Here is a 51,782-nt window from a genome sequence, read left to right as displayed (position 1 = left end):
TCGGTGGCACAGAGGGAGCGCTGCCCACCCGGGGGGCTGGACAGGGCTGAAATTGCTGCAGATGGTGGATCAATGCATTTTTATATCATTTTAATCACAGATTATTGTACTTCTGTTGGATAGGCTAACAGCGACTACTTCCACTTGGCCACAGTCGGGATTAGTTCTCGTTTAACTTAGCGTCTCTGGGCCCCTTAGGAAAGCGTAAACTCGGCTTTAAGCAGTCTCAGACCTTGCTCTCGGGTTACACAGTGTTTGCACACCGGGGGCAGAGCAGGGACCGGACCGGCTGGGGACACTGAGGGGTCAGTGTTCCCTTGGGATCTGCCAGCTGGGAACAGCTGACACCTGATGGGGAGAGCTGGGAAGTGCCAGGATTTCCCAGGCACTTTCTTGATTTCCTTGTTTTTCAGCACAAGAAGCATTTACAGTCAGTCAGGATTACTAATTATTCCAGTTTATTTTAATTTTTTATGTGAATTTCAATACAGAAATACAGTGTTAATGGCAAACCTCTGCTTCAGACTCGGTCCAAACTGGACAGTTTTTGGATTGGCCGGTTTTGCCCTGTATTTTCAGGCGTGCTCAGTGTCTCTGTGGAAAACAAATAAAATAAAACCAGCCCAGTATAGGTATTTTAAATTTCTCTTTCCTCTGGGAAAAACAACCAAACCCAACCCAGTGTAAATATTTCCACAGGTTCTTCAGTTTGGTATTTCATTCTGTGGTACAAGAGGGGCAGTGCCGATCGAGCAGAAGGTGAAAAGTCAGATGCCAAATTCCCAGGATTTTAGTTTCGATGAGCATCTGCCTCCCGTTCACGGAGGATCTGATTCACGCTGTTCTGTTGGGAGGAGCGAGCAGCAGCTCCGGGGCGTTGTTCAAGGGAGAAATTCGAGTTCGGGAAGAGCAGGGGGAGACCCTGGCCCGCCCCAGGAAGGTGCAGCGCTGCCGGCAGGATCCCCGGTTCCTCCCCTGTCGGGATGAGCATCTCTGGTCGGGAGCGCCTCCCGGCCGCCAGGGATCACTCTTGTCCCTTCTCCGCTTCCTCACTGCCAAAATTCCGCCCTCCCTCTGCCGCTTCTCCGCTCCCGGCTGATTGCAGCGCAGGAACCGGCCAGAGCAGACGCAGAAATGCTCCTTGGCACGCGTGTGGCACAGTCAGGAGCGGGACTTGGGGAAATGAATTTGCCTTCATTTTTCAAATATTTTTTAATTCCTCAACAAAGGAGTCCAAAATATTCCATACGTGTTTAGGTGTGAGAAATCTTTGTACCGTGTCACACAAGGTTCAAAACCAGCTTATGGCTTCCAGGCTATCAGCTCTTTGTGTCCTGTGGGTGTCTCTGCACAGCTGTGGATGTCCAACCACCCCTTGGCTGTCTGAAGGGCAGAGGAGCTGAGGACATCTGCTGCCCTGCTGGCAGGGGCACTGTCCGGGCAGGGCCTCCTCCCTGGGCAGTGTTGGACACAGAGGAGGTGGGGCTGCTCTGCCGAGGGGCAGCTCCTGCTCGGACATGCTCACACTGCACGAGTCTGGGGACAGGCAGGGCCAGGAGACACCTGCTGAGATGTGTGTGACAGACACTGTGCTCCCCAGCAGCAGCACATCTCCCTGCTGAACACCTGACACATCTGGAGAGCAGCTGGAGATGTGCACCAGAGATGGCTGCTCAGGTGGTACCTGTGTGTGGATTCACACCTGCCTGAGCCTTGGAAATTTCTGCCACTGTTCTTTCTCTGACTCCTCCTGTGCCACCCAGGAATGGGCAACATCTGCCTCAAGCTGTGACAACAGGAAGGAGCTGGACAGATCAGCAAGGCCACTCTCTCCTGCTGGCAAAGCAGCTTTGTTCCCAGTGCAGGATGATCCTGACCAGTTTAGGTGCCCCTTGCTCATGGATCAGCAGCTGGTGTTCAAAAGGAACTCAGTTTCAGACACAGGTTCTTGATTGCATTAGGCAGAAGCAAAGTTTTATTAGAAACATTTTTCACCAGCAGGTACATAAGTGACCTGACTAACTCAGGTAACTTCTAGAGGTTACAGCATTGCAGAACAGAAGAGCAGAACAGAGGAGGTGGCTCCTGACACCCCCTTTAGCTACGGGGCCAAGCATCACTGAGTTACTTCTACTTTCTCTGCACAGAGGGTGCAGTGAACAGGGACTGTTCTCTGGTTGTCTCTGGGTTTCCCTGTCACCTTCCAGTCCGTTTCTCCTTAATCACAAATTCTCCTGCAGGTCACTGGAGAGAAAACACAGAAGTGTTATTGGATTGGAACACAAGTAAAATCCTTCACATAACAGATACCAGATCCTGGTGGTGCCCTTGTTTCTGGAATGTACTGCTAAGCTGCTGCAGCTGGCAGCATCCCAGGAAGCTCCAGAAATTCCCTAAATAATTTGCTTTAATGGGAATTTTCACTTGTAAAATTATAGGTTTACTCTTCTTTTCACTCTTTCCAGACTCTTTTGCTAAGCTTTGGCTGTTGTCTTCTTCACTTCTTCCAAATTTTCCCATCATGCTTTATCTCCCTGGCCTTCTCCTCTGCATTCTACTGCTCCTTTTTGTCTCCTCTTTGCTTCCTCTATCCCATGTTCAGTCCAAGCTCTCTAAACCCATTTCTCAGTGACACCACCACTGTATCAGATCCCCCCTGTAGCACAGTGACTCTGAGAGGATGCCAATGACACATCCTAGGGATGTGCTGTCTCCTGGCCTCAGTGCATGAGGAAATGAACAAAGCCAGTTTTCCTTTTGGGAAAATGCAGCCCTTACCTTGTATGTCTCCAGTCTTGCAGGGTGGGACCTGGGCCTGGCAGTGGGCAGCTGAAGTTGTTGTGTAGGTGTGGCTCGTCCTAATGACCCCTCCACCAGTTCCCATTCCTCCTCCGTGACTAGTGGGATAAATTTGGTGAGAGAAATAGGGAATTTTAGAACTTTACATGTCACTGCTGACTGACTTCCTAACGCAAAGGCTCAAACTATGGCCTTTATAGGCCTTACAGTATTTTACATTACATTTTCTTTCACTTTCAGAGTTGCTTTACATTTGTGCTCCCCCTTGGCATGGACAGTTCTCACCAATTTCACTATAAAAAAGGGATGGTCACCAATGCTGACATAATGCCAGGAGTGACAGTGCTGTCACCAGCAGTTAACAGATTTGGAGTTCTACTTTGCAGATCCCAAGGACTGACATTTAGTTCTGATTGGAATGTTCATCACAAGGAAGGTATTAATGAGGCAACTGTTTAATCTCAGAGAAAGCCTGGACTGAAGATCAGGCTGTATTCCCAAACTGTAATGCAGATCCCTGACATTTTCATTTATTCTCTAGTGGATCTGGAGAGGCACTTACATGAGGTCCTGCTGTCCTCCTTCCAACAAGCACCGGTAGGTCTGGATCTCCTGCTCCAGGCGGCACTTGACGTCCAGTAAGGTCTTGTACTCTTGGTTCTGGCACTCTATTTCTGCTCTTATTTCAGCCAACTGCTGCTCCACACACGTGATCTGGTTCTGTAGCTCACTGAGGAGAGAGTTGTACTGGCACTCCGTTTCAGCCAGAGATGATTCCAAGTTATTTCTCTGATAAGATAAGCAAAAAAACAACAATCATTTTAGTGTAACCCTCCAGTCAAAAAAATGAATAAGCCATTCTCCACCATTGTGCTGGCTGGTGGGTCTGGCTGCTCATGCTGAGAAACCCAGCAGTGACCAGTTGGAGCTGTGAGGCAGCTCATCACCCACCTGGCTGAGCTGAGCTTGGAGATCGATTTCCAGGGTTTGCAATTGGCGTCTCAGTTCAGTCACTTGGTTGTTGCACGTCTCCACCTCCTGACCACTCGTAATAACCTCCCGATTCACCTCCTCAATCTGAAATCACCAAACCAGGATAAAGAGCTTCAGGCATGTCTGAGTAAGCTGGATTTGCTTTTACAGGAACAGAACACAGTGAGTGTTCAGCAAAAGGACACAGGAAGCAGGGCAGGTTCTCTGTGCACAGGGTGTTCCCTACAGCTCCACTGCTGGTTCTTTTTACAAATCCCATTCACCTCGTGGCTATTAAATCTCTTTAATCCAAATGTGGAATATCTCTGCTCCAACAACACACCACAAGGCCTTGTGGCAAATGCTGCTGTTCCAGATGGGACATAACAAACTGGTCAGACAGGCCTGTGGCTCCTGTGGAGCACAGGGTATAATGAGTGCTGCTCTCGGGCTTCACTGGGAAGGAAGAACTGCTTATTGTCTCCATGTCTGGTCTCTGAAAGGCTCCTGGGCCTGGAGCTGTGTGTGTCAGTCTGGTTTGCAGCACAAGTTTGGTTTGTAGCTTACCTTGCACTCATACCAATCCTCGACTTCCTTGCGGTTGCGCGCTATCAGTGTTTCATACTGGCATCTCAAATCTTCCAAGATTTGCCTGAGATCTGGTCCCGGGCAGGCATTGACCTCCACACTCACATCTCCAGTTGATTGTTTCCTCAGGCAACTCATCTCCTGGAAATAAATCCCAGATCAGATCATACTGGTTTTTGGAAGGCAGCACAGAAGAGCAAAGCTCAGTGGCCAAGAACTGCCCTCCCTGTGAGACCTTCCTCCCTGCTGTGGCTGTGAAAGGCACTGGAGGATGGTGCAAGTGTTTTCCCAAGGAATCTGTTGGCTAATGTGTTTCTTCATCAACTGGAATAAGCAGCTCTGTGGTGCTCCCAGTCTGAGCACAGCCCCAGGAGCAGCACTGCCCCTGCCAGAGCTCCCTTCCCTTCTGAAGCAGAGTTCTCTGAGCCCCAGAAAGTTCGGTGGGAAGGCTGTGGCCTGAAAGTGGATAATTTAAATTTAAAAAAAAAGCTTTCTGCCAGGGCCGTGATGCAGGGCTGGGCAGGACCTACCTCCTCATGGTTCTTCTTCAGGCAGCAGAGCTCCTCCCGCAGCGACTCCAGCTGTGCCTCCAGGTCAGACCTGCACAGCGTCAGCTGGTCCAGCACCTGGCGCAGCCCGTTGATGTCGGCCTCCACGCTCTGGCGCAGCGCCAGCTCCGTCTCGTACCTGGGTTGTGACATAAAGCACAGATTCAGGATGGGGATATCCACGTGGCTTCTGTTTGTGCCAGGATCTCCTTCCCCAGCTCCATGCTTTGACCTGCATTTTGCTGGATTTCTGCATGCCTTGGATTTCTGCACCACTTCATGTCTGTTACATGAAAGCTTTTCTTCCTCATGGTTTTTTTTTTCCCTGCTCCTGCTCACTGTATATTTGGTGTCACTTACTCAGCTGCATTTCTGCTTTGTTGATCCCATCTGTGCTGGTCTGGGGTGAAAATGAGCCACTCCCTGAGCTGCCTGTCCCCAGCCTCACCACAAACGCCGCCGTTGCTAAATATTTTACCCAAGAACACTAATTAAGGGAGGGCTGGTGACCAGGAGCAAAATGCCTTTCATCATCCTGCCCTACCGAAGTGGCGTGGGGAGACGTGTCTGGAGCCTCTGTAATTAGTGCTGTGAGCCTCCCAGGGAGGTGGAAAGGAGCAGGGGGGAGGCAGCAGGTTCATAGAGGGGCACTCACTTCACACGGAAGTCATCAGCAGCCATCCTGCTGTTATCAATGTCCAGGATGATCTTGTTGTTATCAATGGTTGCGCAGACAATCTGGAAAACAGCAAACCATGAGAGATGTCTCCTCTCTCCTGTTTTACTCTATAGGTTTTTCTGCCTTGCAATTAGGTAGGAACTCTTCACATTTCCCTTTTTCTGTTACCTTCTTACATAAGTAACCTTGTCCCTTAAGCAGAGAAGTTGAAGGAGGTGGCTTTGCCTCCTTTACTCACAGAAGAAAGGAGATCAACCACATAGAGCTGGGAATTAAAGAGTTGTGGGATAGGACTTCCCAGTTTCAAGATCTGAAGGCAAGTTCCAAATATTCTTCACAAAATAAACCTAAAGAACCTTCCTTAAGAGTGTAAATCTCAACTGACATTCAAGCTGGCATGTTCTAGGCTTCAGACTTAAGGACCTTCAGGGAACATGGAGGGAAGATGTCTTTAAGCCTTAGGATCAGCCATAATTCTCATTGTGGACTTATTAATAATGTCAGGCTGTTTGTGTCACTGTGACAATCAGTTTCAATTCTCAGCTTTTCTCACCTACAGATTTATAACATTTCATTTGATAAATCATCCAAAGTGTATGTTTTTGATTGTCCCATAGTTTGCTCTGCTCTTCCTGTGGGGCAGACACCACTACATTTCCTCAGAGTACATTGGTAATATTACATTTACAATTATATAGTCACATACAATGTACCAAAGCATCCTTTTCCTCTTTCAGAGCATTTTCCCACCCATACCACCTTGCAGCACCCACACTCAGCAATGCCATGGGGGAATTTGCCAAAATTTCTGTTTGCAAAGACATTCATAAGCACCAGAGTTCCCTCCAACAACTGCAGTAAGTTCTAAACACAAACTCAGGGATAAGCTTTCAAAAGGGGAGGAACAACCTGAGGAGGGATTACCTGGTTCTGAAGATCTTCAATCTCTTTGTAGTAGCAGCTGTAGTCGCGGGGCTCGCAGGAGAGGCCCTGTGTTGCATACCACTCTCTGATCCTGCACTCCAGCTCAGCATTCTCCTTCTCCAAGCACTTCACCTTGTCCAGGTAGGAAGCCAGGCGGTCATTGAGGTTTTGCATGGTGACTTTCTCATCGCAGGATGAAAGCAAGCAGTCGCCACCAAGACCCCCAACAACCACACCACCTCCGAGGCCAAAGCCGAGGCCATTGCCATAGCAGTTGCCACCTCCATAGCTCCCACCAGCCAAGCTCCCAACACTCAGTCCCCCTCCATAATTCACTCCACCGCAGTAGCTCCTTCCAGAAAAACCTCTGCCACTGCCTATGCCAAAGGAAGAAATCCGTGCTCCACCACCACCACCACCAATGATGCAGCTGCCACCGCTGCTCCTGCCTTTGCTAGACACAGTAATGGTCTCCTTAATGTTGCAACTCATGGCGACAGCGGTGGGAAATGCAAGCAGAAGCCCAAAGCAAGATGCACAGCTTGATACGAAATCAGACTGCGAGCTGGCCCTGGCCGCCCATCCCTATTTATACCTTCCACAGTGGGTGTCACCTCTGCTTCTTCTTCCCATAAGGCTGGCTACTCCAGCCATTGGTGCCAAGAATAATTTCTCAAAGGGAAGTTTCCTTTCAAGAAGCCTGGTAGACAAGGAAGATACTTTACATGTCTCTTGCTAATTTCAAAAATACATTAGCAATAATGTTTTATGAATCATCAGCTTTTTGTTTATGATGCAAACTTACAGCGTTAAGCCAGGAAAAACACTGTCCTAAATTACATACCAGGAAGAAATCATTAAAGGTTATTGCATCAAAGAGGTCTTTATCTCTCATTAATTTATTTTCATTTTATTTTGAGTTGAATAAGCAGTTTTCATGCAAGGTGCTGAGGTTGGAATATGTAAGATGAAAAAGAAAGAAGAAATACTAAGTTTGCTTTTCGAGTGATGTATGAAGAATGATGTAAGAACTATGGAAAGATCAGAGACACAGAGATTAACCTTTAAATCTCTCCACTGCCAAGATGACAAATCTGTAACACTCTGCTGTGAGACAAGTGAGACCAAGGAGGGATCTCGTAATGGGCACGGATGAAAGGTTCTTCATACATGATTGTGGCTCTCCAGTAATCCACAAAGGATTTGTTTCATTATGTAGAGTGTGTAAAGGAAGGTAAAAGTGCTTTAACTATTTCCTGCTGTTCAGTGAAAGATAATTTCTGCACTTCTCCTCATTATGGATTGTAATTGTTGCTGGGAAAGGGTGGGTTTGAAACACTGGATGGGAGTGGAAACATCCTGTGGCCAATTTCTCTGTCAATACATGCTGCATTTTAATCAGAGCTTTGGGATTGCTGTCCTGGGACATATAAAGACAGAATTGCTGATAGAGCTGCAGAGCAGTCACTGCCCTGTGCAGTTCTACCTGGGCTGGAGAAGCTGGATTTGGTACAAACTAGAGGCTCTCTATCAGTAATATTTCCAAATCTTAATTAAGCAAAGAAAATAAAAAGTAAGAATCCTTTCACACTCTTGTAATCAAAATTCAGGCTAAGCCTCTTTTCATGAGATGTTTTGCTGAAGTTCCAGAGCACTGGTCTTCTCCCTAGGGAGCCCCTTTCCAGTGGCCATGGAGCAAGGGACAGGCATTCCATGGCTTTCTGAACCCAACTCTTCCTTGTAAGAAATTCTCCAAATCTCCTTCACCAGGGAAAAGTGAGTTCAAACTCTTGCTGAAATCCTTATTCAGTGTCAGGATTGTAGATTGGAATAGCTATTGTTATGGCAGGTAAATGATCTCTTTACTTAAGGACTGACTTTCCCCAGTATTCATGGATTTACCCATCACTTTATTGCTCTTATTCTTATTTTTGTTAAAAAGATGTCTCTTCTTTTCTTTGCCTCCTTGGATGTTCCTTATGCATGCCATGAAAGGCAGAAGCATTCCAGTGATCTCTCCAGCAGGCTGGAGACAGGTGTGGAGAGGCTTCCCAAAGTGATTTACTCCAAGCTGGCCGAGCTGCAGCTGGACCCAGCACAGTGCCTGCATGTCAGCCTGCCCTGCCTGTTTGGGCCTCCTTCTGGCCCAAAACACACAGAAATAAAGCTCAGAATAGGTAAAAGCTCAAATAAAGTTATTGTGTATAGGAAAGAATCACCAGATTTCATTCCTAGGACTGGAGAAGATAATTGGGAGTCAGGGTGTGGTGGCAGGAGCAAACCGAAACTGCTGAAAGCTGCGTCGCTGGAAGCTTCGCCTGCTCTGCGGATGATTCCTCAGGAATTTCCCAACAGCTGCGTGCAGCCAGCATCTCCTGAGTGAGCACACATTCCTTCCCCAGCCCCGCAGTTATCACCTGGACACATCAGTGTAGCTCAGGCAGAAACACGGGATGACTTGTGCTCCGTGGGAGTGGAGGGTGTCTGCAGGCTGGGGACGCTCCTGCTCCTCCGAGACACTCGGTCCCCTCTGCCCCTCACAGCTCTGCGTGCCTGCAGCAACCCCCTGTGCCCAGAGCTTCTCCTGCACACACTTCCCTCTGTCTTGTTATTTTTCCTGTTTGTCTCCAGGAAATGAGGGCACTAGATAAACCAAGACAAAACTAAGTAATTGTTCCGAGACCTTAAAAAATTAAATTAAGCTTTCCCTCGTGTTTTCATTCAGTTATTTGAACTCATGAGCTTCCTGGGTCTGTCTCATCAGCACAAAGAAATAGGAAAATCTTATGGAAATGTAGCTTCCAACGTTTGCAGCTCCATAATTTGCAGCTCTTTAATAAATGAAGTGTTTCCAGGGTGTTTTCTGCTGGGGAACTGTTAATCACAACCTGCCTCTCCTGAGCTGCCTTCCAGACTCACCCCAACTTGTAGGTCCACAAACAACATCAGAGCGTCCCAGGAACTGAGGCTGTACCCCCCAGGGGCTTTCCAGAGGCACATTCATAATTTCTGGATCATTAGAGTCTCTTTCTGGCCGTGTCATTAGTTCTCTTTCACCTCTCAGGAATTCAGGACAGCTCCTTTATGAAAGTGCATGCTTTGGACCTGCTGGATGTGGTGGGAAGGGTGGGAAGGTCTTTGATATGAGCCCAGGGAATCTGGAGGAGCAGCTAGATGTCAGTAGCAGTTCGCAAGAGGAGGAACCAGCCCACAGCTGGTGGGAATCAGCTGGGGCTGCCAGGAGAGACTGGGAAGCTTTTACATACCACAGGTAGCCAGGAGTTTCCAGAAGACTGGAAACTGGGAGAGTCTCAATGCAGTGTCTTTATTTGTAGAAACGAGAGTGTGAGGACTCAGACTGGGAAGGATTGAGGCCAAAAAGCAGCAGTGGGTTATGTCACTGTCTTTCTTTGCACTGAACAAGGCAGGAGGGGACAATGGGAATGGAAAGGGAAAGATTTGCTTTTCAACTTCTCAGCCAGATCTCTGAGAACAACTGGGATATCCACTGGAGTCCAACACAAGGAAATTTGCCATTATAGGCACAATTTGTATCTCTTTTGATCTCTTGTGAAGCACTGGCCATACATGTCTACTGAAAGAATTCTGCATCAAGTCTGGGACTTCATGCAGGGCTGGAACTGAACTTTAAATAATGCTTAATTTATTTTGGTTTAAAAACTTCTACCTTTGGCCACTCCTCTGAGTCATTGCAGGTGTTCCAGCGCTGCATTATCTTGTCTTGCCCATGGATACTATCAGTGTCTGGTAGATGAAATAAAGAAATATCACTGAAACATCTCTCTGTGGCCTCTCACAACAGGAGAAGGGCACCTTTCACCTGCTCCCTGAGACATTAGTGGTTGAACTTCTTCAGGCACTTGCTCCCATGTTAAGTCTATTTCTGTTTCATCAGAGAAATTGGTGTCTTTATAAAAGAACTGGCAGTAGAAAAGTGTGCCACACTATACTGTATGTCCAGTCCTGAAGTGGTTTTGTCTTTGTACCTGTTCTCCTCCTGTCCTGAGTCTGGCTGTTCCATAACTCCAGCCTTTGATGGAAAAGGAATAACCAGGAGTTTTGCTTTACTGGGTCATCTCACAGGTGAATGTGACTCTGTAACAGCCACACCACTACCAAAACCACCACTGCTTGGCTTTCTGGACCAACAATTTAATCCTCAAAACACCCTTGTAACACTTTGAACTGCCAGTTCTCCAAACCCAGAGTGACTCTGCCAGCTCACTGTGGCCCACAGCTGCTCTGGCAGGTCAGGGCCAGGACAAAACCAGCTCAGCACCAGCTGTTGGTCAAGGCCAGGGAGGGACTGACCTGCCTGGTCTGTGACAGTTGGGTGGCTCTGGGTGTCCAAAGGCCCTACCTGGCTTTTTTCTCAATTCTGTTCTCTGATAAGCTGCACTTTTTCAGTTCCCACCCTGCCCTCTGCAGCTTCCCAGACAAGGTGTGTTTAACACAGAGATGATCTTTCAAAAACTCTTGATGTTCAGGTTGAAACTCTTGGCAATCAGAGAATGACCAGTAAATGACTCAGTCACTGTGTGAAAAGAGAGGAGATAAACCTTTTGCCTGCAGTCTTTTCCCAGTGTGAAGATTCCCATAGAATGAAAGGGATAGGTTTGAACATAAGCCATGTCAGCAGAAATTGAATCAGTTGTGGAGACCAAGATTTCATCCTCAACAGTCCCCAGGCTGGGAGATGGAGCATGAGAGTGCTCAGCCCAGATCTGTCAGCACTAGACTGGGACCAAGGCAAACTGTCTCTAGATGTTCCATGACTGACTTTCAAAATTCTTCTAAAACTGTGTTTCAGCCCAATGCTGTGTGGGAAGGACACAGGCCTCTGCCTGACATGCCTGCCCATGGGGGTCAGGGCAGATGTCACACAGGAATGGGCAACATCTGCCTCAAGCTGTGACAACAGGGAGGACAAGCTGGACAAGACCTGCCAGGTCAGCAAGGCCACTCTCTCCTGCTGGCAAAGCAGCTTTGTTCCCAGTGTAGGATGATCCTGACCAGTTTAGGTGCCCCTTGCTCATGGATCAGCAGCTGGTGTTCAAAAGGAACTCAGTTTCAGACACAGGTTCTTGATTGCATTAGGCAGAAGCAAAGTTTTATTAGAGACATTTTTCAGCAGCAGGTACATAAGTGATCATAGCCCTGGCTGACTACAGCAATAGTCTTGGTGCTGGGCCACACACAGCAATACAGACTGAAAAGCAAATAGCAAAATAAAGCAGAATGTGGCTCAATGCTCTGCTCATCCCTCTGACACATTGCTTAGCATGGCTGAGCAACAGACAGCATGCTCCGTGCTCTCTGCAGACACATGCACTAAATATTCTCTCTCTTCATCTGTAGCTCTGCTTCAGGCTTCTCTTGTTGGATATTCTTGTTTCTCTGCTTAATCACAAATCCTTCGGCAAGGCACTGGAGAGATCAAAGGAAACATTACTGTGTTTATAGCAAAAATAGATTCTTTCCCACACTGTCATTCTCTACACGTGATCGTTTCACAAGCCAATTCAATTAGAATTTCAGATAAATACTGCCCCTTCCTGGGAAGATCTGATGGCTCCTGCCAGCCTGGCAGATGGATCTGTCACTGGCTGCAGCAGAAGCTGCATCAAAATGCCAAAAAGTGGAAGCTGCAGACACTGCTCCAGCAGTGATCTGGATGAGGGAATGGCACTGGGGTCAGTGCTAGAGCAATGCCCCTGCTCACGTCATTCTCCTGGCCCATCTGTCACTATATTTCCTTCTTTCCTTTTCAGTTTGGCTGGAAGTTTTGCTTTGAATGAGGGCTGGTAGTTATCTGCCAGTATTCCCATGATTCCTGCCCTTTTTTCTGCCCTGATTTGAGTACCTTTCTTTCTCCTCCTCCTTCCTTTATCCCACATTTCACATCAGTCCTTTCTCCACATTCTCCATGGCTTGCCTGCCTGCTGGCTCTGTCCCTCTCCCTTCTATCCTTCTTCCCTCTGGCAATTCTCATGCATCCCAGCAGAGTCCCAGCTCCCAAAAGCTCTCCACTCAGCCACTCCTCTGTGGCTCCTGTCCCGTATTCCCCAGGGGCCCCACAATAAAACTTTCAAGTAGCACCTGTAAGCTACATGGGAAAGATCTTTCTTCCAGCCCATCAGGGTTGCATAGAGCAGAGAAGACTGGAAATGTTTAGAGTGGAACAGTTCTTACCTTGGATCTCCGCAGCTGCACAGGATGGGATCTGGGCAGACGAAGTGTAAGTGTGGCTTGTCCTAATGATGCCTCCTCCTCCTATCCCACTGCTTCTTGCAACTCCTCCTCCTAGACTTGAAGACTGACCAATTCCTCCTTGCTGACTGAGGAGACAGGAAAATAACATTTTAGTGACAGAAATAACAGATAAGCTAGAGTTACAGATTATCAGCGCCCCTGCTGCTCTCAGTCTGCTTCCATTTTCAGCAGAAAAATGTTGCAATTCTCTTTGTGGCACCAACAGCACAGGAGAGGAAGCAGTTCACCACCATGACACCAGGCAGGCCAAATAGGTCAGTAAGGGAGAATGAGCTCAGCAGGTCCTTCACTTTGCTCTTATGTAGAAATAACCAGGACACAGGAATTTTATTGTATTTTTTTGGTGTGTCTCCAGCCCACTTACATAAGGTCCTGCTGGCCGCCCTCCAGCAGGCAGCGGTACGTGTGGATCTCCTGCTCCAGGCGGCACTTGACGTCCAGCAGGATCTTGTACTCTTGGTTCTGGCACTCCATCTCTGCCCGCAGGTCAGCCAGCTGCTGCTCCACGCAGGTGATCTGGCTCTGCAGCTCAGCAAGGTGGTTGTTGTAGCGACACTCTGTCTCCGCCAGCGAGGACTCCAGATTGTCCCTCTGAGGAGTGACATGGGACATAAGACAAATACAGGCAGGAGAAACACTGCATTTAGCTATGACTTCTGTGAGATGGATGAGGTTTGCACCAGCTCATCACCCACCTGGCTGAGCTGAGCTTGGAGATCGATTTCCAGGGCTTGCAATTGGCGTCTCAGTTCAGTCACTTGGTTGTTGCACGTCTCCACCTCCTGACCACTCGTAATAACCTCCCGATTCACCTCCTCAATCTGAAATCACCAATCCAGGATAAAGAGCTTCAGGCAATGTGCAGTAAAAGTTGGATCAAGTATTAAGGAAAGAGCAAAGAAGTTAGCAAAGACATGAAATGAGAAAGGTTTGGGTGAAAACTCTCATGCTAATGGTAGTGTAAACCTGGCTGGTCATTCTTCTTGTTCTTCTAATAATGCTGCTTCCAGCTCTTCTCACCACTTACTGCTTTGTAGAGAATTCATACCTCAAGTCCCACCAACATGCAGTGCTTCCTTCAGCCCATGACAAGAACACAGGGTGGCAGTGGCTCCCTTATGTCACTTGGTCAGTGTCAACAAATACTAAATGTTCTTACAGTCTTTTGTGTGGCTTTTACATGCAACAAATCCCTGTGGGATGATTGCTTGGGAGTTAGCCATGGAAAGTCAGAGCTGTGGGAATTATTTACTCACCTTGCACTCGTACCAATCCTCAACTTCTTTGCGGTTGCGTTCAATCAGCGTCTCATACTGGCACCTCATCTCCTCCAGGATCTTCCTCAGGTCTGGGCCAGGGCAGGCATTCACCTCCACGCTCACATCTCCAGTTGATTGCTTCCTCAGACAGCACATTTCCTAGAAACATCATCCAGATCAAGTCAGGTTTAAAACAAAAGAAAGAACTGAGGGAGCCAAGTTCAGAGCCCTGCAGGGCCCCTCTCTGATGGACCTTCACAGCTCCTGGGTCACACAATGGTCTCCATCACCCTAGGGTGATGGATCCCACAGGAGGGAATGCTTTGCACAGGAGAGGGCAGGACCTACCTCCTCATGGTTCTTCTTCAGGCAGCAGAGCTCCTCCCGCAGCGACTCCAGCTGTGCCTCCAGGTCAGACCTGCACAGCGTCAGCTGGTCCAGCACCTGGCGCAGCCCGTTGATGTCGGCCTCCACGCTCTGGCGCAGCGCCAGCTCCGTCTCGTACCTGCGAGGGAGGAGGCAAGAAAGAAAGGAAGAGCACTCGGTGTCTGACACCACCTGCATTTCTGAGCTCTGACAGGAAAAACCAAGACTTTCCCCTCTGAAAGACAGCACATGCTGGAACAGCAGCTTGGCTGAACCCTCACTGCTCCCAGTCTGCAGATCCCTTCTGCTTCCTTTAATCTCCGCTCTAAACCGGCTTGGCATCCCAAACTCCCCCTCCTGGAACTGCCTCTAATTAGACAATGGATGAGAGAATTCTTCTGCACAGCCTTCAGCCTGTCCTGGGTCACAGGAGAGCACCTCAGAGCCCTGAGGGTGGTGACAGAGGAGGGGACAGCCCCAGGTACTCACTTCACTCGGAAGTCATCGGCTGTCATCCTGCTGTTATCGATGTTCAGAATGATCTTGTTGTTGTCTATGGTTGCACAGACAATCTGGAAAAAGAACATTGGTTCCTGATCTCAGCTCCACGTCCTTGGGCTCAAGGCACCCATTGCCTGGAGCAACCACACCCTCTTTCTCCCCCTCTTTTTTTAAAATCCTGGGTACTATGGATGGGGACCAGAGGAGTGCAGCACTCACAGGGATATTCAGGGAAGGGCAGTGAAATCATTAAAATTATAAAATTCATGGTTCAGGTGCAGAGAGTCCAGGAGGTGTAATTAATGTCCAGCACCTGCTACAATGCACCTCAGCCAATTAAATCTAAATCTTATGAGATTTAAAGTTTTATTTCAAGAATTAATGATGATCCTATCTTCTTCAGTCTCTTTCCTGGATTCTTTTCTCTTTACTCTTTGTCCTTTGACATCTTAAATCTTTGCCAAACACTTTGCAAAGATTTTGAATTTTAAATTGCCCATTCTAAATGTGTTATGGCCATGTTCTCTTTTTTCTTAGTTTTAATTAGATGTCCTATATTTCCCACTTCTACATGAAAGAGTAAACTAATTAGGAAAAGGAAATAAAGTTTAACTGAAATTCTGCAAGACTATGACAGTAACATAAATTCAGGGAAATTAATGTGATCCATTATTTATTTATCTTTTAGTTCTCTTCTTCCCATATATCTATTTCACCACCTTGGCACAAACTAAATTCAAAAAGACTACTGAGCCCATCCAGATGCATTCCATGAAGTAACATTTTCCCCTTCAATATGTCTGATGAACAACAGCAACAGAGACAGCCCAAACTCTCCATTTTTATCTCTGAGCTCTGGGCTTTCTACAGGCAGAAGTTGTAATAGCTGTTTGCAAAAGACATTTTACAGCAATGATTTTGTTACTCCTGATAATGGACCGAGTTATGAACCAGCACCAGAGAGAGCCTTGCAAGGAAGAAAGCAGCTGGGAGGGGATGTTACCTGGTTCTGAAGATCTTCTATTTCTTTATAATAGCAGCTGTAGTCTCGTGGCTCACAAAAAGGGCCCTGCTTGGCATACCACTCCCTGATCCTGCACTCCAGGTCAGCATTCTCTTGTTCCAGGCACCTCACCTTGTCCAGGTAAGAAGCCAGGCGATCATTCAGATTTTGCATGGTGACCTTCTCGTCACCAGAAAGAAGAATGCCATCACCAGCAAAACCACCTCCACCAAGACCCATCCCCATGCCACCTCCCATGCCACCGCCAAAGCGAGCACTGCCACCACTGAACCCCATGCCTGGGCATCCTCCGAGGACAGCGGCTCCTAAGCCACCTCCATAGTTTCCACCGACCAAGCTGCCGGTGCTCAGTCCTCCTCCATAATTCACACCACCGCAGTAGCTTCTCCCAGAAAAGCCTCGGCCACCGCCTATCCCGCAGGTGGTGTATCTTCCAGAGGAGACCGAGGAGATGCGCGCTGTGCCACCACCGCCACCACCGATCACACAGCTGCCACCGCTGGTCCTGCCCCTGAGAGAGCCAGTTGTCTGCTTAATACTACAGCTCATGGCGAGGCCCAGCTGCAGCGCCAACCCACAGCCCAAAGCAAGATGCAGAGCGTGATACTGAGTCCGACTGCAGGCTGGCGGCTGCTGCAGGTCTCCATTTATACCTTCCAAAGGGGGTGTCACCTGTGGGGTGTTTCTTCTTCCCACGGGGCTGGCTAGTCTGGCTGTTTATGCCAAGATGAAATAGCCCATAGGCAGTTTCCCTCTAGAAATCCCAGTTCACAAGGAAGATACTTTACATGTCAGCAGCTTATTCCAAAAAGTAAAATAGTGTTTTATGAGTCATCAGCTTTTTGTATGATGCAAACTTTGCAACAAGTCAAAGAAAAAGTTGCCCTAGATTATGTACAAAGAAGAACCATTGGTATTTATAACATCAAAGTGCCTTTTATCTTTTATTAATTTGTATTTATTCTTAGTCCAATAACCATTTTTATATCACATGCTATGGTAGAGCTTGTGAAACAAAAAATGGAAAACTAATAGAATTTCTCACTTCTGAAAAGTGTGAACAGTTGTGACTGTAGTAGAGAGCAGACCATGAACACTGTGGTGTGGATGTTGGTCACTGGCACAGCTCTAATACCTGCTCTATTGTGAGGTTTCCAAAATCACTGAGGTAAATCCCCCATGGATTTAGTTCCCTATTTATGGCTTAAATGCCTTTAGTTATGCAAACACAAGAAGTCAAGTTGCTCGCACTGTGAAGCTCAGTGTCCCCTGTGCATGAGTGACACGTGGGTTGATGTCAACTGCATGAAGGACGTTGCTGAAGTTATTTTTCAACTGCTTTAATTGCTGTCCATGCTGTCTCCATTTGTGGTGACGATAGATAAAGACAGAGATGACAGGAAAGGGAGTATCCACAGGTGATATATCCAGATCCCTGGATACGAAGATTGCCATGATGAAGATTGTGCTGCACACCAAATAAGAAGGAGAAAAGCTTTCTGCATTTCTTATGGAGTTTTTCTGAGCAGTAGCAGGTATCAGCACTGGCTGATCAGAGGAGCACAACCTCCCAACCAGGCTGGCAATAGCCAGGGGAGAATTCAGAGAACTGGCTCCACCAGTGCCAGTGTCCTTCTCCAGCCGCCGCTGTAATGAGAGGATATTCCGCTCTCCGGGGGACGACAGCTTCTGTTCCCTACAGCGTGGAATTTCCACTCAACTCTTACTCACAAAGCAGCCTTTGACTGGTGGATGTCCATATGTACAGGAGCAGCTGTGATAGATCCCTGTTGGCAGTGAGGGTGACACTACAGGAGCCCTGAGAGCAGCGTCACCTCTGGGAGGAAGAGCAGAGAAAACCAATGCTTGTACCCTCAGCTGCTTTTACTCATGAGAAGTTGGTGACTGCTGTCACCATGGTAGGAGAGTGTCCCCAAGCACATTTAGATAGGATCGTCTTCACACCAGCATGAGTTAAAGCTTTCCACTCTCCAGTGGGATAATTTATTTCTTTACCTAGATCAAAAATGATAAAAAGCCGCCTACCCAAGGCTGGCGGCATCCAGGAATATTCATTATTCATATGGTGCAGGGAAATAACTTGCTTAAGGACAGAGCTGAAGTCTGTCAGAGCTTGGATTCCTCCCTGAGACTGCAGTGCCTGAAATACAAGTCCATCCTCCCCCAAGACACAGCCCCTGTGCTCCCCACACAGCCTAGACTCATAGTCGGGAAAATCATGAACAAAAAGGAGGAGAGGGAGCAAATCTGGCTTTCATCCGTCGTTTTGAGGAATATAATTGAAGACAGGGTGTGGCTGTTGGAGCCAAGAGAAATTAATATAATGCTTGCTTGGAGCTTCGCTTCTGCTGGGGAGGTTTTCAGGAGTTACCCAAGAGCAACCTGCAGAGACGGGGCTGGGGGTGCCTTTCCTTCCCTTGCAGGGTGTTGGGTTCAGGAGGAGACACTGCACATGTTGGGCATTTCTCTACAGGTGGGCATGGAGCACCCACCCCTGCTTCCTTCAGCAGCTCTCTGATGGGAGGAAGGAACAGGTCTTGCTCCACAAAACAAACAGCAGCAGCACTGCACAACCTTTCACTCATGTCCTGGTGGAATGGTCCACAGACTCTCAAATTCCAGTTTACCAGCAAAGATTAGACATAACCATACAATTCTTCTCAAGAACTCATACTTGGGATGCAGTTGCATTCTTTGGAGATTTTATGGGCTCCTGCCAATTACACTGGGGCATGGAACATGTATTTGATACAGCAAATGCCCCCAGAAGCTGCTCCCTGGCTAACCTAGTTGTATTTTAAACACAAACTGTGGTGTTGTCTCTGTCCTCATGGCCATGTCAGGGCTCCAGGGCTCGGCACCAAGACAGGCACAGGCTGTGTTCCCTCAGTACTGGCTTTTCCCCCCACTAAACTGATTTCTTTACCTCCACTTGTGTTATTACTCTATTCCTGTAGCCTTGGGACGCAGCCTTGGGGCAGAACACAGGGAAGGGACTGTGTGTGTCTAAGACATAAACAGGTCCCTAAAGGATTTACCAGCTCAGTGTAGGACTGGAGGAAACAACTGGTTTCAGGTGCAGGAAGCCACAAGAGGCCCTTGGCCAGGACAACCAGCAGTGGTCATACACAACATCAGTTCCAGTGCTGCTGAGACCTGTGGGCTTGATGGATGAGAAGAGAGAGTGAAAGAGGGGAAAAAGGTGAGTATTGGTGCCCAGGCATGGAGAGGCAGGAGGATGCCACATTCCCAAGGGGTGCTGTGGGCAGGACAGTCTGGTCCTGTGGCTGTCCCTGTGCCCAGCCTGGCTCCACATGCTCACCTTGCTTTGCTTATCAAAGCTGATAATGTTTTCTTGTGTCAACTACAAGAAAGGTGTGTCTGGTTCAACAGAACTTTGCTTTCATAAGCATTGCCTCAGTGATGTTTGTGCAACCACACTGGAATATGATTTTATCTTGTCACTTGTAATTACCATTAATAATTTGCATAATGGCCATTAGGCATCACTTATTAAACTCTTTGATGTGATACTGAGCTGGCTCCAGGCCCCATACTCCCATCTTTCAAATGCAGACCACGACTTTTCCCTGGCTAGTGACTCATTGGTTTATACCACCATGTTTAGCCAAATCCTGTAAGGCAACTGCAATAATTACAACAGTGGGTTTGGTAACAGCACAGGCTTAAATACACCTTGGAGACCGACTCTGTTCCAGCTTCTTTCTTGCTGAGTGTTCACATCCGCACACTCTGAGCATTTGCAGTGCTGAAGGAAAAGTTCAGCAGGACATGGAGGTGGACACAACCAGGTTTCTTCCTACCAAAGTTCAGTCTCCCCTGATTCACTTGATGAAGAGTTTTAGATCCTTCCAGAACCTGCCAGGTGCTGACGGTGCAATCAGGCCTCCAGCAGGTGCATCTCTAGTGGCACTGCAGGTTATCACAGCAGAGGAGAGACTGGAGAATTTCTTAGGACATATGGGAATAGTGATGGGTGAGGAAACTGCAGCAATTCCACTCTGCATGGAGAGCTGAGCACAGTGCAGGACAGGAGGGAAACCAAGGCTTCAGCCTGTGGTCTCTGCTGCAGAGGCACAGGATCAGGTCACAGCCTGACAACCTGGAGTTTCCAGGTGCTTCCTGCACTCAGGCATTGTCCAGTGGTGCAACAGAGCCAGGCAGGCAAAGGTGAAGGGCAGCCAGAACTCCCCAGACTGCCTTCTTCTATCTTCATATCATACTTGTGCTAAAAACTCTCTTAATTTCAATACACTTCCATTATGTGGCTCATACTGGCAGTTTAGGTTATATTATTCATTGTACTGAACTGAGAAATCTCCTGTTGAGTTACAGCAGCAGTTTGCTCATCTCTTGTAATTCTTTACAAATGTTACATAGTCAATAAACGAAAATCTAAACCCCACAAATAGTTACTGTGGGTGTAGGTCTGTACCTGTCTGCATGCTGTATGAAACAGACTTTTGTAGAGAAATTACAGTTTATGCATCACCAGAATATGGCCTGCTTTTCCAAGTGCACTGTGCCTGTAATCAGAGATAATTGTCTGCCATGCAGTCTGGAACTCGTGGCTGATTTCCAGCATTAGTAATTTACAAAACTATTTGTTTTCTTCCCATTTCTTCACTGATCCCTTAAACCTCTGGTGTGTTAATTCCTCAGGGGTTTTTCCTGATGGTGGTGTAATTCCCATGTTCCAGCTCTCTTACAACACAGACACATCTGCTGGAGCTGACACTGTACATTTCACTGTCTGCTCACCAGCCCCAGTGCTGCTATCACCCCTGCCTCTCCCAGGGGCATCCCCCCTTGCTCTTTGTATCCTTGGGTTCCTCTCTCTGCCCTGCACCTTCAGCCCAAGTCTCTCTGTCTTAGAGTTACTTGTTTGTTCTTGCTTTGCAAGATTTGCATGTTACAAGAGGACAGAAGGAGCTCAGATGAGCTGCACAACCCGTGAGCTGCTGTGCAGTGCAGGTCCAGGTCACTCCTGTTCTGCTGTTCCAGGCACTGTGTCCTCCCCATTTCATTTCTTTTCCTTCCCCTGTCTCTTCCTGTGCTGTCTCCACAGCTGTCACCATTTCCCATCACTGTCCAGCTTATAAACACTGGGCAGGGAAGGCAGAGCTGTGTTTCTGCACAGATGCAATGCAGTGACCTCAGAGGTGCTGTGTCAGCAGTGAGGTGGGTTAAATCACCCCAAAATGCTTGGCATAATTACTGCTGCAGGAATGGGAGATGCAGAACTGAGCAGGGAAAGTAACACAGAGCTTGTCCAGGAGCTCATTAGAGCAATTACTGCACAGGGCTAACAAGTGTCCTGGACAGAGCCCAGGAAGAGGCCATTCCAGAGCTGTCTGAGCTGTTTCTCTCTTTAGAAACAGGCACTAATTCAGACTCATTGTATCCCCCAAAGCCTTCTTGTTAGAAACCTCCCTGTCTAAGGTCAGTCATCAAACCCCATCCAACATTTCATGAGAGAAAGGCTGCCAGAGCCCCACAGTGAGGAGCAAGGGTTGTGCCACCACTCCCAGCCCATCCAACCATGGCTTGGACACTGCTGCCAGCGAGGAGGGACAGGCTGGGTCCTGAGCCTGGGCTTGCACACACAGCAAAATGCAGTCGTGTTCCTAAATGTGTTTGCCATTCCTTTTTCTGGGCTAATAAAACGCCAGCAGCTTTTTTTTCTGTCTGTTTATTGTGTCTCACTTTTAAAAAAATTCTCTCCCACATATTAATTTGTCTCACCCTTTTATCTTCCTACATGTTGCCAGCTGGTTCTTCCTGTTTGCCTTTTTTACAAATCCATTTAGAGGTTCTTTATTTAGTGTTTTCTCTGGGAATTGTTTTCCTCCACCAGAAAAGTGTGGGGAGTCCAGCAGAGCCTGGCTTTCAAAATTCCTGCTTTGGTATTATTTGAGAAAACTTGTTGTTCTTGATTTTATCCTTTTAGTGTGCATCTGTAATAACTCAAAGGTGTTGTGTATTACATTATACTGTGTGATATTATGTATTATATTATATTATATTATATTATATTATATTATATTATATTAGCATATGTCTGCTTAAGTGAAGACTCCCTTTTCTTTGCGAGCTCTCTCAGTAGCAGACTGTCAGTCAGACAGTCCTGAGACTCCTTCCCTGCCCTCTGCCCAGCCTCCTTGGGTGTTTCTTTCCTCACCACCTTCTGCTTCATGTCTTGGCTCCTGCTTCCTCCTCTGGTAGCAAATATCCCTTTCCACAACATTGTCTGGTCTTTCTCCTCCACCCTCCATCCCCATCCTCAGCCTGAGTTCAGCTGGAGCACTGATGGCTTGTTTTCCTTTTTCCCTGTAGTGATTGCTGTGTGGTTGGAAACTGAAGGTAGATTTTAAATATATTTTTTAAATACTTGTATATTGATTTACTTGTAGAAATTATTTCTCAGGTTCAAGGCTGTATCAGCAGGAGCAAAGTTTTATTGGAGACAAGCCTTGGTCTCTGTTAGAGAATGGCCACAACCCAGGGGAGCCAGGAGGTGCTGTCCTGCAGAGTCCCTTTGACTGCTGCTGGAGCACAACTGAGAACTCCCAGGTTATTTTTGCCTTGATTTTCCAAAAGACTTTATCTTCAAAGAGCTCCTCAGGGGATGTGCAGTGGGCTGGCAGGGACTCTCTGGTCTGCAGTGACCTGAAGGAGAATGAGAAGAATAATTTTTTCAGCATCCTGTGCCTTTCTCTTATGCCCCTTTGCTTTTGTACTGACTTTTCTCTTTCCCTCTGCTCCCAGCTTTGCTAAATTTTATCCTTGTTGAAAGACTTGTGACTGATTCCCCTGCCAGTTCCTCCTTCCCATGTTGTGCTGAAAGCCTTGTTTAAACACACATTTACTGCTGGGCACCCCCCAGTGTCAAACACAATTTCTGTGCAGAGGTTTACAAATAAATATCCCATAGCTGCATCCCTTATCACTGCTTCCCACCACAGCCCAGTTAATCCCAGTTCCCTACCACCAACAGTCACAGCTGTGATCCCAAGTGTCTGACTCCAGCCCAGCCTCTCTCCAGGGAAAACCCTCTCCAGGCTCTCTTCATCACCCAGAAAAGCCTGGAGACCTCTCATCCTCCTGGTACCCAGCACTAAAGAAGCACTTCATGGTCCCACTTGCCTGGAGACCCCCTCAGCTGACAGACCCTGGGCCGTGCAGGGCTCAGGGCAGGCAGGGCTGGCACAGGCTGCCTTTCAGCCCCGTGCTTCTCCCAGCTGCTGTGGCACCAACTCCTCTTCCTGCCGACCCTCTGTGGAAAAAGACACCTCTGAACACCCAGACCTCAGCATTGCCACCCTGGAGATCTCCCCCTGCCCTCCTCAGTGCTTTAGCTCTGTCTCTTCAGTCGCAGTTCCCCCTCCCAGCCCTGAGGTCAGCTGCAGCCACCTCTGTCCCCCCTGTCTTTTGGCAGATGTTGCTTTTCCATCTGGCACTCAGGATTACCCTGGGCAAGCACTAACAGTGCCACTTCAGCCCTTGCAATAGGCATTTTGGAACAAAAACTGACTTTTCTTGTAAATAATTTAGGACTGGAGAGTCCAGAGGAGCCCACATCAGGGCACCACCATTCCAAAGGCTCCTCTCCCAACAAAACAAAGGCAGTAGGTGGGTGCTCAGGGCAGTTTTGTGTGTGTGCAGCCATGTCTGGAATTAACAGCCTGGCTGTTTCAAAACCTCAGTCAGTGGAAGGCAGGGCAGAGCCAACTGCTTTGCATACAAATTAAACATCCAAAACTTTAATTAAACTTGTGCGAAACTGAAAATATTTAGATAATTCATCGTTTCAGTTAATTTAGCGGCTAGTCCCTAATCCTGTCTCATTCTGGCAAGCCAATAAAACTCAGTTACATGACTCTTTGTCCAGCTCCTGGTGAAGCTGCCCTTAAAGAGCTGCTGAACTGTGCCAGGGGCTGGGACAGCTCTGAGGGCTCTCCCAGCCCATTCCCTGGCCCAGGAATGGTCTTTGGTGTGCTCCCTGGACATTTATCAGAGCCAAATCCTCAGATGCCTCCTGTTTTTTTCTAATCAGCCCTGTCTGAAAACAGGTCAGCACTGGTTCCTCACCACAGTGTTGCTTTTCCTACCAGGATCACGAATTTTCATATCCCTGTAAGGCAAAGCACAGAGATTTTAGGGTGCCCAGCCCTGTTTGCATACATGATGTCGTGCTGGCCGCCCTCCAGCAGGCAGTGGTAGGTCTGGATCTCCTGCTCCAAGCGACACTTGACATCCAGAAGGGTCTTGTACTCCTGGTTCTGGCACTCCATTTCCGCTCGGATCTCAGCCAGCCGCTGCTCCACGCAGGAGATCTGGTTCTGCAGCTCAGCCAGGTATTTGTTGTAGCGACATTCGGTCTCCGTCAAAGAGGATTCCAGGTTTTCTTTCTGAGGATAGAACCAACACACAGGTACCTGCTTTGGACACAGGTACAGCCCTGCTCACGAGAGCTGGAGCTGTGCATCCTTGTGGCATCACCTACCATAGTGAGCTGGGCTTGTACATTGATTTCCAGGGCCTGCAGCTGACGTCTCAGCTCAGTCACCTGCTTGTTGCTCGACTCGATCTCCTGGCTGCTTGTGACAACCTCCAGATTCACCTCCTCCACCTGCAAGGTCAGAAAGAACAGCCCTTTCCTCACCTCCCCACTGCATCTCGTGGTGTCCAGGACCTCCCCACACCCCGCAGTGCCCCGAGCACATCCAAGGCTGACACCCTGTTTATTCCATTCTGACCCAGTGACACCATGTGGTGGCCCCTTTGCCATGGATGGAACACAGAAATCGGGCAGTACAGTTAGATCTAAGCACATCTGTGATACTTCTTGTAATAAGGACACCTCCTAATCCCTCATTTTTCCCTTTCCCCCTTGGGGCAGAGCTGGCTGCAGCTCTGGGGACACGAGGTACCTTGCAGGCGTACCACTGCTCCGTCTCTTTGCGGTTGCGCTCCATCAGCGTCTCGTACTGGCACCTCAGATCCTCCAGGATCTTCCTCAGGTCTGGACCAGGGCAGGCATTGACCTCCACACTCACATCCCCAGTGGCCTGTTTCCTCAGACAGCTCATTTCCTGCAGGAAGCATGTGGCTGTGTCAGTAATATCCATCCACCTTTGGGGACATTTTCCTTCTTCTCAATTCCCTGAGAGAGCTGACCTCCTCGTGGTTGGTCTTTAGGCAGCACATCTCCTCTGTCAGAGCCTCACACTGCAGCTGCAGGTCGGTCTTGCAGCTGGCCAGCTGGTCCAGGACGGGCCGGAGGTTGCAAATGTCAGCATCCACATTCTGCCGGAGACCGCACTCGGTCTCATACCTTAAACCAAGGTCAGCATTGTCAGCAAAGCAGGGCAAGGCCTTCCGTTGAGGTTGGGGGAAAAAAATGAGGATCAAGTTCTTTCCCTTCAGACATGCAGTGCTATCACTATTGCCAGTGGTATCAGAGATCTGTTTTACTATGCAGTGTGACAGGCAGAGGGTTGGGATGGCCCCATCACCACCCTTCAGCTGCCCTTCCATGGGCCAGCAGGGGACTATACTCACTTCACTCTGAAGTCATCAGCAGTCATCCTGTTGTTATCAATGTTCAGAAGGATTTTATTAGTCTCCATGGCTGCACATAGGATCTGGAATATAAATCATAAGAGGAATATGTGGGTTTGCAGCTTCCTCTGCCTCCAGAAGACCCTGGAGGAAACACCTTCCTGGGGTATTTTATAGTAATTCCATATATTGGGGTTATTAATCAGTTATGTGGCATCACAGCAGGGAAACCCATGTGCCAGCTGGGTGGACCCAGCCTTGCTGAAGCATCAGGGCTCAGTAAATGCAGAATCCCCCTCCCACAGACCATCATTTCATATAAACCATTGCTCCAGAGCCATTGCCTCTGCCCTTTGACAGAGCTCTGTGCACATATGAAAGCAAAGCCCAAAGAAAAAGCAGGATTTTCTTGACAAACAAGGGTTTACCTGGTTCTGAAGGTCTTCAATTTCCTTGTGGTAGCAGCTGTAGTCCCGTGGCTCGCAGATGGGCCCCACCTTGGCATACCACTCCCTGATCTTGCACTCCAGGTCGGCGTTGTCCCCCTCCAGGAGCCGCACCTTGTCCAGGTACGAGGCCAAGCGGTCGTTGAGGTTCTGCATGGTCGCCTTCTCGTTGTTAGCAAACAGGATCCCATCCCCACAGCCAGCCCCAGCCCTGGGGAAGCCACCTCGAGTGCAGACTCCTCCTGTGCTGAATCCCAGGGCAGAACAAGCCCTCTGGGTGGCTCCGAAGCTCCCACCAGCCGCACTGCCGGCGCTCAGCTGCTTCCCGAGCAATCCCTCGCTCACGCTGCCGCCGGAGAAGCCGCCAACCACTGCACCCAAGTCATAGGCAGCGTGTCTGCCCGAGGAGGCAGAGGAGACCCTCCTGGCAGTGCCAGCTGCGTTGCTGCCTGTGCTGCCCCTGCCCTGGGTGCAGGTAGTGACGACCTGCCTGACAGTGCAGCTCATGGTGTGGGTGCGGAGCCAACAGAGCCCAAGGCAAGCGCTCAGGTGGCTGCAGGATCCAACTGTGATACCTCTGTCCCCTGGTCCTCTATTTATACCAGTCCCTGTGGATCGTGCCACTGGAGAAGGGCTGTTTATTCTTCCTCCTTGTGACCTGGCTAGGAGGTGTTTTCTTTTTTTTCAGCCGGAAATAATTCCCCAAAGGCGTTTGTCTCCAGAAATCCCACAACAGAAAGATGCTTTGGTTAACAGAAGCGTGTTTCAAAACTACATCAAAAATGTTACTTCCTGAATCATCAGGTCTGACTTGTGATGACAACTCAACAACAGTGACACAAAAACCCGACGATACCCAAGAGTGCCCGGGGAATGAAGCACCACAGCAATTATCCATCCCCGGCGTGGGCGAGTCTACCCGGAAAGTGAAAGCTGTGGGAAAGGCATCCTATCTGACAGAGCCTGTTCGACCCCTTTGTGACCAGAAACGAGGGTGTCCCCTCACTCAGCTGGCCTCAGTCCCCGGGATCAGGGCCAGGAGACCACCCTGGGCCTGCAGTGAGGGTCTGTTCCACTCCACTTTTGGTGGAGTGAGCTCCTGGTCTGGGTCTTCAGACTTTAAATGCTCCAGGAGAGCACAGAGGAATATTGCACTGGAATGTACCAGGGCTGGTTTATCCCTTCTCTTTATTCTACATCCATCAAAACATCCCCTTGAAGAGGTCTGGGTTGTTTTGCTGCTTTCAAGGATAGACAAAATAGCCAAGTATTTATCCAAAATATGAAAGGATATTTCCTGGACACCAAACATGCAGTCCACTGAATATTCACTGCCACACAGGATGTTTCATTAGATTTCTGAAAAAGTAATGTGGAGAATTTCAGGAAATGCATGACCCTACAGAAGTCTGATCCAGTTCCAACCAGCACATGAAAACTCTCCAATACAATCTAGGTGTTAAATTTAGAAAGGACGATAGAAAAGATCTTTTAAAAAGTTTATTAAACTGATTTTTTAGTTCTGGAACGCTAAATTGAGGAAGAAGGGAAATAATTAAAATGTTTTGTCATCTGAATCTTTCATTTTATTAATAACATTAATATAGCAATGCTAATATTGGCTGGCTCTCACCCACGTGTGGTTCAGCTTTGGGTTTGGCATCCAGGTCACCTGGACACGTGGCATAAAGAATGTGTCAGGTGCAGCCTGGCTCACAAATATTGCTTCTGCCATTTGGGCAAGTTCATTAAGCTCAATTTTATCTTGACACTGCAAATCCAGCGCTCCTGAACTCTGGGGTGGTTCTGTGGGTGCCCATCCTTTGTTAGAGCCATCATCAGGAAGGGAAGCCTGGGTGCTCTGGTGCCACAGTGATGGCCAAACCCTGCCTGGAGCCAGGGATCAGGGTCAGGCAGGGCTGCCCACCTGCAGCCTGGTCACAACTGGTCTTTTTTCAACCAAAGCATTATAAAATGACTGCTGAGTAAACATTTAATTTCATTTAATCAAGATTTATATAGTTCTTCATTTTTCAAGGCCAGGTTGGATGGGGCTTGGAGCAACCTGGTCCAGAAGAAGGTGTCCCTGAGGTGGTGTCTAAGGTCCCTCCCAACCCAAACAATCCTGTGGCCGTGGGATTTCTTCAATAAGGAAAACACCTACAATGAGTAGAGGGTTTTTTCAGTTACTGCAAACTAAGCAGAGATGTCCATGTTCTTATCTTTTTCTCTTCTTTCTTTTCTTTCTTTCTTTCTTTCTTTCTTTCTTTCTTTCTTTCTTTCTTTCTTTCTTTCTTCTTTTTCTTTCTTTTCTTTTCTTTTTTTCTTCTCCCTCTCTTCCTATCTCTCTTTCTCTCTTTCTTTCTCTCTCTCTTTCACTCTTTCCTTCAGGCTTTACCAAAGGTGATTAGAATTCCTACAGCTTTTGTAAAGGAGAACAGTAATTTATTATTATTTTCTTGGAATTGTGCATTCTTCATGCCAGCTTTATTCCTTTCCAAAATTCCAAATTTTCTTTAAAACCAGCTCTTGCTTTTTGATGAGAACAAACCTCAAGCCCTGCCAGCAGTCACAGCCCTCATTTTATTAAAGCCATTTTCACTTTGTGATGAGGAGATCTGCTAATGATGGCATCTCCATGCCTAATGGAAGGCTCCTGCCAGAATTAGCTTTGATTGACTTCCTGGCTGGAGTCTGCAGACGGAAATTTGCTCCCCACATCCCTGCAGGCAGCCAGGGGCAATGCTCTGATGAGCTGTCCTGGGCTGACTCGGGAGCCCCTCGCAGGCAGTGCTGCACCCCAGGGGAGGAAGAGGAGCAGAGGAATGACAGGGCAGCAGAGGAATGACGGCTCATGAGGATCTCCCGTGGGCATTTCAGGAACAGCAGCACAGGTCTGACCAGGAAAAATTACTACTTCAAGTAACAAATGAGCAGAAGAGCCTCCCCCAGGCGAAGGTGTTGCTCTCACGTAATGAGCTTGGTAAAAAACAGAAAGGAAGGGATCATATTGCAGGTTTCCATCGGCGTCCTGGGCTGTGTGACAGAGAGTGGGCTGGTGGCAGAGGATGGACATGCTGGAGTTATTCCCAAGAGTCCTCTACAGCAGAATTATCAGACTCAACAGGGCAATGGAAATGGGAGAGATTACATTTCCCTGCAGGGAAATCCTTTGGGAATCTCAGGATATCTTTTAAGGCTTAAGACTGTTTCTTAGGCTAATGCAGATGAAGTTTAATGTGCCCCCAAGAAGGAGATCCAGCATTTCATGTCACTACAAACACCTGAATCATCTGGTGTTTTCACAACCAAGAGGACTTCCTTGGGGACTCAATGACCTGGACATAGCACCAAACCCCAAATCCCTGCTGGTACCCAGGCACAGGAGGGCCAGGGGAGCAGCTGGAGCCAGGCACTGCCAGCACCCATCAGCCTGGACAGGGAGAGGCTCATCCAGAGGCACCCGAGCTCCTCTCTCTCATTGTCAGCTGAATTTCCATGTTAACCTATGGAAAATCCTGGTGTTCTCTATTTACAAAGTATTTGCTTATCTGGCTGGTGATGTACCTGTCATGCCACTTTCTGGCAGCCTTTTATTGGCTGTACTGGGGCTGATCTCCATCTTGCTGGTGACACCAGGTGCTCCAGGCTCTGAGCCCAGCTTTGCAAGTCACTCCAGGCAAATCATTCAGCTCCTCCAAGTCTCAATTTCATGCTTTGTAGGATGGAAACAACAATAACAAGTATCCTCCTCCTTGAGGGCATTGTAAAAACAACTGTCTGAGGAGCACATGGGGCTTTAGAGATTGGAAAGATGGCATTTAATTCAGCATTATTCACTGTCAGTGCTCTTGCTATTTTATATTACTCTTGACACAGGCACATCCCATTGATTTCTCTCTATGTCTCCATCATGCAATACCTTTAAAGGATGTTCTCAGTTTCCATTTTTTGTTTTGTTGTCCATAAGGTTTCACCATCATTCACCGAGGTCTTGCCTCTGTAATTCCCAACTGAATCCTAAAAAGACTTTTCTTCTTGTACTTGCAGCTTGCAGCAAATCTGTAAAATGCTTTCCAAAACCAGTGTTTGTCCATCTCTTGGAGAGACAATTTGTCCCTGTTTCACAGACACAAATGTGTGTAGCAAAGGGTAAATAACAAGCAGTAAGTTACCTTATAGTTCTGTGGTACTTTCCTTCTTCAGGGCACTATAATGTCACACAGAGATCATTTGTGCTGAGCTTGGACTTTGCTCTTGCCTGTGATAACAGGGTTACACTGAGCTGTATGCAGAATTAAAGCCTTTTTCATTGATGCAAATATATGCTGATGAATATCCCCTGATAAGGTCCTTCCAGGGGAACTGAATCCACTGATTACAAACCAGGCTCTTCCATCAGCTCTCCCAGCTCTCCTCAGGATTTCATCTCTGGCTTCTCCTGCTGACTGATGCAAATATCTCAGATCCCAGAGATGACTGAGTGTTCTGCTGGATCAATCTCTCCCCTGTGCCCTTTTGGCTGCAGAAGGGGCCACGTCTCTCTGTGCTGCCAGCACAGAAATTACTCTTGGACTGACGTCTTCTTTTAGCCTCCTACTTCTATTTAATCAGTTATATTTGTGGTTTGCAGAAAGCTTTTCTGTGTTCATACACTTGGGGCATTCTGCAGATGGTTCAAAACTTAAAAAGCCATTTACAGCTAAAGTATAACAACACTCTTCTGATGCCAAAAAAAAAAAAAAAGCAGCACATTAGCAGTTTGCTCAGAATTTCCAGCCTGCAGCTTTGCCTGCTGCCAGGGAGTCTGAGACAACTTGAGGCTCAGGTACATTTTTCCTTGATCTGGTTTTCATTTTTGAGATAGCTCTGGTTTGTTTGGCCTGGAAGACTTTCCCCAAAGAAGGTCTGTCATTCCAGCAAAGGGAGAAGCACAATACAGTCCATGAACTCTGCACTCTGCTGTGTCTCGTTTCCTGCCCTTTTCTGTAATTGCTGAATGATGATACACAATGATAAAATCTCACACTCCCTTCTCTGGAAAGACCTGGCAGGTTCCCCACTTCTTCAATCTCCTTTCCTCTCCTTTGCCTGTCCTGTCATGCCCAGTGTGACATCATCAGCTCTTCCCAAACCTGCTGGGGCCAGGGAGCACCCTGGGGACTGTAATGCTGTGGGGAGACTCAGGGAGGATGAATGAACCACTGATCACCCAAAGGACGAGCAAGCTGAGCCTCAGCTGCAGGAGCCTCTTGCCCATTGTTATAAGGGAAGCTGATTTAATGCCAACTGTTCCCTCTCACTTTGGTCTGAGCCCAGAGCTGTGTCCTTGAGGTGTGGGATGGACATAAGCTCATGCACAGGGCTCCCAGCTACCACAGACTAGAAAGCATGAAGTTGGATCAAAGTGATTCCATCAGGTTTTTGGCTCTAAAACAATTTCCTCTCCTCTCTGGCCCTCCCTTGGTCGCTCTCCAGCAGGCGAGTGGGCACAGGCACAGCCAGAACCTGCTGCTGCCCAGCTGAGTCACTAATCCTGAACAGCAGCTCAGCCTCAGGCATCATTTCTACCTCTCAGGTAGTTTCAGGAAGGGTTTTAGCAGTGATCTGTTACACACGACAGTGATAGAAATTATTGCTACTCATCCCTGTGCAGATTAAGCAATGGTTACTTTAGTTCCTCAAGTGCAGCCCTGGGGCAGCATGAACAGCCCTGTAAAAGTTTTTGTGCCTGACAGTGTGATTTAAAGACAGTCAAAAGAGACAGCAGGCCTGTAGGGATGAGGTTTGCCAACCAGCTGGATGCTGGGCTCATGCCTCAGAGAGAGCACCTGACAGCAGCAGCCTTGCTGAAGCCATCTAAGATCAGCTTACAGGAGAAAGTGACTTTTTATGATCCTAAGAGTTTGCGAACTGAGCTTGTTTTTGTTGACTTTAATTACCAGGTGTGTGGGACATTGACCTCAAACCTCATCATTCCATAACTGCCTTCATTTTGTATCACACAGTTTATGTCTTAGCCAGTTCCCATGTATTTACAAGCACCAAGTTCATTAGAAAAAAGCTGTCCCAGGCAGAGCCCCCGTCCCTCCAGGTGGAACCCATGTCCCTCCATTCCCCTCCTCTCTCTGGCTTCTTGTGGTTTCTCAGGACTTTCCCTGGCATGAACACAGAACCCAGAGGCTTTGAGGGATCATGTATCAGTGATCAGACCAAGACAAGTCTGCAGTTGCACGAGCGAGAAGAAAAAGCTTTATTAAATGTGTCCAGAGACACCTGCATGGAATGAGGGCAACACATGAGGAAGAGCAGGTGAAGGGAGCACACATGGCCTCAGGCACTTCTTGGCTCAGTCTGATGCTCTCCTGAGCCAGGGGCTGTCCTAGCGAGTGGTGAGTGCCACCTGCTCCCGGGAGGACACCACCTTCCCGTCCTGCACCTCCTCCACGATCGTGCGCACCTGGCGGGACGATGTCACGACTGCAAAGGAAAGGGCGACCATTATTCACGGCAGGAAGGAGAGAAATTTCTTAAAACATTATCAGATAGTGCACATTTTCAAGAGCTGGTGGGAATTCCACAATGGAGTGGAAAATGCTGCTTTAAACAGCCCTGCTTTGACTGGGAAGGGGAAAGAACCAGGCTGAAGGGAAAGGTGGGTTCTTACCATCTCTGCCAGAGTGTGAGGACATGGCCGAGGAGTACTGGGAGGAGATGCTACAAGAGAAGCACAAAACCACAGAGATGTTAGGGACAAACACTGTTGTTGCTGCTACACAGGCTCTGTGTTCAGGCAGGAGAAAAACAGAGAAGGCTCATGGAGAGAAAAGTGTTGCTCCACTGAGGCCTCAGGCCTCTCCTGAGGGACAGAAGAACCACAGCAACACCCCACTACAGCCAGACACCAGGGACAGAGCACTGGGCATCCACAGCTGATGTGAACAGAGAAACCAGCCCTGAAAGCTCTGACTGGGCTGACACCCTGGGCACTTTGTGTCTGTGACCCTCCCAGCCGCCCTCCCAGCGGAGCCCCTCACGCACTGGGCGTCCTCTCCCTCCAGCAGCCGGCGGTACGTGGCGATCTCCTGCTCCAGGCGGCACTTGACGTCCAGCAGGACCCTGTACTCGTGGTTCTGGCGCTCCATGTCGCAGCGCAGCTCGGCCAGCTGCTCCTCCACGCCCGTGATCAGCATCTGCAGCTGGGCCAGCTGGGTGCCGTAGCGCGCCTCGGTGTCGGCCAGGGTGCCCTCCAGCGCCGCTTTCTGTGGGACGGGCACGGGCACAGGCTCAGGGGGCGGCCAGGGTGGGCACAGCCCTGCATCCCCCTCCCTGCATGCCCAGCCCTGGTACCGTGCTGAGCTGCGACTGCAGGTCGATCTCCAGGCTCTGGATCGTGCGCCGCAGCTCCGTGATCTCCGTCTTGCCGCTCTGCAGCTGCTCCGTGTTGATGGCCACCTCCCGGTTCAGCTCTTCTGTCTGCACAGAGGCAAAGCCCTCAGAGCCCTGGCAGCAGCCCCAGCCCCAGCCCTGTGCTCACTGCTCAGCTCCAGCTCCTCACCTTGCTGAAGAACCACTGCTCGGCGTCCCTGCGGTTCTTCTCCGCCAGGCTCTCGTACTGCTCCCGCATCTCCGCCAGGATCTTGGTGAGGTCGATGCCAGGAGCAGCGTCCATCTCCACGCTGATCTCCCCACCCACCTGCCCACGCAGGGCAGTCATTTCCTGACACAAAAAAGACACAGCACACGTCAGAGTGACATGGCATCTTCCCATGGTGAGAAATTTCTTCTTTGCACCCAGCACAGGAACCCCACAGACCTCCTGGAGGTCCTGCCTGAAGGGATTATTTCTCTCTCTTTTCCTGGTCAAGTGTCTCCTGACAGCCCTAATTCCAGAGACTCCTGTGTGTTTGGCCCGATTGTTTCCCTGGTGCACAAGGAATGTTTGTAGGTCCTAATTTGAGCCCTACTCCATGCTTACCTCCTCATGGTTCTTCTTCAGATAAGCCAGCTCCTCCTTCAGGTTCTCAATCTGCATCTCCAGGTCAGCTCTGGACAGGGTCAGCTCATCCAGGACCCGGCGCAGGCCGTTGATATCGGCCTCAACACTCATGCGCAGAGCCTGCTCCGACTCAAACCTGGGGACAACACACACAGCTGCATACACCCACCTGATAGAGCATTTTTCTTGTCTATTCCTTCCCCAACCCAGTGTATTTTTGCCAAGAATCTTTAATTCAATGTGTGTACACAGCTCTCACAGTGCAGAAACAGCAGCGCTGTGCCCAGGAAGAGATGAACTATTCCCAAATGTCCCACTCCAGTGGAAAAACCCCAGGTGCAATAAAAAGCACCTTGAACAGCCAGGATTTCCCCCCTTTTTCACAAAAGCTCTTGGAGGTGTTGGACTCACTTGGTTCGGAAGTCGTCTGCTGCCAGCCTGGCATTGTCGATCTGCAGGACGATGTTGGCATTTTCAACAGTTGCAGAAAGAATCTGATGGGGGATAAGTCAAAGAGTTAAAAAGTCATTTCAAACACTGAGTGATCCCATCCAGAGAAGGACTGGAGCAGCACTGGGCCATGGACTTCCATGTGGGCTCTGCAAAGAAGGAGATGGGGTGCTCGTTTCCATCTCCCATCAGCACAGGCTCAGTCCCCTGGGAACACTGCCATGGGCACGTCACCCTGCCCAGGTGGCACCTCCAGGTGCTCACACCATGCTGAGCCCTGGCAGCACTCCAGGCTTTGGGAATGGGAGCAGCCCAGCTAAGAAGGAAAAAAGGGTTGAGGAAGGAAGGAGTGCCTTGTGCCTACCTCATTTGGCTTTCATAATTACACCTGAGGTGCAAGTATTTGCGCTGACATTATGAAAATGATTGGCCATTTAGTGAGCAGGAATTTCTGTAGCCACGAGCTAATGAAGAGCTGTAAATTCTCCTGCTTCAGGGGATATCCAAGGAATAATCCAGGAATATTGATGTGGCCATTTCCCAGCTGACAGGGGAGAGGGAGGGAAGGATCTGCCTTCCCCTGGATCAGGAGCAGAAGGTTTCTTTGAAACCCAGCACTTCATCACTCAAATCCAGAGACAGCTCCTGCCTCCAGATGTTTCTGTGCTCCATCAGAGTACACTGACATGCTGGAATCTGCAAAGGAGCTTCCTGCATCAAGGCAAGCCCTTTCCCCCAGGGTGAAGCCCAAGAAATTTTAGGAATGTGAGTTCCCTCCAGGGGCTGACCCTGCCCCATTTCCCAGGAATTTATTCTTACAGACCAGGTATGACATTGCCCAACCGCCCACACCTCATTCCCTCAGTGAGCCTGAGCTCACTCAGGATGAGTGATAAGGGCTGAGGGGGGCAAGCAATGGCAGGCCAGGGAGGGATGGGCAAATTCTGATGTTTTGGCTGAAGGACTTTTGTTTAGAATCATCCAGGGAGCTGCTAAGAATAGAGAAATTACCTTGGCCATGACTTCATCTGCTGCATTTTACAGCAGGGCACACACCTGATTTCAGCACCTACCACAGCCCAGTGAGTTCCAATCCTGGACTGGACTCTGTGTCTGCAACTCCCAAAGAACAACATCCCATAGGACAGTTCCTTTCTATTTTAACTTCTACCTTTACCCTCCTCAAAGGATATGGCGGAAAATCTGATTTGTAGGATATTTGTGAGAATGACTATTCATCTCCATCTGCATATCACTCAGCAGTGAACAGGGCCAGGAGATAACAAGTCCCTGCCTGCTAAGAATGCCATCAGGAGCCTAACAGGGAGCAACTATGGGGCACAAGCAGTAAAAAGGAAGGCAGGAGGTGACAGTGTGGCAGCAAGTACCATCAGGTAACTGAATCTATCTGCCTCCTTTCCTGCCCCATCTTTCTCCCTACACCAGAAGAGTCAACAGAAAGCCCATTCTGGTGCCTGGTGATCTGCTGTTCATAGTGACTGTTATTGCAAAGCTCTGCTTTTCATCGCACACGAATTACCTGCTATTTGATAAACCTCTCCCCTCCAGCTGTAACATGAAAAAGGTCATCTGTTCCCAAGTGACTTTGGTGAAGATGTCCCGTTAATGCCAGCATCCTACCTTGTTCCTGAGCTCCTCGATAGTCCTGTAGTAGGGGCTGTAGTCACGGTCAGGACCAGGTCCCTGCTTCTTGTACCACTCCCTGATCTTCACCTCCAGGTCGGTGTTGGCCTCCTCCAGGGCTCGCACCTTGTCCAGGTAGGCGGCCAGGCGGTCGTTGAGGTTCTGCATGGTCTCCTTCTCCCCCGCCGGCAGGATGCCATCACCGCCTCCAAAGCCTCCAAATCCTCCTCCAAAGGCGGCCCCAAAGCCGGCCCCATAGCTGCCCCCAAAGCCCCCGCCCAGGGCCCCTCCTGCGCTGCTGCAGTAGCTGCCCCCAAAGCCGCTGCCGAGCCCCGAGACCACGCGCGAGGAGACGGAGTAGCTGCCGGAGCCCCCGTGCACGCTGGGGGCCCGGTACCCTCCTCCCCCGACACGCACGGAGGAGACCCTGCTGGAGCCTCCCCCCAGGCCCCCGAAGCCCTTGAGGGAGGTGGAGGACGAGTATTGCCTGACAGTGGTGCTCATGCTGGAGGCTGGAGGTGCAGGGAGAGGCGGCTCGGCAGCGCAGCAGCAGCAGCAGCAGCAGCGAGTGCTCGCTCCCCTGCCTCGGGGCTCTTTATAGCCCGGCCAGGAGGCGTTGCCACACTTTTTTTTTTCCTTCTTCTTTTTTTTTTTTTTTTCCCTTGCATTCCCGACGATTTTCATCACTCATAAAGCCTGAGCCAACTTCCAGAATCGTCATTTTTGCCTTTGTTCTATTCATGCTTTTTGTCATATTGCACTTGAAGCTTTTTCTCTTACAAAGAGCATCTTTATGCTTCTTCCGTTTCCAAGTAAATTGTCAGGTGTGATTAAAAGGAGGAGGCTCCTTGCTCAGGGCTATGATTTAATTCCTTCTGCACTGTGAGCTTTGAAACAGAGCGGTGCAGGATTTGAGGGAATAGCTCAGCATCTCTTTTACTGTCGCTTTTTGCCCCAGCTACAGTTTCCTGTCCCTGCTTGGGCTGCACACACACACCTGCAGGGACAGCAGCCGTGTTGTGAGACCCTGAATGCACCTCCAAAGCCCCTGAGTACAATGGTGCTGGAAGGAACTTGGCTGCCAATCCTGGAAATACAAGTCCGCTCTTTTATCCACAGGGAGAGGGATGAGCAGTCATGAAAAAGCAATGAAAAGGGAATTTGTGCTCCAGGGCTCTCTGGAGTCTTCACTTCAGAGACCACCCAAGAGTGGGGGACTGTGGAAAGGTGATAGGATGGGTTGTCTTCTTTGTGAACTTAGCAAACCATCCCAAAAGGACAGGGTATGGAGGCTAGCTAGAAATTGTGGGATGTCCACGGAAAATGTGGAATAGCAGAAAGTAGATGAAGGACGTAAGGAAAAAGCTTCTGGTGTGTAAGCCCTGTGAGCAGGAGCACAAAGCTGACAGGAGCACAGCTCAGCAGCTGATGCCAGTGATGTTTTTCTGTCAGTTGTGAGCAGGCAGGACAGCTTCACTGTGAATTTGGAGCTTATGGCTCCCATCTGAACGGAGCTTCAGAAGAGACAGAGATCATCTCTGGCAAGCAAAAAAGGCTCCAGAACCGAGCACAGTGGTGTGGCCAGGCCCTGCTGACCCACAGCACAGGCAGAACCCACCAATCTGAGTGTGCCTGGCTCACCCTGCAGGGTGTGGAGGGGAAGGGATTGCTCATGTGTGCACACGGTGGATTGTTGGGCTGTCTCTGCAGACAGGCCCCAACAGCCCCTTCCCAACAGCCAAGTTCTTCCTTAGATCATTTGCCAAAGGAGGGGAGAAAGGGAATGGAAGGAAGAACAAAGGTACATTGCTGAGGAGCTCAAAGGGCACAACTCCCTCCCCTCCATCTGCAGAAAGCTGGAGACAGTACAGGAGTGGGATGTGTCCTTGGAATATCAGGATTGGCTGCTATGGAGAAGTGGTTCCCTATCTCCACTGGTGGATGGAGACAAGTCCGTGCAGCTCGGAGAGCTGGAGGATCGGAGCCTCTGCTGGCTCTGGCTGTGTCTGTCCCCTGGATGTGTTCCTGTCGTGTGAGCGCCGGGCACAGCGCCAGGGGACGCCCACTCGCTGCTCGTCCTGCCCAGGTGCGGATGGAAAAGGTGCAGCAGCAGGCGGGGGCGGCCGGGCCGTGGCGCTGCCAGGAATGGAATGTGCTTCGTCCCCATCTTCGTTTCCTCACCTCTGCCCGGGCAATGCCGCGGTTTGTCCTCTCTGATTGCAGCGGTGATGTGGGGAAAGGGCAATGTCAGACACAAAACCGGTGCGGAGCCCCTGTGTGAGTCCAAACGCTCAGCCTTGCCCTGAGCCAAGCCCCTCAGAGTGGCAGTGTCACACTGTCACCTGGGTCACACAGGTGATTCGCGGTTCTTCCTCTATGGGCAATTGCCTTTTCTTTCATCTTTTGTTTGCCATTGATCTGCTGTGCCATGAAAACACACATTGCCCAGAATATCTGTGATACTTTGGTAATGCCACAGGGCAGCAATTAAAATCATGAGCATTAATTAAGAGTTAAAACTACATTAACCACTCAAGGACGTTATTTCCATGACCTCCCATTGAACACAACCACAAGGACTGCATGTTGTTTCTACCACAGCCTTTGAAGTAAAAGGCTGAGTATGAAACCAGATCCTGCCTCTCTTCTTGAGCACGTGCACACTGTGAGCCCATTTTTAATATTATTCAAAATCAGAATTCCAGTCCTACGGCATAACAGGAGCTTCATGGTAGCACAATGGTGTTCAAACATACACTTGGTCTTACTTTGGGGGAAAATGGAGGTGAAGTTCTGGCTCCAAAATTACATATCAGCAGATGCAGATACTACCTGGATAAAACCATTTCCCTCTTTTTATATGTTTATAAAGTTTGCCCTGGAATGCAATTATCATCAAAAAGTTCCCTAAAATGAGCTGGAAACCATGCCTTAATGTCTGTTTCTAAAGTGGTCTTTTCTGTCAGAGGAATTCAGTGTTGCCTGAGAAGTCAAACCATCTTTCTAGACTAAATTCCCACTTTCTGAAACCTGCCTCAAGCTGCTGCTGCCTGTCAGCATGAGCCACCCCTGCAGCTCCCTCCTCCATGGGGTTTCCTAAGGTCAGGACTAATTATTAATGCTCAAGGCAGGAGAAAATTGACATCTGTTTTCCACACCTCCCTCACACTGTGCAGGAGTAATTAAAGCAGGGGATTTCATTAGCAAAGTGTTATTTGTTGTTTCTATAGGAACACAGGTGTGCCAAGACTTTTACAGGAGGAAAATATAAAGCAAGGGTGAATTCCAGCGAGGCACCTCAGCATCCCTGCACTGGGTGTTGCAACAGCCAGAGGGGCACAGGCATGGCAGGGGACTCAGAGGAGCTGCAAGATGTGTTGGTGTCCCTGCACCATCCATGGGGACAACAGGGTCCCTAAGAGGTGACCTGGAATGGGGTGTGGCTGTGCAACCTGTGTCTGTCCCGACCCTTCTCAGGTATCTGATCTTGAGTGATTCAACCCTGTCTTTACCCAGCTCTGGGACATGAATTCCCCCAGGGAGAGTCCCTGGGCTGCTCTGGGCTCCCTCCTCAGGGCTGTGGGAGTGGAGGGAGCACAGTCTGCAGGACCATGGAGGTGCTGGGGCTGGAAGTGCCTCGGAGTGGGAGGGTTGGGAATTGTGCTGCTGCTGACCTGTGGATCAGCCAAGGATGTGCAGCAGCCTTTATCCCAACCCACTGATGAGCTCACTGATATCAGCATTAAACTTCAAACCAAAGCTGTGTCTCCTCTGGCCAGTGGGTGCTGGGGATGCTTGGGGCAGCCAATGCCCCACAAGGGTCACGGGGGTCTGTTCCAAGGGGACAGAATCCCAGAATCCCAGAATCCCAGAATAATGAGGTTGGAAGAGACCTCTAAGATCATCGAGTCCAACCTGTGCCCTAACACCCCAACTAGACTATAGCACCAAGTGCCATGTCCAGTCTTTTTTTAAACACATCCAGAGATAGTGATTCTACCACCTCCCTGGGAAGAGCATTCCAGTACTTTATTATTCTTTCAGGGAATTTTTTTTCCTAATATCCAACCTATATCTTCCCTGATGTAGCTTGAGACAGGGGGGTCACAGCCAGGCACTGGGCAGAGCTGCAGGGCAGGGGGTTGGGGGCCTCAGAACCATGGAGCCCTGCCAACCTGGCTGCAGAGCAGATGATGCACTGCAGGCTTCATTCCAATGTTTGGGGGAAAATAAAGAATTCTCTCTTATCTCCTCCTACATTCCAGACAGATTTCCGTAGAAGGGTTTTAAAGCTGTGTGGCCAGCTCTGCTCTCACTCTCACTCAGTTGCTCTGCTCTGATTCATTTCATTGAGTTAGAAGTTGGATTTACAAAGTAATAAATGTGTCAGAATGCAGCCAAGAATGTGTCTGGACTGGCTTTCCAGGAATGCTGGGCTGGCTGACTGCAGTGGGAACTGCTGTGTCAGGAGCAGTCACCGGCAGCCGGGGAGTGCCACAAGAACTCCCAGAAGAATTTTAATCCTTTTTCTTGCACAGACCATACCCTCCTCTTCCCATCACTGTCTTCTTCACCCTTCAGTGGCGCCCTTGGGAGCAGGAACCAAACTGAGCTGAGTTTGCCTGTCTGGAGGGACAGCAGCCCTCCTGACAGATCCCTGTCCTGCCTGCAGCTTCAGACTGTTTCACCCCAAAGTTTGGGATCCAGAATGAGGAGCAGCTGCAGGGTCCTGTCTGCATCACTTGGGCTTTGTTCACTTGCTTGGCCTCTCTGGGTTAAAGCCTCAGCCCTGCTGTTGCTGGGCATTGCAGTGGGGGAGCAGTGCTTTGTCCAATCTGTGAAACACAGGGATTCTCACAGGCTCCCACCAGCTGTGGGATCAGCTCCTTTCTAGACTCCCCCCACACCCTCTCCCCTGAAGCTGCCAGGTCTCAGGAGTTACAGAGGTGTGGGTGTGCAGGCCCCACCACCAGGGTACCAGGGATGGAGAAAGCTGCTCCTTCCAGGGAGGAGCTTTGTCCCACAGATGCAGGGGTGGGACAGCCCAAGAGCATGGAGACCAGATCTTGGTTTGCAGGACTGCAAAGAGAAGCTTTATTTGATTCCTGTGTGTGGCACAGAGCTGAGAGAAGGGTGAGAGAGGGCGAGGAGGGGGGTGATAGTGGGAGAAGGTGCTTTTGATGATCCATATGGCAAGAACACATCAGCTGGGATCTGCTTTGCTGTGCTGGGCAAGGTTTGCAGCAAAACAGGCAGTGCCTCAGTGGGCAGCCTGGGTGATCTGCTCCCGGGAGGAGATCACCTTCCCATCCTGGACCTCCTCGAAGATGGTGCGGATCTGGCGGGTGGTTACTGGTCCTGCAATGTGGACAGAAGGAGCTGTTACTTCCAGGGCAGCAAGGAGAAAGTCTCTTAAAGATCTTAGAGATTTGTTACTACAGATATCACATCAGAAACCCAATAAAGCACCACATTCCCACTGCTAAATTGCACAGATTCAGTCTGTTCAGATAATTTCTGACACATGTTTTAGTATATCATAATATTTGTTATATAATAAATTTGTTGTATCGTAAAATTTCGTATACAAGTTCAAATTTTAGAAATATAATCAGATAGTAACTTTAGTAGAAAAGTAAAAGGAGTCTGTGCTAAGAAGGTGGGTGAGGGTATGAGAGCTGTGTATGATCAGAGCTTCAGCCAAGACCTGTCCTTACCTTCTTTCACAGGCTGCGAGATGTAGTGGGAAGACATGCTATGGGAGGAGAACAAGGAAAAGGAGGTGAGAAACAGGAAAAAGGTGAGTAATGTCCAAGATGAGATCATTATTTAAACCCTGCCTTAATACTATGTACCAATACATGATTCAAATGCTTCTGGAAACTGCCAGTGTCCCAACTGAAGGAAGTAACTGTTAAGGATGGGTGTGTGACACAGGAATTCAGACACCAGTGCAGCACCTGGATCACACAGACATGGAAGGATGGCAGCTGGAACCCAGGGATGCTGCAGGGCTGTTACAACCACTGGGCTGTTGTGGACTGGTGGGACTGAAAAGAGAGCCCCTGTTGCATGCAATGGGTCAGGGAATGGGCTGAGAGAACCCTCCAGGGGATGCAGGTGGTTCATTTTCTATTTCCTTTGCTATGACCCATCTCCTCCCAGCCGCCCTCTGTCACTGTCATATTTACTGAAAAATCCCTTCGCCAGCACTTCTTCTCCTGGGAAGCTGAGAAACCTCAGAAAAGAAATCCTGGCGAAGGGATTTTTCAGAAAACATGACAGTGACAGCCCTCCCAGCGGAGCCCCTCACGCACTGGGCGTCCTCTCCCTCCAGCAGCCGGCGGTACGTGGCGATCTCCTGCTCCAGGCGGCACTTGACGTCCAGCAGGACCCTGTACTCGTGGTTCTGGCGCTCCATGTCGCAGCGCAGCTCGGCCAGCTGCTCCTCCACGCCCGTGATCAGCATCTGCAGCTGGGCCAGCTGGGTGCCGTAGCGCGCCTCGGTGTCGGCCAGGGTGCCCTCCAGCGCCGCTTTCTGCGGGACGGGCACAGGCACGGGCTCAGGGGGCGGCCAGGGTGGGCACAGCCCTGCATCCCCCTCCCTGCATGCCCAGCCCTGGTACCGTGCTGAGCTGCGACTGCAGGTCGATCTCCAGGCTCTGGATCGTGCGCCGCAGCTCCGTGATCTCCGTCTTGCCGCTCTGCAGCTGCTCCGTGTTGATGGCCACCTCCCGGTTCAGCTCTTCTGTCTGCACAGAGGCAAAGCCCTCAGAGCCCTGGCTTTCCTCCTGTGACTAGCCACCCTCCTAACAGGACTGTGAAACCAACCATCCACCTCACTAGGCCACCTCCTGCAGAAGGCACCCCTACTCCACTAATCCCAGCACTAATCCTAATGGAAACAACAGCCTACTTAGCACTGGCTGTATGCCTAACAGCCAATCTCACAGCAGGCCACCTTCTCATCCAGCTCATCTCTACAGCCACAACAGCCCTATTTTCCACAGTACCAGCAGTTTCACTTCTAACTCTACTAATTCTCTTCTCACTAACCATCCTAGAGGTAGCAGTAGCGATAATCCAAGCCTATGTCTTCGTGCTCCTACTGAGCCTTTACCTACAAGAAAATATCTCTCAATGGCACACCAAGCACATTCTTATCACATAGTAGACCCTAGCCCCTGACCCATCCTAGGAGCAGCCACTGCTCTCCTAAGCACCTCAGGACTAACAATGTGATTCCACTACAACTCCCCTCGACTCCTTATTCTAGGCCTACTCTCCACTATTCTCATCATGTTCCAATGATGACACAACATTGTAGGAGAAGGCACATTCCAAGGCCACCACACTCCCTCTGTGCAGCAGCCCCAGCCCCAGCCCTGTGCTCACTGCTTAGCACCAGCTCCTCACCTTGCTGAAGAACCACTGCTCGGCGTCCCTGCGGTTCTTCTCCGCCAGGCTCTCGTACTGCTCCCGCATCTCCGCCAGGATCTTGGTGAGGTCGATGCCAGGAGCAGCGTCCATCTCCACGCTGATCTCCCCACCCACCTGCCCACGCAGGGCAGTCATTTCCTGACACAAAAAGAGAAGCACATCATCATGCAAGTCAAGAAAGAGCATTTAAAATGTTCCTCTTGAGAAAGAGCTCTTCAGGAAAGTGAGCATTTAGGGGCTGATCAAAAGGGAGCAAACTGGGGTATTTGCTCCATGACGACAAATAAAATAATTCAAATTCTTGTGAAGTCCCTGCTGGAGTTAATTCTCCAGAGAATAAAGCAGTGCCTGTAGGTGGTTCATTTCTCAGGGAACAGACCTTCCCAGCCAGAAGCTGCAAGGGTTGTTAATAAACCTCTAACAGGTGGTTATTACTGGATGGATATTACTGATGTGGCAAATGGTGAATGGGATTTCCACAGGCTCCAGGGAGGATGTGCTGCTGTCCAGAGTATATCCCCTCTGCTGCCTCACCAGCACTTCTCACCTCCAGCCCAGCAGTTCACAACTCAGCATAACCTTAAAGGCTGGACCAGAACTCAAATTTCAGTGCCCGGGGTGGCCTTTTTAGAGCCTGACTCTGTGCTCACCTCCTCATGGTTCTTCTTCAGATAAGCCAGCTCCTCCTTCAGGTTCTCAATCTGCATCTCCAGGTCAGCTCTGGACAGGGTCAGCTCATCCAGGACCCGGCGCAGGCCGTTGATGTCGGCCTCAACACTCATGCGCAGAGCCTGCTCCGACTCAAACCTGGGGGCACAAACACACTCAGCAAAGCTGCACCAGCCCCTGGCTTTGCTGTCTGCTGCCTCCACACTGCTGTTGGCATCGTGGCAATACTACATGGCCCCATTGACAATTTTCCTAGGGGAAGTTCTGAGCAAAGTGGGTGGAAACTGATAAAAAAGTGTCCACCTGGGTCTATAACATCACCCTGCTCCTTACACCAGGCCTTGGTACTGGCCCTGGGCTCTGCTGAGTTGCACACACACATTAAAGGCACAGTGAGGCACAGGGCAAGGTCTCTGCACCAGAGATAAATCAGCAACAGGAATAAAATAGCGGGTTTGGATGGAAGCAACGTAATCCCTGTGTGCCTGTAAGACTGAGAGAACCATCTGCTTTTGAAATTGCACCCTCATTTTGAAGGCTTTGCTTCCACATTGCCTTTCTGGGTTGTGGATGGGATTTTCTCCTCATTTCATCAAACTTCCCTGCACACTTTATTCCATTTCTTCCAGGAAATGTGTCTTACTTAGTCCTGAAGTCATCTGCTGTCAGCCTGGCATTGTCAATCTGCAGCAGGAGGTTGGAATTGTCCACTGTGGCCGCCAACACCTGGGCAGTGAAAGATAAAAGAGCGTCAGGAATTCCTCCTGGCTGAGTGTTGGGACAGGAACAACACTTTTGGGAAAGTTTGGCATTTCCTTAGCAGAAGTCTGGAATCAGGACAAGTGAGATACAGCTGAGACTGACTGCTGGTTAATCCATGACCTCCCTTTCCAAAAATCCACCAGTAAGTGTTTCAAAAGGCAGAGTGAGGCCACATAAGATGGGTGAGATCTGATGGTGGCCTTTGTTCCTATCCTCCAGGGCAGGTGCTGTTTGTGGAAAGGTCAGAGGGACCAGTGGGATGTCTGTGCTTGTTACACTTTATTCTGGGATGGATTTGATTGGTTGGCAGCAGAAACGGAGCAAAAGGCAGTGAGCAGGTGCCTACAGATTCTGATTTTCATATTCCCAAAGCAGGAGCAAATAACCCACACTGGGAGGAGAACTCTGTTGAGGAGAGGGGGGGGGAAATGAGCTCCCTGCATCCTTTGCCAGCACTCCTGTAGCTCCTGCTGTCCACAGCTTCTGGAATCCCTGGGGGCAATTCATACATGGGAAGTAACAGAGAACAATGCAAAGTGGAGCATTTCCTCCAAAATGGTATGCTGGGACTCCAACCAAACAGAGAGGAATCCCCCCTGAGCTGCCTGGGCTGGGCACTTTGTACCAATTCCAGCTCTGGGGCAGTAATTGCCAAAAGAGGCAAAAACCTCGTTATTGGTCAGTTCCATCATTTTATCATCTGAATCTCCTCCACAGGAGGAGCTGAAACAAGTTTGCAAATTCTTTGCCTGAATGTTTCCAAATATGACATCAGTGTTTCATAGTTTGGCCACAGCTGCAAATCTCCCTGCACCTTAATTTTAAACTCCCAAGAACTCACAAGATCAGTGCAGACTTGTCTGTTTTCTTCATTTTTGTCTTACATCCTCTTAGATCTGTTCCTGCCAGTGAAAGCAGCCACTTGTCCCACTCAGGAGGATGTAACCAAAAGCTGACATTGAGACATCTCTAATTTCCAGCCAGGCACTCCACACATGCCACTGGGACGCTTTTTACGACATAATTAGTAATGACTGATTACAGAAGTAACAGTCATTGTCTCTGCTTCCTCTCTGACACACTGTGATAATCCCAGCATCCTACCTTGTTCCTGAGCTCCTAGATAGTCCTGTAGTAAGAAGGAAGGCAGGAGGTGACAGTGTGGCAGCAAGTACCATCAGGTACCTGAATCTATCTGCCTCCTTTCCTGCCCCATCTTTCTCCCTACACCAGAAGAGTCAACAGAAAGCCCATTCTGGTGCCTGGTGATCTGCTGTTCATAGTGACTGTTATTGCAAAGCTCTGCTTTTCATTGCACACGAATTACCTGCTATTTGATAAACCTCTCCCCTCCAGCTGTAACATGAAAAAGGTCATCTGTTCCCAAGTGACTTTGGTGAAGATGTCCCGTTAATGCCAGCATCCTACCTTGTTCCTGAGCTCCTCGATAGTCCTGTAGTAGGGGCTGTAGTCACGGTCAGGACCAGGTCCCTGCTTCTTGTACCACTCCCTGATCTTCACCTCCAGGTCGGTGTTGGCCTCCTCCAGGGCTCGCACCTTGTCCAGGTAGGCGGCCAGGCGGTCGTTGAGGTTCTGCATGGTCTCCTTCTCCCCCGCCGGCAGGATGCCATCACCGCCTCCAAAGCCTCCAAATCCTCCTCCAAAGGCGGCCCCAAAGCCGGCCCCATAGCTGCCCCCAAAGCCCCCGCCCAGGGCCCCTCCTGCGCTGCTGCAGTAGCTGCCCCCAAAGCCGCTGCCGAGCCCCGAGACCACGCGCGAGGAGACGGAGTAGCTGCCGGAGCCCCCGTGCACGCTGGGGGCCCGGTACCCTCCTCCCCCGACACGCACGGAGGAGACCCTGCTGGAGCCTCCCCCCAGGCCCCCGAAGCCCTTGAGGGAGGTGGAGGACGAGTATTGCCTGACAGTGGTGCTCATGCTGGAGGCTGGAGGTGCAGGGAGAGGCGGCTCGGCGGCGCAGCAGCAGCAGCAGCAGCAGCGAGTGCTCGCTCCCCTGCCTCGGGGCTCTTTATAGCCCGGCCAGGAGGCGTTGCCGGCGCCTTTCGACACCCCTGACAGCCAAAGCCAAATTCCAGAATCATCATTTTCCTCTCCTTGATTTCACATCTTTTGTCACATCCACAGGGCAACACTGTGGCTCACATGGGACTTTTTTCCTCTTTGATTCCCAGCACCTGGCGTGGTGCAGGTCCCTGCTCGGGGCTATGTTTTGGCATTCCCAGTGTCCATTCCTGCTCCACCCTCTGCTTCCTCATGAAGTAACACAAGTGAATCCTCTGTTATCTGCCAGGTCACCTGCAAGTATCATTGCAAACATCTACAAATCTGTTTATTTGGTTTTTTAAGGAGTCTAAAGCCAAGGAAAGCTTTTTTAAAGAGTCTAAAGCCAAATGCACACAAGAGCTCTGTGCATCCATAATCTTTACATGGGCCAAGCCAAAGCTTGGAAACTTTTGATGGAAACTTTCCTGTCGGGGCCTTTATTGCAGGACAAGCACAGACCTGGCAGGATTTGTGTACTGATAGAGGATTTGGCAGAAATCTTATAGCTCAAAAAGAGAATAAACTCCAGCAATTTCTGCTTGTATACCAGCCTGGGCTGAATCTCCCTCCAGAGACTGGAAAGTCCCTACAGTGGTGGGTTTTCAGTCAGTTTAAAGGGTGGATGAGTAATGTTTCCTAGCAGTACCTGCTTTGCTCCACCACCTTTCCCAAATCCCACAGAAACTGCCTGTAACTTCTAAAAAATGTAGAAGCTAAAAAACCCTGTGCTCTCTCAACACCAAGGCAGGGTTTAATGCTTAAACATTCTAAATCAGAGGAGAGGGACTGAAACTCTACCAGACACCCACAGCCAGGGCAGGTTCCTCACAATTCCTGATGGGAAGAGAAGGATCAATCCTTATCAATGGGAAGAGCAGGATAAATCCTTATCAGTAGGAAGAGTGTGATCAATCCTTATCAGTGTTTGTGCTCTAGGCTTTTCCCTACAGATTTTCAGCTGAAGACAGTGATGCCAATGGTAGCAGGAGCAGCATCACCTCTATCAAAAGTGGTGAGGGGCAAAGCCCAACACATCCAGCACTGGGGGTGAGGACCCTGCACACCCCAAGGTTTGACCACGCTGGCACAGAGGGGAGGGACAGTGCTGGCCACACCTGCCCCAGGCTACTGAAGGACTGAGCAGAATGATTACAATAACATAGCTGGACAGGTATTGGTGTGAAAAAAAGCAGCAAAGAAGCAGGAAATGTGGGACTGCTCTGTTTTATTCTTTCTTGGGGAAAAAGCCCTTTGCTGATGTGATGCCAGCTCTTGTTGTGTGCAGTGGAAAATCGCACACCCAGCCCGGCCTGCCTGGCTCCAGCCATGGCATTCTCAATAAAAGAAGTTATTTTAGCTTTTCTCAGAGGTGCCTGTGAGGTAGTGAAGGAGTTATAGGGATTAGGAACCCTTTTGTGTTCTCACTCATGTTGTGAGCTCCTTCCTTCCCAGCCCCCTCCGGCTGTTTTCACATCATAATGCACTAACTGATTTTGGAGGTGCTCTGATGTTCCCAGAGCCTCACCCTCAGTAATTCATAGTGCCTCCTTTCTTTCATGTTCCCCGAAGGACACAGTAACAACAAGGCTTTATCTGCCTCCTGTTACATCTCAGGACTTCACAGCAGTCACGCTCCCTTTAGCAGCTGTGGGGTGACTTTCTGGGCAGCCACCAAGCCACAAGAGAGAGACTCTGGATCCTCTCACTCAAAGGCTCTGCTCTCTGGGCAGCACTGCCTCACACCCATGGGCTTCAGATTTGGAATTTTGACTCCCCAAGCTGCAAAAACGGAGAGGTTGGAATGCCCACGTTCCCTCGGAGAGCTGGGGAAGGAGGGGGACCTGGGCACAACCCAGCACTGGCAAAGAGCAGAGTGAGCAGAGGACAGTGCTCAACTCCCAGCACCATCCTGGTGCAACCTGGCAGGGCCAAGCTCAGCTGTTCCTGGCCCGTTTCCCTCTGCACTGGGGGGTACAGGATTACCCAACACCCATCGTGTGAGAGCTGTGCTCCAGAGCCATCCTGGGCCACCCCTGCTCCCAGCTCTTCCAGATGTGCTCACTTTGCTCATGTTTGCTCCAGCAAACACCCCCCTGCTCCAGGCAATTCCCTCCTTGGCCCTGAGCCTCCCACATGGGCTAAAAGCTCTGCTGTGAGGTCTGACCCCCCTCAGGTCGCCCTCACATTTTAGGGCAAGTTCCAACTCAGCCTGGAGGTGACAACTGCCCTAACACGAGGCAAAGCCCTTCCACAGCCCACAGGAAGGGGACACCTGGCCTTTTTACAGCTTCTCTTGTATATTATCACAACCTCAGCCCAGGTTTCAGTTCTTTTACCAGATGTGGCAGATGTCACACAGACAATCTGGAAATTGTCCTGCAATATCAGCTTTTCCCTGGTCTTTTCTGACCAATGCTCCTGCTGGGCAGCTGCTGCCCTGGCTCCTGACTGAGCTCCTGGAACAACAATCCCACACCTGGAACAACAATCCCACACTATTCTGACTGACATCAGGAACCCACAGCACAGAGCTCCTCTGTGCTGCCTGTTGACATCAGAATACAGAGGAGCAGTTCTGCCTCAGCTATTTCATGTTACCCAAAGAATTCAATCTCCCAGGCTTTCCTGAAGCACTCACCCACAACAAATTCCCTTGAGATAAAAGAAAAAAAGAAGATCATAATGCTCAGGAGATGGTATCAGGGTCTGTTCCAGCAAGAAGCACGCTGGAGATGCAATCTGTGCCTCGTGTGCTGCAGCAGGAGGAAAGGACTGAACTCCTTGGTGTGCATTGGAGGGGAGGTGACATTTCCTGCTGGGGTGACCACGATGCACACACGCAGTGCCCAGAGTGGGCAGGGCTGCAGTGGAACGGCCACGGTCAGTGTGTTGCATTTACCTCAAACAATAACAGCTAATTGTGCTTTTAATGTCATGAATAAGAGCTAATTAGGAGTCATTGCTTTTTCCCTGTGGGCGAGCTTCTCCGAGCTGTGGAATTGCCTTCCACAGCAATTCCCAGCTCACTTGGAGCTCACTGAGGGTTGCAGACCTGGGAAAGGAGCACTCCTGAGTGTGAGAAATGGCAGGCACAAGCTCTACCCTTGCTGATGGGTTTGCTCTGAAAGTCTCAACAACAGAAAATAGGGAACAAGTATATCAAGGTGTGGAGTGACACATGATGTCTTTGTTTCTATCTCAGCTGTCGATTCTCTACCATCTGCCAGGACGTGTCCTGACGGCCCCCCCACATTATCTGGAAAAAGCCTTCCCAGCTCCTATTACCATGAAAGGAAACAGTGCCTGTGCAATGGAAACTCCCTCTGGGCTGCCCGGGGCACTTTGCCATCAGCCAGCCTGCCCAGCCTCGGCTGCCCGGGCTGCAGGGTGGGGATGATGCCACCCCCTTTAATCCCCTCCTTCCACACCAAGAGACTGAGAGATGGACAGCACAGCCCGGCCCGGCGGCTGCAGAGGGGGAGAGGAGGCAGAGGAGGCAGTGGGGAGAAGGAAAGGACCAGGAGTGACTCCGGATTGTCCCTCTGCAGGCTCCAAACTGGAGCAGTGCAGTCAGATATTGCTGTGCCACTGTCCTCCAGCCGCCCCAATGGCAGCCCCATATCAGGGCCACTCTGGGCTCCTGATGAGCCCTCTCCTCTCCTCTCCTCTCCTCTCCTCTCCTCTCCTCTCCTCTCCTCTCCTCTCCTCTCCTCTCCTCTCCTCTCCTCTCCTCTCCTCTCCTCTCCTCTCCTCTCCTCTCCTCTCCTCTCCTCTCCTCTCCTCTCCTCTCCTCTCCTCTCCTCTCCTCTCCTCTCCTCTCCTCTCCTCTCCTCTCCTCTCCTCTCCTCTCCTCTCCTGTGGAACAGGGTGATGTTCCTGCATTTGGCCCAGCTCCTGAGTGGTTTGCAGAGCATCAGGTGAGGTCCCAGCCCTGTGTCATTGATGCTTCATGAGCCACCTCCCCCAGTGAGCCCCACTCTGCCTGTTTGGCACAGGGTGTGCCAAGGAGATCCCTCCCAGAGTGATTCCCAGAGAATCAGCACTGCTGACACAGCCACTCCACAGCTCTGCTGCTCATCCAAGGCACTGTGGGATTCTCTCTGCTGCATTCAGGGATCATGGGCCCATCTGGCACAGGATGGTTTTTCCACACTTGCTGAAGCTCTTCCCCCCAGTCCCACTGCCCTCATGGGCAGCCAGGCACTGTGACAGCCCCACTGTGACACTGTGACAGCCCCAGGCACTGCCAGCCCAGCCCAGGCTGGGCACAGCCTCTCTGCTGGCACCTCTAAGCCAGGAGGATACTGAACAAATTGTGATCTCCAGTCTCCAAGGGCTGGCTCAGCCCTCTGCCTCTGCCTGGGGATGAGGGACTCGCTCCAGGAAGCTCAGGGCTGAGCACTTTGGCTCCCTGTGGGCTGTCTCTGGTGACATCCTCACCCACACAGTGACAGTGTGCAGAGCCAAGACCACATCTGGGCATTCCCTGGAGCCCAAGGCTCAAGCTGCTCTGATGCTGGGTGGGACCGAGGCTCTTCTGTGAATCTCCCCAAGCTGCAGAGGTGTGACCAGAGGAAGAAGGACAGATGAACACACCTCAGGGCTTGTTTTACTCAGACAGAGGAATATTTTTATGTCTGAAAAGAGCCAAAGTCTCAAGACACCAGGAATTGCTTGAGCTCCATCTCCATGGCAAACTCCAACCTCTGGAGTTTCCCATGTTGGTTTTTCAGCATCTGTCTTCCAGGCAG

The 51,782-nt window shown here is 49.7% G+C and overlaps 5 protein-coding genes across 5 annotated transcripts; all 5 read right to left on the bottom strand.

The window, feature by feature from the left end:
* Window positions 1-2,218: 2,218 nt before the first annotated feature.
* Window positions 2,219-7,002, bottom strand: LOC139601477 (keratin, type I cytoskeletal 13-like). Its single transcript, XM_071450583.1, has 8 exons — window positions 6,511-7,002; window positions 5,563-5,645; window positions 4,890-5,046; window positions 4,339-4,500; window positions 3,751-3,876; window positions 3,362-3,588; window positions 2,779-2,897; window positions 2,219-2,244 (listed from the first exon to the last, which is right to left on the bottom strand). The coding sequence occupies exons 1-8, from the start codon at window positions 7,000-7,002 to the stop codon at window positions 2,219-2,221; spliced, it is 1,392 nt and encodes a 463-aa protein (XP_071306684.1).
* A 4,791-nt stretch (window positions 7,003-11,793) lies between these two features.
* LOC139601471 (keratin, type I cytoskeletal 13-like) lies at window positions 11,794-16,503 on the bottom strand. The gene is made up of 8 exons (XM_071450576.1): window positions 15,934-16,503; window positions 14,919-15,001; window positions 14,412-14,568; window positions 14,061-14,222; window positions 13,500-13,625; window positions 13,169-13,395; window positions 12,724-12,869; window positions 11,794-11,958 (listed from the first exon to the last, which is right to left on the bottom strand). Exons 1-8 carry the CDS (start codon window positions 16,501-16,503, stop codon window positions 11,933-11,935), a joined length of 1,497 nt encoding a protein of 498 aa, XP_071306677.1. The 3' UTR covers window positions 11,794-11,932.
* A 6,681-nt stretch (window positions 16,504-23,184) lies between these two features.
* Window positions 23,185-26,513, bottom strand: LOC139601479 (keratin, type I cytoskeletal 19-like). Its single transcript, XM_071450585.1, has 7 exons — window positions 25,989-26,513; window positions 25,561-25,643; window positions 25,177-25,333; window positions 24,930-25,091; window positions 24,503-24,628; window positions 24,181-24,407; window positions 23,185-23,272 (listed from the first exon to the last, which is right to left on the bottom strand). Exons 1-7 carry the CDS (start codon window positions 26,511-26,513, stop codon window positions 23,185-23,187), a joined length of 1,368 nt encoding a protein of 455 aa, XP_071306686.1.
* A 5,722-nt stretch (window positions 26,514-32,235) lies between these two features.
* LOC139601473 (keratin, type I cytoskeletal 14) lies at window positions 32,236-36,678 on the bottom strand. Its single transcript, XM_071450577.1, has 8 exons — window positions 36,097-36,678; window positions 34,417-34,499; window positions 33,985-34,141; window positions 33,565-33,726; window positions 33,357-33,482; window positions 33,048-33,268; window positions 32,674-32,723; window positions 32,236-32,486 (listed from the first exon to the last, which is right to left on the bottom strand). The coding sequence occupies exons 1-8, from the start codon at window positions 36,601-36,603 to the stop codon at window positions 32,389-32,391; spliced, it is 1,404 nt and encodes a 467-aa protein (XP_071306678.1). The 5' UTR covers window positions 36,604-36,678; the 3' UTR covers window positions 32,236-32,388.
* Window positions 36,679-41,165: 4,487 nt separating this feature from the next.
* Window positions 41,166-46,967, bottom strand: LOC139601474 (keratin, type I cytoskeletal 14-like). The gene is made up of 8 exons (XM_071450578.1): window positions 46,399-46,967; window positions 44,852-44,934; window positions 44,190-44,346; window positions 43,516-43,677; window positions 42,726-42,851; window positions 42,417-42,637; window positions 41,817-41,854; window positions 41,166-41,457 (listed from the first exon to the last, which is right to left on the bottom strand). Exons 1-8 carry the CDS (start codon window positions 46,903-46,905, stop codon window positions 41,360-41,362), a joined length of 1,392 nt encoding a protein of 463 aa, XP_071306679.1. The 5' UTR covers window positions 46,906-46,967; the 3' UTR covers window positions 41,166-41,359.
* Window positions 46,968-51,782: the final 4,815 nt, after the last annotated feature.

This window comes from Agelaius tricolor, unplaced genomic scaffold (assembly GCF_023055355.1).
Source record: "Agelaius tricolor isolate 1412-34295 unplaced genomic scaffold, bAgeTri1.0.p SCAF_31, whole genome shotgun sequence".
Lineage (NCBI taxonomy): Eukaryota > Metazoa > Chordata > Aves > Passeriformes > Icteridae > Agelaius > Agelaius tricolor.
This window is presented reverse-complemented; position numbering and strand designations above follow the sequence as displayed.

Coding starts and splice junctions, on each gene's coding strand:
- LOC139601473 (XM_071450577.1), bottom strand. CDS start 36,603: ATGAGCACCACTGTCAGGCAATACTCGTCCTCCACCTCCCTCAAGGGC. Junction 33,727..33,984: donor TGAAGAAGAACCATGAGGAG/GTAAGCATGGAG, acceptor TTTTTGTGTCAG/GAAATGACTGCCCTGCGTGG. Junction 33,483..33,564: donor AGCAGTGGTTCTTCAGCAAG/GTGAGGAGCTGG, acceptor GCCTCTGTGCAG/ACAGAAGAGCTGAACCGGGA.
- LOC139601474 (XM_071450578.1), bottom strand. CDS start 46,905: ATGAGCACCACTGTCAGGCAATACTCGTCCTCCACCTCCCTCAAGGGC. Junction 44,935..46,398: donor TCGAGGAGCTCAGGAACAAG/GTAGGATGCTGG, acceptor TTCACTGCCCAG/GTGTTGGCGGCCACAGTGGA. Junction 42,852..43,515: donor AGCAGTGGTTCTTCAGCAAG/GTGAGGAGCTGG, acceptor GCCTCTGTGCAG/ACAGAAGAGCTGAACCGGGA.
- LOC139601479 (XM_071450585.1), bottom strand. CDS start 26,513: ATGAGCTGCACTGTCAGGCAGGTCGTCACTACCTGCACCCAGGGCAGG. Junction 25,334..25,560: donor GCTGATGACTTCAGAGTGAA/GTGAGTATAGTC, acceptor CCTTGGTTTAAG/GTATGAGACCGAGTGCGGTC. Junction 25,092..25,176: donor TAAAGACCAACCACGAGGAG/GTCAGCTCTCTC, acceptor TGCTTCCTGCAG/GAAATGAGCTGTCTGAGGAA.
- LOC139601471 (XM_071450576.1), bottom strand. CDS start 16,503: ATGAGCTGTAGTATTAAGCAGACAACTGGCTCTCTCAGGGGCAGGACC. Junction 14,569..14,918: donor GCCGATGACTTCCGAGTGAA/GTGAGTACCTGG, acceptor CCTCCCTCGCAG/GTACGAGACGGAGCTGGCGC. Junction 11,959..12,723: donor TGCAGCTGCGGAGATCCAAG/GTAAGAACTGTT, acceptor TGATCTCTCCAG/TGCCTTGCCGAAGGATTTGT.
- LOC139601477 (XM_071450583.1), bottom strand. CDS start 7,002: ATGAGTTGCAACATTAAGGAGACCATTACTGTGTCTAGCAAAGGCAGG. Junction 5,646..6,510: donor TTGAAGATCTTCAGAACCAG/GTAATCCCTCCT, acceptor GCTGTTTTCCAG/ATTGTCTGCGCAACCATTGA. Junction 4,501..4,889: donor TGAAGAAGAACCATGAGGAG/GTAGGTCCTGCC, acceptor ATTTATTTCCAG/GAGATGAGTTGCCTGAGGAA.